General features: G+C 44.7%; 2 protein-coding genes across 2 annotated transcripts; one reads left to right on the forward strand and one right to left on the reverse strand.

Moving 5' to 3' along the window:
* Positions 1 to 22660: 22660 nt before the first annotated feature.
* Positions 22661 to 26629, reverse strand: LOC124171281. The gene is made up of 3 exons (XM_046550423.1): positions 26570 to 26629; positions 25565 to 25957; positions 22661 to 24274 (listed from the first exon to the last, which is right to left on the reverse strand). The coding sequence occupies exons 1-3, from the start codon at positions 26627 to 26629 to the stop codon at positions 22661 to 22663; spliced, it is 2067 nt and encodes a 688-aa protein (XP_046406379.1).
* A 1002-nt stretch (positions 26630 to 27631) lies between these two features.
* LOC124171282 lies at positions 27632 to 31280 on the forward strand. The gene is made up of 4 exons (XM_046550424.1): positions 27632 to 28392; positions 28483 to 28548; positions 28668 to 29090; positions 31200 to 31280. Exons 1-4 carry the CDS (start codon positions 28342 to 28344, stop codon positions 31278 to 31280), a joined length of 621 nt encoding a protein of 206 aa, XP_046406380.1. The 5' UTR covers positions 27632 to 28341.
* The last annotated feature ends 40809 nt before the right edge of the window (positions 31281 to 72089 follow it).

The following is a 72089-nucleotide window of genomic DNA, read 5'->3' on the forward strand; positions in this document are numbered from 1 at the left end:
TCTAGTGTTATTATTTTTTAATCGGTACCTACGAATTAAAAAAGAGAATGGGCCTTTTAGTTGATGCCCCGAAGCCAAAATATGGTATATTCAGTGATGGAAACACAGCCTTTCTTAAAAAATTCTCGCCTATCGGCTGAAATAACTGGTGAGGATCAATGTTTTTGATTGCTTTCTTTTCATTGTTGCAATAAAACATCTTTTTATTACTGCTTTATGCAGCACTTTTCAGATGAAATGACATAGTTAATTAATTTTCAGGAGTAGAGGAAGAGTTAATCTTTCAATTCTCAACAGTTTTAATGTCTTTGTCTTGCGGAGTTTTGATTTATCCAGTAAAATTTAATAAGTTCTGTATGGATACAGCGGAGAATATTGTGAGACATTATGGTTGGTTTTACATGCCACCCACAGTGCACAGAGTGTTAATACATGGTGCAGATGCCATTAAGTCGGCTCTTCTTCCTATTGAAGATCTGTCGGAGAAAGCCCAGGAATCTCGTAGTAAAGACATTAGAATATATCAAGAGCATAACATGAGAAAAATATCTCGACTTCACACTAATGAGGATATTTTCCGGAGACTGATCCTAACATCGGATCCTTTTATTAGCACATTAGGAACTGAACTAAACAAATGCCGGGGTCTTAAAGATCTTCCGCAGGAGGTACGTGATCTCTTGGTCTTGCAAGAGTCGCAAAATTCTTCGAGTGAATGCGAAGAGGAGGATGGGTGGGATTCAGAAGAATCTGATGCTCAACAACTAAAATACATTATTGTAAATTTATGAGGAATTAACCATGATTTTATGAGAATAAAAGAGTCACTTAAATACTATTTTGACACTTATTTAATAATTACTTTTTAGTCAATAGAGAAGAATCTCACGAAACCTGGAAATCGCACCTCTTTAACGTAAGTCAATGCACCCAAAAATCCTACTATTAGCCGTTTCTTTGTTTATTGACTAATTTGATAGATCATTAACTCATTCTATGAAACTAATTATCATTTTTTTACATAAATTTATCATGATAACCGTTTATCTATCTACAATTAGCCAGTTGATAAGTTTAAGTTCCACGATATCGCATAAAATAATAGTTTTTTCGTAAAAATAACAGCAGAAATGAAAATAGCTTCCCAAAAAACCTGTAGGGAGCAATTTTTAAAGACATCCAACGAAAATCTGATTTTTATCTAACTTTTCGCGATCCGGACCACCGTGCGACGCCGCCCCCGGGGGGCGTGGTCGCACGCTCCCTCTTCTCCTCCCTCTTCTGCTTGCGCCACTTGGCTCGCCGGTTTTTGAACCAGACCTATTGCGCATGCGCAATGAGGAGAGGGAGAGAAAGAGAGAGAGAGAGAGAGAGAGAGTGAGTTGAGATGCGTGCGGAGACAGACAAGGCCATCTGCATATTTAGCTGGGTGGCGAGAGTCGGTCAATAAAATTGCGGAGATGACAAATGGGAGATTATTATTTAAGGTGTTCTCTCGGCGAAGGTAGCGTGGAGGGTTTTGCGGAACACCCTTTCCTGTCTTCCCATCCTTCCGAGGAGATATACTCTTGGAATTGCCATTATCGTGTTATGTAGCAATCTCGTACTGTAGTGTATATTAATTTAGTGCATAATTCTGTATTTAAGCAGTATTAAAATAACGATGTTTTATAAGGGACTTGGCGATTAATTTTTCAGTTTTTCAGAGTGTTTAACCCATTATCAGCTGTTTTCTTTGTTGAATGATGATTTATCCAAGTAAGCATCTTAATTATGGATAAATTTTTTAATTTATGCAAATTTTGTACCAGTGGCGTAACAAGGAATCCTTGAAGGGGGGGGGGATTGGATGGCCAGTATTAGCGACGGGAGGTGGGGTGAGGATGGGGTAACGGCAAATTTTTGAGAAATGACATGCCTGTAAATGAAATTTTACATAATTTTGGCGCTAAAGATTTCCTTTAAGCAGATGCATTTATTACGTGTCATAACTGGAAAATGTATTCAATTATTTTTTTTTATTTCACTGAGGCTTTTGGGGGGTGGGGGATCTATGTCCTCATTGCCCCCCATAGTTACGCCACTGTATTGAACCTTTAATTTGTTGTACGAGTCACTGGATGCTCAGTTGCCGAATATGCATGATCAAAGAAAAGTGTCCTTGGATCACTTATGTTGTGGTTTTTTTCCTTGATATTTTATAGCTGAAATGCCCAAAAAATTGACTTACAATTAGTGAACTATTGTGATTGTACCTTGCGTTTTGTTACTTCCGTATTCGTTTTGTTAACTGAAAGAGTTAGTAAGATTAACTTTAAACGTTAAAAAAATATTTGAATAAAGATATTGGTGCTCTGTAAACCAACATTAATGGCATCATTATTGACCAATTTGGCAATTGAATGACGAAATAGGTTTTTTTCATTTTTCTTGTCATCAGCAGAGGAATGTCGAATGTTCTTAAATTTTATGTTCAGAGTGGAAAAGAGATATTGGTATATTTATTTATTTTCATCGCCCCGAAAACAGCTCATTTAAGGCCTTTTCCATTGGAGGAAATAAAATGAAACGACGATTTACACACACTGGGTTCATTCCATGGGTAGGGGCAATCTACCAAGGCGGAACTCGACATTCGATCTGGCAGGCAAGTACTTAACCCCGCCGCCACCGTGGCCGACAAAAAGTATAGTACTGAGAAAAGTTATTTGAAACAAAATATTGCTTTCAAGATTTGTTCGCAAGGAAAATTTAAAGCGCTGAGTAAGTACCATTACAATATAAACCCTGGTTTAAGGCAAATAAATCAGTGATGCAAGCATGGAATACGATTCCTATTATTACCTTTTTCTGGATTGAACGAATTAAATTAATTTCGATCGTTTCGTTTAGTTTTTCCATAATAGTTTGTCCATTTTCCGTGTTAATGGCAATCATCATACGCCAAATGGCAAGGCTTATCAAAATGGCGGGTATTTATTTGGCTTTTTCATAATGAAACATGCCGTTATAGATTACTCATTTATTTGATTGTTGGATACGGAAGTTAAGTAGTATGTGTATGAAGGAAAGTGTGGCAGGTGAGTATAGAGTTATTTAGTAGCAGGTCAATGTAGACTTTGCTTTTATTTGATCGGTAAGTGCGGTTTCCAAGTAGGCTGTCGATAGAAGAATGTGGAAGCTTTAGAAAGAACTATGTATATTTTAAGCATCCGTTTGTAATCCCAGCGGACGTCACCGGTGCGGGTCCGCGGGGATATCCTTTCGCCCTCGCCGCTGGCGTTGCTTACCGCATCCTGCTTCTTGTATCTGAATGTATTATTCGCGGAATGGCGATGAGAAAAGATCAATTCGTATTTAAGGTGTAATTTTTTCGTTTGAATCGTTTTAATTCCTTGAATTCAATAAGATATTTGTTTCCCTGCTTGTTTTTAAATATGCATGTGATTTCTTTGCAATAAGTTGTCAAAACATTACTTGTGACGCACGACTTACATTTTATTCGTTACGAGTCTACTCAGGCTAGAATGATGCATGAATTATTTGCCCCTCCTCATTTCAAGGGAGTCGATAGGTACTGTTGTGGTGAGATGACAGCTTTGTTTATTGCATTGCTGATTGGTGTCCCCCTGACGGCTTGTGAACGTTTGCTTGGCGCATTTTTGGATTTGCATCTGGACGGGGAGTTATTTCGGGTGGTCAAGATAGATGGGAAACCCTGTATAAGCCCGGAAATAACCTGGTCCATCATTCGCCCTGAAGACGATGGCAGAGAAGGCCATTGAAACGTTGGCAGCAAAGTCCATCCTTACCCGGCTGATTTCCCGTGAAGACTTAATCAACAGCATTCGCCGGGAAAGCACCAAATCCTTCTTCCCAGATGGAGTGGTAGGCAGATGAAAAGTCAGCAGAGGTAAGGTAACGGTGAGACCTGTCTTGAATCCCTTTTTTCGCGTGTAAGAGAAGACGGGGTGGATTGAAAATAAAAACTCAAAATATGAGTCCCGTATTGGGGGAGGCGAAGGAGGAAGGAGCAAGCAGGTCGATGAGTCACTCCTCTCCGAGGCTGACAGAGAATCCCCTCGCATGCTCGCAGTTTCCCGGACGAAAGGGGGAGAGGAGTGGAGAATTTTTTTTGAGGATCCTTGCGTAAAGTAAAGAGGAGGGTGAGATGTGATCCTCGCATGCTGGAGGAGCAAGGGTCCTTAATCGCCCTCAACGGGAGGACAACTTTTAAATGCCCAGTGATTACGTTCTTAGGGAACTTTGCTGACCTGGATATTGATGGGAAAGAGAAGAAATTCATCATCAACACTGGTCAACAATCCTGAGATTGGTTTGACGCAGCTCTCCACTCAATTTTCCCATCAGCTAATCTTTTCACACCTACGTAGTTCTTCTCTTTCATTTCCTTCTTTACCTGGTCCATATGGTGATTGTTTTTCGGGTTCATTCCGCGTTGACACATATTTTGCGGACGACAGTTTCGGGCAGTCCCGTCTTTCAAAGGCGGGAGCTGGAACGCGCCCGAAACTGTCGTCCGCAAGGTGTGAGTCAGCGCGGAGTGAACCCGAAAAACAATCACCAATCAACTCACCGCAGAAGCCTCTGTAATAATTTTATACCTTGTCCATATATTTCACTCTAGGTATTTCTTTTCCGTTATTGTAATCTACTTGCTCCTCAACGGTTGTCTTCGTCCGGCCATCATGTCTCAAGATGTTTTTCCGTCTTCTTACTAAGGTTTACATGTGGCTTCTCTCATACTCTCTTTTGGATTTTCTCATTACTTACTCGGTCGACCTATTTTATCATCATCTTCAATCTTTTGCAGCACCACATTTCGAAAGCCTCTATCCTTGCTTTCTCCGCTGCTGTCATTGTCCATGCCTCACTTCTGTAGATAAGCATACCAAGAAGAAACTAATCTCTCTAAAGAAGAACGTCTTGGTGAGACTTCGTGAAATTGTTTCATGATGGCTATATCGTAGCATTGAGTGCTAGCTCATGAAGTGTAACCGATCGAAGGGAAAAATAAAAATTATATCTTTCGCGGAAATTTAAAGTAGAATACTTTTTTCCTGATGCTCAAAATATTTTGAGAAAGTCTAATAGTTATGATAGAAACTATAAAATACATTTGAATTAGGAAGGGATGGGAAACGGAAGTGCACTGGGGAGACAGTGAGAAAACAGAAACCCATTGAGATACGAAAATTAAACACACCCCCTACCTAGAAGATGTCAAATCCTCCCCCGCCTCTTACTCAAATGTATAAAATTGACGTTCTCATGTACTGCGATGACTTTGACCATATTATGGCTCTGTGAATTCGCGCCGTAAGCGCGTCGTAAGAATTATAACTATGTGCAGTTAAATGTACAGTGGACTATGTGGAAATATGCAGTTAAAAGTTTTTTTCTTTCTCTTTACCTCAATTTTAAATCTTGATGAGAATCTTGGGGTAGAGATCATTGAGGATTAATGGAATTTTTTTTCCAATGTAGCGATTGCTACGCTGAATGTAATTCTAATGGAGTTGCTGTAGAAGAGTGTTTATTACCATTTCATAATACAGACTAATTTGGTAGCCGAGATGACTTTGTACGTGGCGTTTTGGTGTATTTTTAAACCTATACAGGGCTTTTTTACAAGAGTATTATTTGTTATTAATATTATATGTATAATATAACATATCAAATAATAAAAACTTCTTCTTGCCCTAGGGTGGGCACACAAAAACATTTAGTGATATAGAATTAATAAACAAAAATTTGAAAGATGGAGCTTACTGGGGATGGTTTGTTCTAATTTTGGATGAGGAACAGGAATAACCTCTCATCTCTCGAGAAAGATGGGCTTCGTCCCATTGAAAATTAGAAAAAAGTATCCTCAATAAGCTCCACCTTTTTATTTTTCTACGTGCCTAATATTTTAATATAATACATTATTACATTATATATAATATTTAAATATATATTTGTTATTACAAATCAAATTCAGAGCAAAACATCCCTGAAGAAGGTATAAAGATACACCCAAACGCTGGCTAAAATGTTTGCATATAATCCATGAAGAGCTACACTCGAAGGCGCTAATCAACATTAGGTTTGAACAATTGAGAATGGATATCTTTAAGAGCGACAGAGAGAACATGATATTGGAGCCACACTATATTTCCAGGTCCGGTAGAAGCGATAAATTAAGAGAGATGTTTTGCCGAACGGATAGATTTGGGAATTCGTTTTCCCCCGAGCCAAAAATGACTTTAATAAACGCTAGTCCTAACTTCGTCTGAGCACTTCATTTTTTTGCTGTAAACGGCTGGTGTCCGAACACCCCCTGCCACACGCCTTTTAGGCGGCTTGTGGGGTATTATGTAGATGTAGATGTAGATTGCAACTCAATAACAAATCTGTTCCCTCGGTTAATATGGAAATAACTGCGTATGTATGAAATAGTTTATCTGGGAATTTACTGAGGGCCTTTTGGCTATAACATTTGTATTGGTGCAGTTTTCATCGCTGGCGTTTCAATAGTCGAGCTCCAGTGTTGGCATTTCTGTAAAGGATATAGTTTTTCTGGCCTTATACGATTAGTAAGTATTGATTATATTTGTGCTGTATGGAACTTGCCTTGAACACACTGGATATCAACCATATGTAACGTTCGCCAGAGCTTTACATGTCTGTACGTACTAACGACATTTTCTTCTCTATCCCTGTCGATACCCTACTTTACAACTCCCGAGGTTTCATTTAATTTAGTCTCTTATTGTTCATTACTAGTAGGATAGAGATTTTGCGATTCCAGGCCAACTGGAATAAAAATGGAAACATTCCAACAATACCTAGTAGAATAACAAGACCAACAATAACAAGTATGAATTCTATCTGGCCATAAGCCTCTAAGTAAATTTAATTAAGTGCCACCTTTTCACCTTGCGGCTATTTACGGAATGAAAAAGGAAGCCCTAGTTGGGCGAGTTAAACCGAGCAAGCGCTCTGTCATTCGATCGATAAGCGCTAATGGATTTAAGCTTGATGTGGGAGAATTATATTTTATTGATATGACAGCGGCGTCCTCTCCCCCTGGATGTTTTTGCGTTGTTCATTCTATGAAGAAATTATTCAAGCGTGAAGAGACTCTTCTCCGCCATTTTATGTCAATATTATTTCATTTGTCCTTTAGAAAGGTATTTATTTATGTAAGTTGATCACATACAGCATTTATGTCAATTTATAGTGAAAATGTTACATGTTAACAAAGGGTATAACAGAGAAGTTTAAAGTATAGCTACAAAACATAAATTACAAGATTGCCGAATAAGAGATTAAAAAAATAAACGGAAACTTGCAGTTTAAAACCAACCACTGGCGTGAAAATTCTGACGCTGGAGCTTTTAAAATAATTGAAACGTTGTTTTTTCTACATAGGCGGCAGGGTACTGTCCTCGTCTGTCAAAATGACGATAAGTTCTGGCTCGTGTCCCACCGTGGTAGGTTCCCTATTACCAGGACGTGGAAATTTTCGGCCGTCCGCCGTTATTCATTCTAGCCCTCCGACATGAAGGCCAATTAGTGCTGTTCGCGGGCTGATGAATATAAATAATTGCAATATCTTAATGCAGACCGTTGTGAAAAAGCTATTTTGAAATTATTCCAAACGCTCCCACGGTAAAGGATTTCCGGAGAATCACTCCTGCTACGTTTACATGTACTTTTATTTTCGCGAAATGAACATTTTCACGAGTCCTACCGTTTAATTGGAAATGTTTCGCTTTCGATTGGGGAAGATGGAGGTGTTAGGTTGAGTTTTGGAGACAAAACGTGAGCGGGAAGGTGGCAATTACAAAGGTACTGGAAGTGATGGGAAAGGAAAGGAAACATTTGGAAAAAAGATGAAGAGGGTAAAGCGCAACACTCCGTCCGTCGGATGGGTCGTAAAGCCGTGGTCCCCTTGGTGCCTTTCTTTAAGAGTAGGCTGATGCCGACGCCGGGTTTCTCTCCACCCTTCCTTACCTACCCATCCCTCATGGCCCAAATGACCTAAGCTGTCGGTCGTCTCCTCCAAATACAATACCAAACTGTCGAGGGCGTGGAGGTTGGATGGAGGGTATGCCGGAATAACTAACAGTAGGAGGTAAAAAAAAGGCTATTCGGGCCTCTAGCCGGGTTATCAGTCTCCATTCGACCGACGCGTCGGTTTCGTCGGCGACGTTTCGGAACCCGAGTCGCGATCCATCATCAGGGCTTACCTCGTCTGATGGAACGCGACTCGGGTTCCGAAGCGTCGCGTCGTGGCGGCATGGTGAAAGAGATAACCCGAATGGAAGCCCTTTTTTGACCATATTCGCCGGGAAAGCATTAGTTCTAACTTCAGAAGGAAGGTCTCTGGCCATGTAGGAGATAAAGAGAATGAAATATTTGGATGGGATGGAAGGAGGCTTGGAATTCGCAGAGTGGAAGGATGTGATCGCGTGAAAAGCTACCGTTCAAATTCTGTGAGGAGTATCAGGAATTGTGGGAATGGTGCGTTTGTCTGTAAACCTACCTTGGAGATGAGGAGACAGGGTTTGGTTGGGTCCAATACGGGGTGGGAAGGGTACCACGATTGAGAGATGCTGGGTGAGCGGAGGAGAAAAGTTTTTTTTATAAATAGAAAGAATGGGAATAGGCCTTACTGTCAAAAGGGAAGTGCACTAATTTTTTTTATTGCTGAATTTGAAAGTTTAGCCTAAAAAAGAAACATTAGTATAGGCACTTTTATTTCCTGCATCTGGGGTATGCACTTTAAAACGTTTTGAAAGTCGGAAAATTTCATGTTGCGCTGAAACAAAGTGCTTCCATCTTGATTGAGATGTGACGTCACAAGACAGTAGTCACCAGTGGAGTATCGCTGTATTCCGTCGCCTCTAGCGCGGCGAGAGTTTCCGGGAATCTGTGGAGTTTGCTTCCTAAAAATGTCGGCTAGTACGGAAAACATGATTTCAAAATAGAACAATAAATGATTTTTGTTCCAAATTTCATCTCGACGTCGAAACAAAAGCCAGGAGAAGATATTCATTCCCGTGCCTTATGCACAAGGCATACGGAATAAATGGTTCAAGGCTGCTCCTGACTCTTACCTATCGATGATATTCAGTTTTGAAGATCATTTGAAGGTATTGTAAGACCAAATTGATATATACATTATAATAATTTACTTAATAGGTACCTCAGTCTCATCAGAAAGTGTGTTGAGTCATCTTCCTTCTTGAGTAAAAGGGTCCATAAAATAATATGCCAGTTTAGTTTTTATTTCTAAATGATTCTAAATATTTCTAAATTATAATTCTGAATTATTTCCGGTAGGGCTACCCATGCCAGATGGGTCGAAGGGTAAGAGCTAGACGAAGGGAGTTCCACGTGATGGTGTTACGTAATAAATAGAGTGCGGAAAAAAAGTCTCCAATTTTTCGAAAAAAGTCGCCTAAAAAGTCGTCAATATTTTAGAAAAAAGTCTCTTTAAAAGTCTGAGTTTTTTCCAAGAGAAAGTGACTGAATTTAACTTAATTGATGGAGAAAAGAGGGTAGAGAGGCGGATTCGTGGGTTTGCGTGTTATTTTATGGACTTTTAAGACAGGAGATCACCATAATTTACAAAATATTTTTTTAAATTCTGAATTACGCTTTCTTTGATGATCAGCCACTGTTTAAGAATATAGTTGACCCCTGTAATTATTTTAGCTGATCAATATCTATCTTTATTTTAAAATAGGGAAATTAAAAGTCAAATTACAGGCTATGTATAACAGAATTTATTTAATAATTGCATGATATAAAATAAAGGAAAAAAACGTATTTTCATTCACTTTGAGTTGTATTGCCAAAACATTATTTAAGTAGTGACAGATAAGGTATTTTTCTATGTTTTCCATGGTAAATGTTGTGCGACGTTCGGTGAAAATAAGTTTATACGTCGAAAACGATCGCTCAACTTCACATGTTGTAATAGGAGCATATCACAGCGTAGCCACTTCACTTAAGGTGAGTTTTTGTAAAACATTAGATGTCTGCCCCTTGACCTCTCTGTTGAGAATCTGAGCTATACCTACCAGTCATTAACTTGAAGCCTTCGTTTTTATCCAAAACTTTGCACGATTTGCCATTAACACTTACGGCTTGTTTGCACTTTACACATTCAAGTTTCTTCTTCACATCCATTATTGTCACACCGAATCACTGAGGCTCAGGATGGAAGATTCAAATTTTTTTTATTTTTTCTACCAAAAACCCGAAGGATGCTGAAATGCATATAATTTCCAGTGGGAGTGTGCTATCTTCTAAGAGTTCTCGAGCATTTTCTATATATTCTGCATCGTCTTCAGGGTCAATATTCTGTATAACCTGAAGTAAAAAATTAAAATACAGTTTTCCTCTTTAATTTAGAACGTGCAGTTATAGTTATTTTTAACTTTGCAAAATTGCAGGAATTCTATTTCATATAATGAAATTGATTCATCAGTTAAAATCATATCTGCAAATAATTACTTACATTCTTAATTTTCTCGAAATGTTGTGCATTGAACACGCAAGCTTCCGGCCATGTTCCAAATTTTGTGAGGACTGGATCCGGAGGCAATGGCAGATCACAGAAAAATGTTTTGTATATTTCCATGCGCGATGGTGCTTTCAAAAATACCTAGGAAAATATTAAATATTAGTTCTGCAGTAATATATTGGAAAATTTATTTTTAGTTTTATTAACGGCAAGTACCTACCTTCTTAATGGTAGATACCCGCTTATTTGCAGTGGGAAATCTTCTGCGAATTTCTTCGCATACTCTGTGAAGAGCCTGCAATGTCCTTCTTAAATATTTACCCATAAACGATGTGAATAGAGGGTGTTTTGATTTGTGAGTAGGAATGTTCAATGCCAAAAATATCTCGCACAAGTCCAAAGCAAACTCATCGCCGGTGGCTGCAAATGATAGCTGGCTCTGTCGTGAACTCTGTAAGCTCACGGTCTCCTTTAATTTCACTTGAGATAGATGCAATAAGCTGTCAATATGCTGTTTCTCATGTGACTTTTTGTCCGATGATATCTTGAAAAATAATGAGAAAGATAAATTATCATAAGAATTACTTTTAAAGTTAATTATTCAGCATAGCTCAAAAAAGGTCTTTGTATTTTTATAAAGAATTACACCTAATTAAAAACACACAAAATGTACAGTTTAAGGTTTATCTCACAATTTTGACTTATTCGGGAATGCCAAAAAATTCTTAAGATAATAATTATAATTATTAAAGTCGTCAGATACAAAAGTTGTATTGATACTCACGGTTTTTTCACAAGCATTGCAGTAAATACTGTTGCTCAGTACTTGCAGGTACTTGCATAGTGAAGCATACGCAGTCAGCTTGGCTTCTGAAGACGCCTGTCCTTTCACCTTGTAAATTTTCTTGGGCTGAGCAGCACAAACGAGCGGACGATGGTCTTGCGACGCTTGGGGACCACAGAAAATGACTGAAACTTACGCGGCTTACTCGAATATATAGAATTGTGTTCATGCAATGTGTATGCATTCACCAGTCCTTGTTGAGCCTTCATTTTTCCTCTTCGACCGAGTGCCAAGAGCGAATTGTTTGCCTCTCTACAATGTAGGCTCATTTCGTAACCATCTACACTCAACGTGAGACAGTCACTTCGTCGGAAATTCTAGATAACCTTTCATATATTTGTATCTTTTTTCCACTAATCTCCTGCAAAAAAGCAGAGTGCTAGCATAAGGTGTAGCGGGGTCCCCTTGTCAGCAGACCACTCGGGTTCAAATAAGTTGGTTCATAATGTCCCTTTGTGAAGTCTTTGGACACCCTTAGCAAAAAAAGGGTGAGGTGGCCCAGGGAAAGAAACTATGTGAATTTAACATGCAATTGGATAAGTACGTGGTGAGCCCTCATATATCCAAACCACCTTCGAGTCGAAGCACTGCACTTTTTCTTCATGAACGGTGGAGTAATCGAAAGAATTCATTGCAGTTTCCGAAGATATTAATAAAATTCCGCATTAGCAATTGTTAGTAGCTTACATTTTAGGGTAAATATCTACTCCGTGTATTCACCGCATAAAAAAAACAAGATTTGTCCGACACAAAGTTGAACAAGTGTGATCACAACAGCCAAATATTAACTAAGGCAGGTATTTTCCATTAAAAGTCCCAGAAAAGTCGCTTATAATCGAAAAAGTCCCGCCACAGCAAAAACGTCCCAAAAAGTCTCTAATTAAGTCATTAAAAACGGTTTTATTTTATGAGATTGGTGAAGATTTGTATTTAAAACCACAAAAGTCCCACTTTTACAAAAAGTCGAAAGACTTTTTTTCCGCGCTCTAGTAACAAACACTAATGGAATGGGAGTAAGAAACCTTACCATCTATTCCCTGATAGCATGGAGTTCAATCAAATGAGTCTCGCAAGCTTATCAGACGGGGCCCGTCAGCAAAATGGATACTTTTTCCTAACGTTATCTTACTATACCTTGAAAAGTTCAAGATGCGAGTGTTCAATGAGGATTACGTCACCAAAAAATTAAAGATGCCGTCGGTCGAGGGGGCGTCCCCTTAAGCTCATCAAGTCACACATTTTGGTCCATCCTTTTAGTCATCTGTTTTCGTCATCGTTTGAGGAGCCTCTGACGTATAGCGGTTTGCGTGATAGCCTCCTCACTAGAATTTCGTATGCGCTAATTCTGCCTTCGTCGCCTTTCTTTGGTCCCCAGCTGTCTGCCTTGCTTGTCTGCGCGCTTTCACGTCACCGAAAGAGGGGGAGTGGGGTTAGTATTCATGTGAGGCCTCCCCTCCCGTTACCTCATGCATCCCCCCTCTCGACCGCTTCCCTCCCCTCTTACCCCGCCCCAGCTACACTCTACATTACATTCACTTAGAGGCCTCACTCAGCATTCCTCGGCAACCCGCGATTTCTGATTCCTCCCCGATCATTTCATGAAGATTTCCTTATTTTTTCCCCTTCACCTTTGTTGGGGAGCACGTAAAAATACGTACGGAACATTTTCTTTACTCTCTTTTCTGAGGGAACATAAAGAAACCCATGATTAGAGATGCGTGAAAATCGCAAATGCGATAAATGCGATACAGATGCGATGTGCGCAAACAAATGCGGCATAGATGCGATTACTGGAATTTTATGATATTTTTACGCAAATTAACCTTATCGACGGTAAAATTCGTACAGTTTGTGCGCATGCTCCGCCGACACTCGCCGCTTAAAGCATGTAGGCGACTGGCCAGCTGCTAATTGGCTGGGGCTCGCGAGTAGTATACCTGGCACTTGGGAACATGAGTGGGATGGGAAGTTCATTGACCTCTACGTCATTGGGTCTTTGGTACGAGGAGGTGGGGGCGGGGTCATTGACCGCTCCGTCGGGGGGTGGGGGGAAGGAGTGGGGGGAGACAAGGAGGTCCTTACGTCGTTTGAAAACGAGGGGGGTGAGGAGAAGGGGGAGGGGTTGAGACTGTTTGTCGCCATAGCCTATACCTCACCTGTGCTAAGTGGCCAGAGTGGGATGCGCTAGGCCCCCACCTCCACAGTTGTTCTATGGAACCGAGAGGGTGTTTTAAGTGGTTTTGGAGCCGGGGGGTGGTTGGGAGGAATTTGTTGTCCTCCCTGTAACTTACCGCGTTTTTCAGGCACCACCCGGGCCTTACCCATACGTTGGCATGTCACCTCTCAGGGTCCAGACTCCTTGGCGTCATAATTTTGTGGGACGGGAAGCCCCTCACGCGTTTGCAGGTGCTATTAGGCAAGCGGCCGTTATTTTCGCGTTGGAGGAGTATGGGAAAATGTCGAAGGTTGGATGTGGGGTTGGGTATGACGGAGGATAAACAAACAAAACACAGAAAGCAGAGAGTTCATTTCACATATAATTTTATTAAACACTTTCAGTACACAATTCAGAGTGAGTATTCGTTTGATACAGCAAAAATGAAATAAAAACGAACTGAGTGATTAATTAACATTTTCAATATTCCGGAGAATCCGAATGAGTGACTGCGATATTCTCCACAAGAATTTTTTTTCCTTCGTGAGTCTTTAGAATACAGTGTATCTCTTCAGCAATCGCCTGAATATTCAAGGATGGCGGCGCGTCGGTTATCTCATCGAGATTCACTTTAGCAGCCGTCACTTGTTCCCAACTAACGCACTCGCGATTTTCGCCCTCCTCACGATCCACGGCATTAAAAATAGAGTCCGCATACATGTCCAATATTTTTTGTGCATGTGGAGACCACTCACATCGTTCCTCCCAGCGGAGTCTAACACACTCGGCAAGGTTTAACAGTCCATACCAAGACGTTTTGGCTAGATACACACCGCTGTTATCGTGAGATGAATTCACATCCTCGAGAACAATAGACTTGATTCCGAATGTAGACTTGAATTTCATCACAGTTTTCCCGAAGCTGATGGCATGGGGGACGGTATCTCGATAAAAGTACGATGCTACGACACTTTCACACTTCATCAAGTCACAAAAGTCGCTGTAACCTATTTTCAAACTCTGACCACCGACTTTAGCAATGGCGATGAAGGGGAGGCACGCGTTTTTCAAGTCCAACCCTATTGAAACTCGCTTGGTATCGCAGAAATTCAAGCGATATGCACATTCAACAACTCCTAGGTCCCGCGGCCGCTGACTCTGCGGTGACTTCGCCTCCTCTTCGGCGGCCGGCACGCTAGGGTTGTTGGCTGCTCTATTCTCCATCTCCGACGACCTCGCCTCCTCTTCGATGGCATGGATATCAGGGCTGCAGGATGGCTTATAAGATGGAGGCCGAAACTTCCCACTGCTCGGTGGTCGTGGAGAGTAGGGGCGGGTTGGGCGGCTACCTCCTCTCGAAGAAGAGCCTCTCCTGGTTGGTTTCCTGGGTGTGCGAAAGGTCTCCCCGTTTCCGGCCATTGCTCTCGAGACACTGATGCTAGGTGTGAGTAGGTAGTGAGCACTGCCTCTGGAGGGCGCCTCTATATACCCTCACGCCCGGTGGTGGGGGGTGGGCCATGGAGGGGGAGACTGGAGAGGGGGAGTAGGAGGGGAAACAAGATGGCGGCTGCGCGAGCCTAACACAGGGTAGAACTTTGGGGAGCTCGTGCCCTGCCTATTTGCGTACATTTTGACCGTTTATTTACAAAACTCGACTTACAGTGCCTCCCAAAAATTATATTGTACATATGGTGGATAACTAAGTCGTTCTCTCCGCTGGCTCGTGAATTAAAACAAGTAGTAAACTGACGCATCGTATAGCCCATGCAACGGAAAAATAAAAACAATGATGAATAATTTCCGCAAGTCACCGATGTCCACCCCTGGATTTCTTTCCTGTTATATCGCCACGATGAACTCTCCCTGTTGAGAAAGTTTATATGCTCTTTGATGAAGGGGCGTATTCCGTAGCTGTCGAAATATTCACCCTTTCCGTTAGCATCAATGAATATCGCTATCCAATGCGTTCCTTGCTTCCAGGAGGGGTCGGTATTCACAATTAGAGCAGTGGGGTGGCGGCAGTTATAAGGCAATTCATCAGCAGCAAACACGCCCACGTAGAATGGAGCGGTCGCTCTATGACTGCTCAGGGCCCTGTCTAGCTGAATACTGTCCATCGCTGAAAATGCTACTGTTCTCTGAGGCTGAATGCCACCTTATTTCATTTCTATTTATGGATGGAGGACGATAAGTACCGGGGATCGTAACCAGCGGGCAATAAGGATTCCATCGCCGATGTTCCTTCTCTGGACTATCCCTTGAATCCCAAGACCCCAGAGCGAGACCGCATATGCAACAAACTGCCACATCGCGCACGCCTGAATAGAAAAATCCAGCTCTCGCGAGGCGCTCGATGTTCAGCGCAAATCGTTGCGAGGCCCCAACGTATGAGGTAATGTGAAAATTAGCGGATATTAATTTATCCTCGCCGTTTTTCAAGAACCAATCCCGTAAATTGGTGCAATTACTCGCCGAACACTCGTACTCTCTTTTCCGATGAGGATTAATCCTGCATACGTCTCTTGAGGTTTTATATTTTATTTTCCTCAAAGAGGGACATCCCAGAATTTGCATATCGAGCACTATTCTGTATTTTAACATTCTCTGAAGGAATTCGCATTTTTCACGTCCCTTTGAAAATACATGCTCGCACGCGGATAACTGCGAGTGAAGAACGTATTTGAGATCGTCGTAATCAATATCCCCGTCCTCCCAAAGTAGTCCATGATGATTTTCACGAAGCCAATGATCCTGCTTCCGGTCCGCGTCACACCTTTCCAACCCATTATATGGAGGTTTGAATATCCAAGTTTTCACCTCCGGACATTCTGTTCTAAAAATGGATAATTCTTTCACCACCAGGCCCCCCTTCCCCTTTAAACACTGAATGTCCACTATCGCAGTCATGATCGACCTTAGATACAGCAGCGACTAGAGGGCCGCGTCGTGAGAGGATGCGATAGCGAGTGAGAGGGAGGTGGGCATACCCCTGCTATATACACCTTCGACTGCCAACCCACCCCCTCTCGGCGACTAACATACCCTAAACTATTCGCATAGCGACCTCCCTCCGTGTTTCACATCGCTATAATACACTTTCAATGGCTATAGATCTTCTGAGCGATATTAAAGAGGGGGTACGGGTAAGCTAGACAGTTAATAGTTTCTATCAGCGCGTAACTTCCTCCCCCTCATCCGCTTATTTCTTCTAACTACTGTAATCTACCCCGACATTGCGATGACGATCAATTTCGAGAATATTATTAAATTCTGCGTACAACAGACAGTTTATAGTCTCGGCCAATGCGGTTTTAAATCTTACTTCCAGACGAAGGCTTCCATGCCTCTGTAGACTCCAATGAGAGGCGTTAGCCTCTAAATCAGGTGTCAGATCAAATGCGGTGAGGAAGTTACCGTCCTTATAATCGTCCCTGGGTATACCGTTGCCATCGTCTTGAAAGTGAATGCCTGTGCCTGAGAAGAGCGTGTGATAAGCCGATAGGAAAAGGCCAGATCCCGAAAAATCAGGTTGCAACGGCCTGTTTGGAATCTGTTTCCCATCAAGATACAGAGACAAGAATGTGAGGCCGAAATTCTGGAAATTAAATGGATTGGATACCATTTCCCCGTTGAACGCTGCGTTTGAGACAAATCCTATAATCACGCGCTTTGGAAGTTGTCCCAAGAAAATGTTATCCATAGTTTTACTCTGTACATCCTTCGAAATCGTGACGGTCTTAATATCCACACGTGTGATTGGATATTTCGCTGTGGATTTTTCTAGAGCGCGACTGTGCCCTATTAACACAGACGGGCTTATTTTCACTTTACGAATGAGAAGTGCCGCGTCCAATATTTTCACTTTAACGTTGTCGTATATTCTCGAAGCCATCATGTTAAATTCCGACTTTGACCGAACGAGTTTCAGACGCATCTCTACTCCGTTCAGAAGAAATTTTTCCTGGTTGAATAGATCGCAATGTAGATGGCCCATTAATTCTACAGAACGTCCCTCATCGGTGTATCGACGTCTTTTAACGGCTCCTGTATTTTTACGACAATCGTCCATTAAACCGGGTGTGTCAGCGTACCAGAGCGCTTCCGTGAGATGTGAAGTCTTCGCAGCGGGCCCGTAATTGAGAATTGTTTCAATGTATGCTCGATACGGATACGTATGGCTAGGGGGCGTCACCAATTTTTGATTTAGAAAAACATCCACTTGGGAGAATAGAGAATGGAGCCACAGGTTTACCGGTCCAATTACAGAATCGTCCACAGCCAACTGTGTCGGTCGCTCTACTCGCGCTGTTATGGATATAAGCGTATGCGAAAGATCTAAGTACTCTTCACCATGTCCGGGAATTACGAACTCTAGAGGAGCGTCATCGGACAGGGTAGAAATGGGTTTATAGTGTATCCACTGACCATCCTCGATACTCGTTTGTGTTGGTGGCACTGAAAAAAGATCGAGTTCAGACTTGACACATTCGCAGGATTGATGGTGTAGGAAAGCCATTCTAGGTAAATATATCCTTTAAGCCGTGCTTGGAAATCTTTCTCGAGAGTGCCGCCGATGTATTCTTCTTTTTCTTCTTTGAAGTAGATGTCTTACTGCCACGAGTGGTAGTCTTCGACTGAGACTTCCTATTACGCGTTTTCTGAATATACCCACCCCCTGTCATGCCACGTATTTTACTCTCTGCCCTTCTCATGAGATTCTCTCCAGCCTCTAGAACGCGTTTGCGTATCACCCTTTTTACCGGCTGTGCATCGTTCGAGGCCAAGTCGCCAATGACATTCATCCCGGTTCTAAGAGCCTCGTGACCCACGGTGCGAGCGCCACTTTTCAATAATGGTAGCACTGAACGAAAGAGTCCTCCCAGAAACTTCCCTATACCGTGACCTTTTTGATAGCTAACTCCCTGATAAACAGATCCCACCCCACTTCCAACCTGATTTAGGTAGTAGCGAGTGTAAGGATCGCAGTTGTTATTCATCTTTACCATAGCTCCCATGCTTGCGAAAGTGAAGTACTACGGCTGATGTCCCACAAAGAAATGGTATGGGATGACCCGCGTGAGTCCTTAAATCTATTTCTATCGTGTCAAACTCTCTCTTCATGGCAGGAACGTAGAATGGTCTGCTGAAAACGTGGTTAACGTTGAGCCCGAATTTTTTTTTCTCGGCCGCCGTACTAACTATTCGCAGGAGAGGGGCCACAGTATCGCCTATTACCTGCGGCTCGACGATGTCGCAATAAACGTATATCTGAGATGGGTAGCCGATATCGAGGTCGGGTTTGCGCCTAGCTTTTTTCTGCTCCGCAATGTCACCTCCAGGCTCGAACCCTAGTTGCAACGCCAAAATTTCGGATACGGTAACAACTGTGTCTTTCGCCTCAACTGTAATAACTTCCCGTTCGTTGTAGGAAAATTTCACGTCGTTAGAGCTAGAAATCTTCTTTAGATCTTCCTTAAATGTGTCAACGAGATCTGCGATAGATGAGTAGTGACTCGCCGGTAGTTTTCTGTAATAAGAGTCGTTGCTACTAGCGTGGTAAACGGAATATTCGCGCTGTTTACCATAAACGTTGCAAATTGTCATGGGGAAGTGAATCTCGGCGAGAGAGACCTCCCACTGCCCGTCCAGAGAGATATTTCTAGGCAGAAGACATGTAAATTTTGATGTTGTGTTGCTCCCATGACTAGACATAGAGCTGTTACTGGGGAGCGTGAGGTAGAACCCTTCAGGCATCATAACTTCTTTATCGATGAAGCAGGAATCCACGAGTTGAATTTGGTGGGATATCCTCTCCACTTGACTAACGATTCTTTTCTGACCCCCCTCCCTCTCGTTTGAAGTATTTTATCTATTTTAAATTTCCTCGATTTAGATAGAGTAATTTTTTGTAACTCGGGTTCATAAAAAGTACCTTCGATTATTTCGCCTTCTAAATCTTTTATCTCGTAAACTGGCGGCCGCCTCTTAATAACTCTCTCAACTATAAATATTTCTTCACTCCAGTTCGATTCGTATCCTTTGCGAAATGACACCTTCTCTCTACTTATTCGCACTCTATCTCCAGCTTTCAGGCGTGCTATTACGCTCTTCTTCTTCTTCACAGCGCCGTGGACGTTATTCCACACCTGAAGAATATTATTATCGGTAACGTCCACTGGAGCCATCTTGATTTTAGAGTGTTTTGATTTATTGTAGGCGTCTACGATCTTCGCGAGGACGTCAACGTATCTTTTGGTGTTGTACATCGTAAAATATCGCCACATCCGAGATTTAAGAGTTCTATTTAGGCGTTCAACTAACGATGATTTGGTGTCTGGATTATTAGAGTGGTAATAACCAATCGAATTCTTTTTTAAAAAGTCCTGAAATGTTTTGTTTAAAAATTCGCTGCCCTTATCGGTCATGAGTTTGAGAGGTTTTCGTTTCGTTGATTTCAATATTCGATAAAAACCCTCTGTCACATTTGCGCCTGTCTTTGAGCGCAGAGGGACCGCCCATGCATAGCGACTAAATGCATCGATAACGGTGAGAATATAATTGAATCCGTCGTTCTGATTTCTTATATGCTTCATATCATTTAAGTCCGCCTGCCATAGATCGTCCATATTGTCGACAATATAGCTATTTCTCTGAAACTTTCGCTTTAGCGGTTTATGAAGCGTGTATGTATCCTGTTTCTGGAGCCATATTTTGACGTCATTCCGCGACACAGTCGGAGGCGCAGCTTTCCACAGCTTCTCCGCTCCGGAGTATGACGCAGGATGCGCTGGGTCGTAATAAATATTTCGAAGTATTAAGTCCACTGATTTTTTCATTTTTTGAAACGATAGGGGGTCCAACGCTGAATTATCTTCTCCGTAGCGGGGGCAGAACTCTTTGGCGAACTCTGAGTCCTACGACGCATGAACGGCGCTCTTTCTACCCTACTTTCTTTCACCCCCGGCGTGTATCCTCTAATGACATGGAGCCGCTGGCGATTCCCTATATATTCAAGTGGCGTGTTTATTTCCAATAATAACGACGCAAAGGAGGCGTTACCGATGGGGTTTGAATTTTTCCGCTCCCTCATTATATCCCCAACTAGATCTATGATATTGGACCCCGGAATAACACCGCCTTTGATGGTAACCGTTCCATCAGAGCTCCAGCTAATTTTATCAGACAGAGAGATTCTGTTCAATAGAAGTTCTGCCCTTCTCCTGTATTTCAGCGGTACTGAATTAAGAATTTCGGACCGAAGGGGAATGCGACTCTCTACCCCAAGAGGGGAGGAGCTTTCATCATCGGCAGTGAGTTCTTTTTCCACTATCGGTAAGACTAGCGGTTTCCGTTCCTCTCCCGCGAAGTGTAGAAAACGATGTAGGCATTGTTTGTATAGGTTCCATTTCTCACTATCCGATTTCAAGGGTGTGCGTAAAATTCGCTCCATCTCGTTGTCAAGAGCAGATAGTGCTTGAGCGTTGCTCGTCATCGGAACGGTAGGGTTACTCATGCGATGCATGGCTTCATGAGGAACGAGCACCATTTTCTTAGCGTGTTCCATTACTTATAATACTGGAAATAACACCACTTATCACTGGTAAGAGTAGCGGTAAAATGAATCCTCCCGATTGCACAATTAATTTCTTCTTTTTCTGCCAGCAACCTTTTCCCGTCGCGAGTTTGCGTAGTAGGGCTTTGTGCCTCGCTAAACGCTTCTTCTGCGCGACAGTTAAATCCACTCTCCCTCTCAATGTGTTATCAACGATTTCACAAATTGATCTGGTGAGCCCATGGTCCGCCGCCTTGAGAACTGCTGCTCGTATCGAAGGCTTACAGCGTGCAATGAAGCTGAGAATATCGACGTGTTTAGCTATCCTCTGCTTCATGGCGACTAAAACATTTACCATGTATCCGGTTCTATTTATTATCATTATAGCGTCGACGCATTCCATTTCATTTCCTCGGCTGGTAGAAATAATGATGCGCATCGTCTGGAAATATTTTGGTGCGAAAACGTAATGCGTTGGGTGTGGATTGTTTTAAATCAATGAATAAATAACCGTGAGCTTCTTCAGTTGCGTCGTCATACGCATCTTGCAAGAATCTGATATCTCTAGGATAAATCTGTCTAGCAAGACTCAAAATCTGGCTTCTATCCCTAGGATTTTTAAAGTATACAATGTAGTGGGTGTTAAGTGAAATATCCCTTGCCCCTTTTCCCTGATGAAACAGATTCTGAGTAAGATGGATAATACTTATATTTCTGTGGTGACTACCCCTGGAGAATAAATCTACCACTACTCTATCACTACTTTCCATCATTAAATCATCTAGGATCATTAATTTAGCGGCGTTTGACGCTGGAATAGTCTTCATGTCTGGCAGTCCCTCGTGGAATGTGACACCAAGGGTTTTTAAAGGCTCGTAAGAAGGCTGCCATTCCGCGTAACACCAAATTATGTCGGCAAACGATACATCGAACATTTCTTTTGAAAATTTTATAAGTCTACTCGTAAAGCACGTCTTACCGCACGAGCTAGGCCCCGCAATTATCGCGCAGAACGGATGCTTCAGTCGCAGCTCCATCTCAGCGAATAAGCTGCCGACGATCGTGTTTACGCTTTTATCGAATATCAAATCACGGCAACCCCCGCGTGTTCTCTTTAAACCGGTGTGCGTGTGAGTGCGTGTGTATGTGTGTGTGTGTTTAACGAATGGTGGACCACTCTTAGTTGAACTCCCCCTACGAGGAATTCTTAAGCCCATCCACCACGACAAGGTGGTGATCCGTAGGAGGGAAAAATGGTTTGAAAATAATAAATGTATATATAAAATACAGAAAAGAAAAATGAGGACCAGAATAATAACTGACATAGAAAATTAAAGAGAATTATTTAGGTGTGACTTTCTGCGTGTGCGTGTGTGGAAATATTAAATAAAATAAAAAATAAAGTAAATAAATAAAATTTTAAAAAATAAATAAAATAAAAAATAAATTGAATGCATAAAATGTTTAAAAAAAATAAAAAAAAGGAAGAGGTGTGCATGGAATAAGTGTGTTTATAGAAGTAAATAAAAAAAATGTTTAAATAAAAACTAAGGTTTCTTCTTCACATTATTTACCATCAGATCTCCGCTTTTTAAACCCGTATGGCAGGGTGTCGTAGTCCAGGTCACGTTTCCTCTTAGTGTAAACCACTCTGAAGAGTTTAGTCTCCTCTCGAGTGGCAACTTCGTGCTTATTAGTCCTGTATATTCTATGTTTATATGTCAGTCGCCGCCCAGGAGCGCCTTCGAGGACCAACGATTTTAAAGTATCGAAGCACACCACTTCGTCGTTGGAGGAATTTATAGTGACACCACGGACTTTACACACTCTTTTCTCGAATTCGGGATTAATTTTGGAGCGAACTATGTATGCATAGTTTTTGGGACCACCAGATACGTACTCCGAAATATAGCACCCCTCTCCTAGGGGCGAGAGTTCATCAGTCATGTCGCCGAGGTAGTCTCCCACTGGAGGCTCCCACTCTCCGGGGCGCTGCGTGAACAATACTGAGTCTGTATCGTGGTATAAGGTCCTGCGTTCCAGCTTCTCCAAATATTTATACAACTCCAGTCTTGCATGGGCTGTGGTGTAGCAGGCTAAAACAACGTTGCTACTCGGAGCAGGGGTGACGACTTCGGCAACCTCTTCCCAGTGGGCGTAGAGGACTTCGTCGTTGATTTCGACCATTCGAAGCACCTCGACGTTTGGACTTGATAACAGCGTGTAGAGATCGTCGAGTTTTCGGACTACTGTCGTGCGTGTCAGATTATCGCGTTGACCTAGCTTTCCCCAGAAACTGTTGAGACATATCTTGGCTAGTGATCTTCTTCCAGCGTTATATTCAACGTTGTTTCGGTCGAGGGCGACTCCTTCCCTAGCATGGAATAGCTGTAAATACCGATCCTTCTGCTCATCGCTGGTACACCACGTAGGCCACCCGCTAGCTTCTTGTTTAACACGCAGAAACTTGTTAATGTAGCTGGCGAATAGTCCACCCTCGCCCGTTTCTCGAGAATATTTGGTGATGTTATAATGCCACACCTCATGTGTTTTAAGAACTTTGTAACCCATCGCGACAGCCTTCTTCACCTCGTCCGTGACCCAGGTGCCCTTTAAGCTCCTCTCCTCTGTATCGTGGCCACAAACTCCTTGATTTTCGTTCAAGGCGCAAGTTCTACAGAGAGGGAAGAATAACTTCCCATTTGCCTTCATGGGTAGAACAGGGAGATATAGTTCATTTGGAGGAAGAACGTCACACTTTATCAGTCCCTCCACTTCCTCTAAAGGGGGGCAATCGTCACCAACATACACAACAGGGTGACCCACCGGATACGGTTTATATTTGTTCACAAAGGGATAGAGCGAGCATATGTCTATGTATCGGATCTCCTCCCCTTCGGACTCGTTCACCCTGTGATACAATTTAACCGCGTTAGTTCGTCCCCCGTAAAAACCGTCGCGGGGATTTAAAGGAGCTTCCAGAAAAATCGGATGCTCGGTCACAAATGTTCTCAATTCACTGTCGCGATCAATCTCCCTCTGAAACTCACACTCCCACTTCTGCGTTACGGTATACCCCCTCTCCGTGAAGAACTTCATTCTCCTCTCTGTCGATTCCAGTCGTGAGCGCATTGTTTCTGAGGGGCTGTTGGCTATGGGTTCACTTCCATTCTTAAAACACTTAGGACATCCGTGAAAAAAACAACCGTGAAATTCAAAGATTTCTATCTCCGTAGCTGTTTCCACGTATCCGTCGACCTTTCTTCCCAAAACCTTTACCTCTCTCCCATTAGCAGCGTGACATATTTTTATCTCCCGTCGCCTCTCCTCCGACAAAAGCCATAGTATAGCTTTACGCGATTGCGTGTCCCCCCAGCGGTAGCCACCTGGCGGGATGACGGCTATTTCCCTGGCTCTTAGGTGATTTTTTCTAAACACACGCATGCACGCACTGGCTATCGTTAGTGCCTCGCGAAAGGGATCAGTTTCGTTTAAAATTAAAAAGTCTTTTCTAAATTTGCTGCAGGCCATGCGCAGTATATTCACATCTTGGATGCAATATTTTCGGATTTCCAATCTCATTCTAAAAACATAATCCGCAGCAACCATTGAGTCGTACCAAGCGCTAAATTTACCAGCGTCTTGGCGTGACATTCCTTCAACGCCGTAGTGTCTCTGCGCAGGCATCGGTCCTTCGTAGTCTCTGTTCGCATAAGTGTTGAACAGATGGGGAAAGTAACCTTTTGATAACGATTCGTCCAAGCCTAGTGCCGACGGGAGCTTTGATAGCGGCATGGGGAGAAAGTTTATTGAGTCAATAAATCTTACTCCTTCATACTCGATACACATCAATTTACCCCCTGAAGATATTATTGATGGTGTCCAGCCCATCTTCTCCACCATTGTCTTAATGACGAAGTGGCTGTCATAACCCTTCCCATAGTGGGCAATGCAAATAAGCTCTTTAAATCCTTTTTTCCGCAGTGTCACCAGACTCTTCAGAAATTCCGTCACCGGATCGCTGTCGCTAAATATCAGTTGGCGTTCTCCACACCCTGTGCAATGCTCTAGAGATTCCACACCGATACAAGTCTCACACGATTTCTGCGCTACAAGGAAATTTGGAGTATGGAGAAAATTTCCTGATTTTCCAGGCATTGGGGTGTCTTGCGTGCATTCGATATCGTAAAAAATATAAATAAATTTTACTTTCGAGGACGCGTTTGTTTTTGCCACCGGCGACATGAAGCAATTTTTACCGGCTTCGTGTCTACTCTTGCAGGCGTGGCAGTATATTTCCCCGCATACATGCTTCCCCCTCACATTAGTCACATTGTAGACTTTTTCGCAGAGCGTGCAATATTTAATAATATCACAAGCCGATCTTCCGCTTCCTCTCCTCTCTAGGTGCTTCGCGAAACAACCGACCCCGTAAAATTTCCTTTTACACGAATCACATGCCACACTCACTATGCTAGCGTCGCACGGGGGAGATGCCAGGCATCTGGGACATTCGGACATACATTTATGAGCATATTGGTTGCTATAACCAACTCTGCAACTCCTACAGTAGTAGCAGTAGCTGAATGCTCCCTGGAGAGAGGCTATGTAATTGAAATGCCTCTCCCCATAAATAAGATCGATGTATCTGCGAGCACGACCATCCGAAGCAAGTGTAGAGGGGCCCTCAAAGAGTACCTCCTTACCCTTGCGATCCCCGTAGACGGTTATTCTATAATCTTCTAAATGCTCCTGAAAAGCGTTTAGATCCTCAATGCCGCCACCATTCACAAGGTTGACCCCCGCCCCCTTACATAGATCCTCGGCCCTCACAGTCTGCATACTCCCTCCCCTCTTTACTGCCTTAAAAATCGCAGCAGTGTCCACGTGACGCGAGATTCCAACGCATATTGCTCTAGCTAAACAGAGTTTATCGTCGTTTGAAATCACCACGATCGATTTCTTTCCTCTGCAAAACTCGTGAAACGTGCACAGACGATTTTTATTTCGTCGACCGCCGTTCGGCATCTCCACATAAGTAAACGTAACTCGCAATACCCCCCGCAATATAAAGTTCTCGTTAGACTGAACCACCTTTTCAACACTCTTACATATCACTTCAGCGGAAAACTGGTCCACTCGTCGATAAGAGATATAAATCGGGTTCCCGGGGCTTTCAGAATTGCTTATTGCTAGCCCAGCCCTACTGCTCGGAGGTACTCCACTCTTGAGTTCTGAAAGGAGAGCGTCAAAAGACTCGTGGAGCCATTCAATGGGGTCTCCATTCTCGGGCACTGGTTTCAGCACACACACTATTTCGCGCCCGTGGAGGCGAAAACTTCTGAGATTGCTACGATTCTCAGAAATAATGGCGAAATATTTGTTTTCGCCCCTTCCGCCCCACTGAGCGTCTCGATGATCTAAAGGCGGCCCTGCTTCGTTAGGGGGTGAGGCGCAACGTTCACTCGGAAATACCTCCTGCTGTTTATCCTCGCTCCATAGTTCACCGGTGAGTACAGGGATGTCCTCCTCCATATCGCGAATAAATTTATTTTCTAGACTCTCCAAGTTTTGAGAGTTAAATACAGAATCCCCATCCTCGAATCCCAATGGATCGTCACGCGAAGCGACATCATTCGCCATTTGACTTAAATTTAATTAATCGAATGCCGTTGGCGGTCTCATCGTAGCATGAGAAGCTTCCACCACTACGTTGTTAGAGTTACCAGTCTCAAGGGTGTGAAGAAATGACTCTTCATTTAATAGAGGTAATGATGAGTCGATGCCGTGAGCCAATGCCTGATTAGCATCGCTAGTTTCCTCGCGAGCCACCTCCGAAACGGATGCGTCTTGAGCCTTCTTAACGTCCCCCACTAGTCTCACAAAGTCGCTCATGTCCACTTCCTCCTTAATCACTGTCATGCGATGAACTAAACCGTCCAGCGCGGCATTTAAAAGAGAGACAGTGTCATACGCTCCAGCGCGGTGGGCGCGAATTATTTCCTTTGCAGGTACACACGCAAAAATTGCTTCCATTGCGCCTACTCGATTTAAATCCCCCACCGAAAAGATGAAATTTCTTATTGTAAACACAACTCACGGCTTTCAGCCCCAATCAGGTCGGCTTCCTCCCTCGCGTAGTGGTGTCTCCAGGCGGAACCCCGTAAGAACTCCGATCTCTCAGGTCCAAACCCCTTAGAAGCTCCTTGCTCTACGGTGATGCTGACTTCTGCGGCTTGCGAGTGCGTAGGCTAGAGTTGCTACTTCGGACTTATCACCGATGAGAAAAGTCTTGCCCACAAATGCTGTGTGGAGACAGAGAACAGAGTATCTCTCGCTAACTCTCGGAAAATACAGTGATCGACCGTACGACAACTACCCCTTATATAGGAAACCCAAGTGGGGCGACGCCTCCTTGAAAATATTCTCACTCTCGAGAGGAATGAAGAGGAGTTCTCTCGCCGATTTCAAGTCACCCCCATCCACTATGCCGTCAAAAGAAAACCCCCAGAGGAGCTGTTACTCCCTTTTCAAACAACCACTCCGCTATGCTGTATCCATCAACAGTTCTGTCAACCGTCTTAGAGCGAGATTTTGAAAAACACCAGAAAAGGAAGGGGGCGACGCCTCCTTGAAAATATTCTCACTCTCAAGAGGAATGAAGAGGAGTTCTCACGCCGATTTCGAGTCACCCCCATCCGTTATGCCGTCAAAAGAAAACCCTCAGAGGAGCTGTTACTCCCTTTTCAAACAACCGCTCCACTATGTTGTCAGAAGTAAACCTCCTCGCCTATTCCACAGGTGATTTTTTTATTAATGCACTCGCCAGTGTAAGTTAAAACCCTCTTAGCGACTAGTGGTCGGAGATGGAATAGATTGGTTTTCGTTGATTTTCCACAAGATTTTTTTTTCCACCCCGCCGAACATTCCATTTTTGGGACACCGTCATAGTTTTTTTTTCATTTTCTTGCGTGGACCCATGAAAGCTCGACTTTAGACGCGGAACCTATGTCGGTCTCTACAACGCATGTGAATATCCATTAACAGGTCTGTCAACCGTTTTTTGAGCGTGATTTTGAAAAATACCTGAAAAGGACCAATGACGAGCGCCGTTTCCACCCCCTCCTCTCCCTACCACAAACTCCTGATCAGTGCTTAAAGTTCCACCCTCGTCATTCAGCGCTACCCAACGGTCACGGAAGCATCTCACTCTTCGCTAGCACCGAGCACCGTAGAAACTATTTACCATGGGTTACGTTGGATCGCCGAAGTACACCAACGAGGATATCGAACACGAGGTAAGCACCATGTCCTATCCTCTCCATACATTCAACGACTTAGATAACGATTGCTATTCAAATCATTTGGTAATAATATCTCTATTTCAGATTAGGATCGCCCGACAGCTTTCGTGGAGTTCGGAGTTCGACAGCTCAGATGAAATCGAGCACGAGGTAAGCCTAGACACTCCTCCCGATCGGGGGTACTCTATCGCGCTCTTATTTTCTCTGAAAATATATCCACCGTTATATTTTATTATTTATATTAATGGGGGTTATTACATTTATTTCAGCTGAACATAGTCAACGATATGTCGTGGGAGTCCGATTACTCGGATTTTGAGGAGTCGCCATCTGGAGAGAGAGATAGTTTTCACTGCTCCACACCGGTAGCGGCGGACCGCGATTTCCCTGATGGATTCTGGTCCCCCGCGCATCTGACACCCGACGTAGGAGAGCTGAACAGCACGGCGAACACCATAATCGTCGACGAGCCTGCTGGCGGGTGGGAATGCCAGCAGATCGAGGTGTCGGAGCCGAGACTTGGAAATTACTCGGACCTACTCCTCAGCTACGATGTAGCCCCCACTACTTCGCAGACTCAGTGTACCTGCGTGGCGTGCACCGAGTGCATAGAGGCCATAATGGCCGAAGTGGCTGATAGATACCCTCAAATTTCAGCCGATAACCAAGCCCACGCCTTCACAGTAGAGAGTGTTAGCATCAACCGTAGTTGCGCGTGCACTCTTTGCGACAGATGTAGCGCCGAAATTTTCACAGATATAATAGCTATGTGGAATTAGCCGATCTGTAAATTAAGGAAATAAAGCTCTGTTGACAGAACTCTCTGCTTTCTGTGTCTTGTTTGTTTATCCTCCGTCATACCCAACCCCACATCCAACCTTCGACATTTTCCCATACTCCTCCAACGGGAAAATAACGGCCGCTTGCCTAATAGCACCTGCAAACGCGTGAGGGGCTTCCCGTCCCACAAAATTATGACGCCAAGGAGTCTGGACCCTGAGAGGTGACATGCCAACGTATGGGTAAGGCCCGGGTGGTGCCTGAAAAACGCGGTAAGTTACAGGGAGGACAACAAATTCCTCCCAACCACCCCCCGGCTCCAAAACCACTTAAAACACCCTCTCGGTTCCATAGAACAACTGTGGAGGTGGGGGCCTAGCGCATCCCACTCTGGCCACTTAGCACAGGTGAGGTATAGGCTATGGCGACAAACAGTCTCAACCCCTCCCCCTTCTCCTCACCCCCCTCGTTTTCAAACGACGTAAGGGCCTCCTTGTCTCCCCCCACTCCTTCCCCCCACCCCCCGACGGAGCGGTCAATGACCCCGCCCCCACCTCCTCGTACCAAAGTGACACTGACGCAGAGGTCAATGAACTTCCCATCCCACTCATGTTCCCAAGTGCCAGGTATACTACTCTCGCGAACTGCAAGTGGGCGCGGATAAGAAGTGCGATAAAATAAAAATGAAAGTACGATTTTCACGTATCTCTACGCATGATTCGTCAAGCGTGTTGCGGAAAGATTTTCGGACGGAAAAGTGAAAGAAGAGGGGTATATTACGCACTCGTTTGTCCACACGTTGAAGCATGCAGCGAGCGAATGGAATCCGGCGCAGAGAGACTAGATCCGTGATCTTAATTAAATATTATGGAAAGCCGCGCGACTCGTCAAAAACTGCTTCGGGCGTACAGATAGCGTTACACATAAGCTATTAGAATTACGCTGGGGCCGCTATGAAATTCAAGGCTGCGCGATGGGCTTCCTTTGCTAAAGGAAATGAGAATAGATATCTTTCGGACCGACAGGGAGAACACGATATTAGACTCTCACTCCATTGTCAGGTCGAACATGTACGATGAAATGAGAGAAATGTTTTGCCGAACGCATAGGTTAGGGAATACGTTTTTCCCGAGCTGTGAAGGACTGAAATTAAAGCAAGGTGGAATTTCGTTGGAGCATCTCCTTTTTATTTGTCAACGGATGGTGCCTAAACACGCTATAAAACACGATGTCGTTTTTCCTTTAAATAATACGCGTTATCTACAAAAACTTTTTCATAAATTATTATTCACTTGTACCACCTCAAAAAACAAGGCGCATGTCTCTCACGAAAGCCGTCGTCCATAAGAATATATACTCTTATCTTTGAAGAATTTTACCGGTCAAGGTGGATTTATATGGAGCGCTTTGCGAGTTAGCCCAACCTGTCTCCCCTTTCAATTTAGATTTCCCTCTTCAATCCACAGTAAGGCCTACTCCCTTTCATTCTATCTATATGTGCTATTCTCTTCCTCCTCCTCTAAATCGCTCTTCAACATCCCCTCTCCGCTCAGCACTCGCTCCATCCACACCCTCTTTCTATCGCCTCCCTATCTCATCTAGAAGCTGTCTCTCCTCACCCACCATGTCCAGCTCTTCGTCGTTCCTCTTCCTCCAATTCACCTTCTAAATTCTTCTTCACACCCACATCTCAAACCTGCCTATTATTCCCTCGTTAAGCGTCTTTGTTTCCGCACTATAAAGCTAACATGCATTAATGAAATAGAGGAACGGTTAGGCCTTTATTTTCTGATAAATATTTTTGACCCAGCATTGTATTTCATATGGAATACATTCTCACTAACGATTAGAGCGATTTCTGTTCATTGAGTTTCACCTACCAACCTTTGAATGACAATTTTCTTTTGTCTTTGAAGTGAACTGTTCAGGGCGCGACGGTCTCCCTTTAAATCTAAAGCGCTAATTCTTCCTTCCCCTAATCTCTCCCAATCTGACTGTGTCTGTCTGTGCTCTAACTGCAGAGGGGGATTGAGGTCTTCTTGGGTGGCCTCCCTCCCCTTCCATTCACTTGTCGCAGTCAGACAGACACCCGCGGTCGCTAATTGATCGTTTTCCCTCCTTCACCCGCTTTCCTCGCGACTGCTGATAGAGGGCGCGTCACGACAGGGGAGGGATCTCGCCCCCCCCCCCCGGTGGTCCGCTGCCTCATTAGCGCATGTCCTTTTTTTCGCCGTGTGTGGCGTTCGAGTCTCTCGCGTTCTCCCTCACGCTCGGCTAATGCGGACACGCGTGTCTCCCCTCTGAGCGAACTGGGCATTCAATCAGGGGGGGAACGCCCCCCTCTTCGCCATGTGCCGTGAACATTCGGCGGAAAAGCCACGCATCGCTTCGAAATTTCGTGGACAAGGGGATTAACTACATGATAGAGGAGGCCCCATCGCTTCACTTAGAACCTTGATTACTCCGTCCCTTTTTAATCGAGTTTCTAGAATTAATGCAGCGTCGATATGTGTTCTGCGCGGTGCATTTATTCCTAATTTTTCACTATCATATCATTGAAATATTAGCAGAATAGTATATGCACTCTCCGGACACTATAACCCTAGTTTCTCCTCATCTTTTTCTGAAACCAAAATATTCGCCCAAATACTTGTTTGCCCTCGCCTCCATTCGTCTGTTTAAAAATCATCAGTAGCACTTTTTCCGCGTGCAATATTATGCTTATTGTCCCATCGTCTCCACATTCTTTACATTTCTGCTTGTTCATCTGTGGAATTAGAACTTTTTTCGCGCAATCCTCTGGCAAATGCCCTTCCCAATAGATTCTGCGTACTATTTCAAAAACTTTTATAAAACTTTCGAGGGCACTCGTCATTTTGAATAAAAACCTTCTCTTACCATGAAGAAAGATCTGCGGTTTTCCCGGCGTGTGATGTTGGTGAAGTTTATTCGGGATTGCCACCGGATAAGGTTCTCCATCTCTGCCGACGTTTCGATGGCCGAGCCCTGATGACGATGGACGACTCGGCCATCGAAACGTCGGCAGAGATGGAGAACCTTATCCGGTGGCAATCCCGAATAAACTTCACCTTCTCTTATCATCCTTATCCCATAATCAATTTAACAACTGCTATCAATGTAACCGTTCAGTTGATTTCTTATCATCCACATTCCAAAATAAATGTAAAAACTGTTATTAATATAACCGTCCACTTGAAGTTTGATTTATACAGCCACTACGCTCGCTTTGTGATCAGTTTTATAAAATGTCCGCTGCGCGGCGTTGAGCACAAAGCGATCCATTTGCTTCGAATTGTGACAAGAATCTCCACTCGCGAGGAACAGCAGTATCAATTTATGATTTTTTTTAAATGACATCATTTAAAATATAAATTTCGGTTAAGAGTCTAGCTTATTTTCTCGTGAAGTTCGGATATTTCTGCTGCCACCGACGCAAATGGCGACTTGTGTGAACCAATTATGGCTGAGACTTCAACTTGTAGTTGCCAATACTCTTTTCCGGCGTCACAAGAGTAGAAGATACGCCTTGGAGGGACTTGAGAAGACAAAATGCTGATTCAGTTTTAGAGAAATCAGGTTTTAGTAACCTAGTGAAATGCTGCAGAAGCTATCCATCCACTATCCATGCATGCCTATCCATGATGTTGGTTGTACGAAATAGACGCAAATGAGGAGCAAGGCAGACATCCTACTCTCGAAGCTTCTCATGTAGCATTCAGGCTATATCCTTGTCCTTCCTGCTGTTCTCGTTCGGCGAAGAATCTCCAGCACCCCTCAGTCCACGAAACATGGCCTGAAATAACACACCCACTTTCCTTCCACTCCCAAATTACGCATTCAGTTATCCCGTCGCTATTCTGTCTCTCCTCCGTTCACTGTCCACGCGAATTTTCCATGGAGTAAATAGAAATTGTGTTGTTAAGTCTAAGCACGATAGAATGAAGAAAGTTTTCCTGATATTGGCCAAAAAAAGGAGATAGTAAAAAAATTTATCTTGAACACTCTTAAGTAAGGAATGAGTCTGGAGGGGATTCTAGTATTTGTCGTTGATATAATTAATCTATTTTTCGTGGTCCATTTCTGGTCCTCAAAGCTGAGGGGCATAGTCCGTGCTTACTGAACTAGAGGTTGCGAGATCTTATTCAGGCTGGTTGGCTTTGTCATTATCACGGATGGGCTATTCGCGATTTCCAAATAAAAATGACCACATTCGGTGAGCTGTGTGATCGTAAAATGAATACTTCAGTGAGTTATTCATCGCCCGAGGCTGTATCGATGACCCAATGTAAACGAGCAACTTGCGTGGAAGCTAGCCTTTTAATTTAACTATTACTCGCGTGCCGTAAGCTGTCACTTATTGAAATTTCAAAAACCCTCGCTCTTTTTTAGCTAATTATATGTAATCATCCAAATTTGGTTACGGATTCGGAAATTCAGAATGACCTCCAATGACTTTGATGCATGTGCACATACACCAATTTAAATATAAGGGAGGACTAGGAAACATATAAGGACAACTTAAATATAATTGTTGCTACTGTTGTTGTTATATTTTTTATTATTATAAATATCATTAGAAATAATACACATCGGTCCATAGTTCCCCTTTCCTTTCCTTCCTGAAGCTAATCATCATATCACATCCATCTCACATCTTTCTGGACCCACCTCGCGCCCCACGTACCACGAGACATGGCCTAAGAAAACATCCCCTCTCCCTCCACTGCACAACCACGCATTCAACTAATCCCTCGCTGTTCCTCCTCGCGTATTTTCCTTGGCTGGGTGAGGCGAGGCAGGAGACTTCGGCTGCTTTGGTGTCGCGACGCTTCGTGTCCCGTGCGCCTTGTACAAACAACCAATGCGCTCATCTCCACGCTCGCTGCAACTTCCACCCCCCTCTCTCTTTGACGTTGCGTTGCGTCATTCGCGTTGCCCCACTCCGCCCTCCTTGCCTTGGCATTCCTCAACGGGCGAAAATAGAGCATCGACTGAAGTTCGGTTGCAGGAATATTTTAATGGAGGATTCTCCAATCGGACTCTGAAGATGTATCCACCCACCACTAATTTAAGTAGGTAGGTACACCTATGTTACCACCCGCGGCGCTGACGGACAAAGCGATCCAAATTCCATGCAGAGTAAGCTATAATTAGGACTTTTAACCGGAATTCATGTTCGTGATGGTGTGATCGATCAAATTCGTAAAATGTTAAATTCTATTTTTCTTGATTTTAATTATTATAGAATATGACTAATAGGATCGTTTTAACATCATCGCCGCGATGCGGACAGGTTTGAAATCCGTTTATATTAAACCCCAAGTGGCAACCTTATTTGGCACATTATGTAGCGTTCTCTATACAGTCGCTTTGTTTGATTGATTGAAATGCTGCGGTTAGAACGCCATACCAGTTTCCATGACGACTAATATCACTTTTGACCATAGGCGTCTATATTAACACTAGAACCGCGGTGGGGGTCAAATTGACCCCTTATGATTTTCAACATGTATATTTCACACTTAATATTTTTTTCACAAACCTGACATTGTCTGACTTTTAATGAATTGTAGAAAGGCATATTCGTGCGAAATTCCGACGCTCTAGGACTATTTTTGTGAACAATAGACAACAATATACCTAGAACCGCGGTAGGGGTCATTTTGACCCCTGCTCTGTTGTCGCTCCCGAACTTAATGTTTTCGCAGCAGAAATTCACCACAAGCGTAATTTTCGAACGGAGAGAAGCCAACGGCTGCGTACTGACAAATTTGCACTTTGTTCTGACCTTTGGGACTCTTTTATCGTGAACTGCAACTCATTGTACAAACCAGGGCCTGAACTCACGGTTGACGAGCAGTTTTTCCATCAAAGGCAAGATACCCTTGTACACAATATATGCCCATCAAGCCTGATAAATTCGGCATAAAATTCTGGATGCTCTGCGATGCTAAAACTACCTAGGCAAATCAGACGAGCGGGCACCAGATGTAAACTTAGGTGAGCATGTCGTTCTGAAATTGTCTGAATCATGCATGAAAAAAGGAAGAAATATCACTACTGATAATTATTTTACTACTGTGAAACTTGCAAGGGCCCTAAAACCCCAGCAAACAAGCTTAGTGGGTAATGTAAATAGGAAGAGAAGGGTCAATACCTCATGAGGTAAAAGCAGCCAAAGGACATCGGTAGTCCACAGTATTTTTGAAAAACAATGACGCCTCTCACAGTTTATCAGGGTAAAAGGGAGAAAAATGTGATTGTACTCAGCACTATGCATCCCAATATCACAGTGGGGGAAACTGAGAAAAGACTTCCTGAAACTATTGAGGTTTATAATAAAAATAAAGCTGGTGTTGACTTTGTTGATCAAATGGCTAGGCTTTACTCTGTTCGTGCTGCCACGCGACACTGGCCAGTACATGTTTTTTACAACATATTGGATATTGCTGCTATCAATGCTTACATTCTCTTCTCAGAATGCAAGGGGGAAAAGATTTCTCGTCACGAGTTTCTCAGAAAGCTGTCAGAGGAGCTTTCGGTGACAAATAAAATTTTAAGGGCTAGACCCAATTTACAAGCAAATTTGGACTTCTTCTTCGAAACTTCGAAGCTGGAGAATCGACGCAAATGTCAGGTACTTGAGGTATGCTCTGCGAAAAGCAAGAACAAGTCATCCTATCTCTGTATGGAATGTAAGAAAGTTGTCCGCGGTCCATATACTTCGACAATGCAAGCAATATGTCTATCCTGTAAGACAAAATATATAAATTAGTTTCGTAATGTGAAAATTGTGCAGGAAAACCAAAGTATTCAATGTAGTTTACTTACCTTTTCTACACTTACCTTGTTCAGTGTTTCTTTTTTTACCCAACGAAACGAATTTATTCTAGCCGAGCATACAGTAAAAATGTGAAAAACGCATTATTTGTGCAAGGCGGGTAGCCTATCTAGCGCTTATACCGCCCATACATCATTCAAATTTCATTGTAAATCTTAGATAATTCATTTCACATAGTGCAGTATCCAAAAGAAACCCAAAACACTAAAAATATGGCAAGAAAAGACGAGGGGTCAAAATGACCCCCTCCGCGGTTCTAGGTATACGAAAAAGTCCGCGGTTCTAGTGTTAAACTTCGCAAAACCGGCTCATTAGGTGTGCAGCGACAAATGTTACGAAGTCAATTATATAAAAAATTGACCTGAAGGTGAACAATGGGGTGAATTAGTATTGAGTCCCACCTAGCATTTTTTAACCGCTAGTCCTCTTCCGTCCGGAAAAGAACTATTTCGTACACCTATCTGTTTGGCATGATATCTCTCTTAACTCATCGTTTCCTTCGGATCTAGAAACATGTATGTGCACTATGCATCACTCGTAGTCTTCGAGTCATTATTGACTCCCATTTATGTGCAAGTTTGTAAGCTATAGGGTTGTTTCCTTCATCAAAGAAAACGAAAGTCATTGATTACGATGCGTTACCCACCATTAGTGTATTCATGATGTACAAATTATTTGTTTTAGAAATCCCAGTTTAGACGAATGGCAATGGTCAATTTTAACCGCATTTGAAAAATGCTAGATTGGCGCCCAAGCGATGCTACTCCACGTGACGTCACAGGGACCTAGTTTCTACACGAGAGGATAGGAGTTTCACATCGTCTGAGGTTACCAATGCATGTATGAGGCACAGAGCTCAGGGAAACATGTCTTAATAATCACCTGTTAAAACTGGCTAAGGTCGGAAAGTTTTCTTCGCTTGATAAGGTATAAATAATCCTTATTTAAGGCAAGCGCTACCAGCTAGCATGGTACTCTGCTACCTGCTAGCATCCTGCGTCGTAAAAGCACTCAGAGCCTCACCCAAAGGTCTCCTCACATGGCGGCAGCGGGAACCAGAATGATGTCACACGGGGTTCTCAAAGCATTCTTACTTAGCCGTCGTGTTTTCGCGCGATTGAAAATTTTCACTTTTCATTTAATCGCGAATAATAGATGTCGTCATCTAAAAATCTAAAAGCGTGAAATACGTACTCCAGGAGTAAGAGTCTTTCGATTTGGGCAATAAAAATAATAGGAAATGTGTAAAATTCTATTTTCGCTGGAAATTTGAAGTTAACATTAGGACTCTTTAGGGAATAGTTACATAAATTTCCTAATTTTTGCAGGAAACGTTGTTTGGAGAAAAGCGCTGGTCTGTCACCGATGCTGAAGTAGTTCAGTGGCGGCAGTGTTAACCAAATAACCACCCTAGGTCGGGCTAGGACTATCAAACTTCGCATTAGTTTAGCATTATATTCGTTATATTGTTGGTATTTATAGGAGATTGCCCTCTCCGCCAGCTAAATCGGTAAATAATAATTTATAAAGCATTATTCTCAGGGCTTGGGCCTTCAAATGTAATTGCTTTGCCTGATGTGTTGGATAATGGAAACGAAATGAAGAAGCTCTTTCTCTAGCATTGAAAGAGACTCATTTACATCTATTTTTATGACTTAAATGAAATATGCGTTAACCTAGCCATCTTTTTCTCTCTTTTATGGCGATCTTCTGGATGTTTATGAATTTCAGGAAGTATCTACCATTATATTTTCCGGCTTAATTTCCTCTATCTCATATTTGTAGCTCAAGATGTTTGCTTTCACTCTCTGAAATTTGCTCTAACTCGTGGTGTATGATCCTTGGAATCAGTGTTCCCATTATGGCGAGTTCGAAAGGCATCAGTGAGGAGATAAGAAGCTTGCAGAGAAGGGGATCGCAAAAGGAGACAACGGGGAGTGTCTCAAGTGTTGATTAGTTTGAGTGTGTACTCTCACACTCTCCCTCTTAAGTTTGATTGTTGACACAGAGCGACGAGAGAGCAATACATAAACGCTCAGTCGCGGATGCGAGGAAGTCAGTTTCGCGTAATTCGAGTAACCTGGAGAAGGGGTCGTGTTGGTGAATGGGGTTTCAGTTCGCCTTGGAGATATGGCGATGCATTGTTAAACATCATTATATTATGATGTATTCCGAATCCGATGTTGACTGTTGGCCTATATGATTATCCGATATTATTCAGTCACGATATTTTTATCGGTCCGATTCGGTAAATTCGCCTCCCGATATAATATCAGTGTGCATCAACTGATTTAAACAGCGCGCCGGATAAAAAATCACCTTCCGACGATGTATCTAGGGTAAAAATCGCCTCCTTATAAAGTATCACAACGTGTCATCCGAAAATATATACGGAGTCCAATAAAAATGTGAGCCGAATTTTAATCGGGTATTATTTTTGCATTGGGTTTAATGTTTTTGTCTGCTCCGGCATAAATGTCCCGATATTTGATATCAATACAGCCTAATATTGGTATTATAATTATAGTAATGTAATATTGAATTTTCAATGCAAACCATTCTAGTTTTCAGAGATAATGATAATGGATCGGTTTCGATCGAATGATTACTCATAAAGGAAATTTTAAGAAAAACATAACTAGTATAGTAATATTTTGCATTCGTCGAGAATTTCCCGGCATACCTGCTCGACATCTACTCTCTAAGTAGCGTGCTTGAACTTTCGACATGAATTTTAATTTTTGCAACAGAATTTAAAAGATACATTTGCTAGGTATTATTACTAATTAACTTAAATGAATACCGTCTTAGAAAAATTGCCAATTTTAAGGTAGGCATCATTCCATGAAATTTATAAGATTGTTATTTCGATACCTTACTCGTCATCATAACCTTGAACAGTTTGGAGTAAAAGTTAAAACCTATCAAAGATTCCTTCCTCAACTCTATTTCTTGAAGCTGCGTAGGATTAACTAACATTAAATTTCCTTAATAGAAAGCTTAACTTCTTCTCAACCGGTCTCTTTTTGTTGATGAATGAAAATGTGTTTCTCTCGGCTTAGCTTAGTCACCGAGTGCGTCCACCGGGTTGCGGATGCCGTGTGTACCCCTAGATATAGAGTTTAGATGCGAGGTAAGCAAGGTCGAAGGCCCAATTAACAGCCGTGGAAAAAGCAACGGCGCTGTCAGGGCATATTGGGGTATCCTTGCGTAATGTAGGCTATTTCAATGACGCCGAAACTTTTGAAGATGGCGTGACTGGAGGCCGCCAACCATTATGCCTCACCTGTCCCGGAGTAGATAGCAGCAGCAAGGGGGCGACATACCCATAAGGATAATGCGTATAGGTTTTGATACATCAGTGCCATCGATGCCAGTGGTCCAATGCTGCCGCGAAGTTTGAATGCACATCTCGGCGCGTGTTTCAAACTTTTTTTACGCGTCACGATAGGGCGTGCTATTCAGGCTTAATAATGCTACTGCAATTGCGAGAAACTTAAAAGCATTGAACGTAGGAAAATTTTCCCGATGAACTTCCCCAGGTTACTAAACTAGTAACCATAATACAACATTAATGAACAAAGTCAACTGACGATTTGGTGGTTGGTAAGAATAATGATCTCGGAAACTCACTTCAGTGGACATTTGTGTTTATTGATACAATAACTAGTAAAAGAAATACAACAATAACAATTTAAATATGACATACTAGAGATGAAATCTGTGGAAGTTATCAATTCTACAAGCACATGAGATGCACAAGCAACAAATATCAATGACAGCAGTACATTGCAATGAGAGATGAGCAGCCTTTGCGTAATAGGAGAAAGATTCCATTACTTAAGTAAACACTCCACAGTTATAGACAAAGAGAGTGACCCAATTTTCCTTGACGTTGATGTATCTTGCAATATCTCTGGTACAGGGAAAATAATGCTAATCCTGAAACCATAGACCATAACAACACCTCACTAGAAATAAGCATGCAAGTTTGGATACCATTTCATGGATAATAATTATTTAATTATGAAAAGAGGACATTATTTCGTAGGAAGTTGTTCATGATGAGTACCCATTCAGATATACAACATATCTTGGCAGAGGAGTCTTAAAATGAAAGGTTCTTAGAAGTTAATATCCTTCACTTACACGAAAGAAAGTATCCCAAAAGTAGATAACGAGAAAAGTGAAGAATATTTTTAAACCAATGTAGTGGAAATTAAGTTCTTACTTCATAATGAAAGAGATTAAAGTTTTAAGAAATGTAAACATCGTAGAACACTTAATGAATTATGCTCAATTGATGACAACAAAACAGTCGAAAGGACAGAGTTGAAATAGCAAATTACATACACAACCAACAAAATGATTAGCATTAAACAAACCAAAGCATAGCGGTAGCGATTAATGAGTAGTTTGAACACTAGAAAAACTGCAAGTACAATGAAAAACATTTTGAAATATAAGGAATACAAGACACCATGAAAATTTGAAAACATGAGGAAAGGTTAGCTAATCACAGGTTGAAATCAAAATGGAACAATGAAGGAAACAGAATTACTCACAGTTTCATCACCAAATGCATTTCATACCCATGCAATTTAGCTATAACCAAGATCATTGAGACTCGTATACGTTCAATGGTATCAGGCTCAACTTTGTGGAAGTTAAAGTTCACAAATGAAAAAACGACTTCGTTTTCTTCCACTAATTTATTTTCACGTTACGACATGTTTCGGCCTTGAGCGGTCATTTACGAGTACAAAGATTTGTTAAAAGTCGGGTAAATTAATACCAGGAAGGGACTTGGGGAGGTTGGAGGGGGAAGAGGGTGTTAGGAGGGGGAGTAATGGGTGGCGGTTATTGTGAGGGATGGGAATGGGCGGATATTGTGAGGGAGGGTCCTCGCAGTGGTTTTCCCATCCCTCACAATAACCGCCACCCATTACTCCCCCTCCTAACACCCTCTTCCCCCTCTAACCTTCCCAAGTCCCTTCCTGGTATAAATTTACCCGACTTTTAACAAATCTTTGTACTCGTAAATGACCGCTCAAGGTCGAAACATGTCGTACCGTGAAAATAAATTAGTGGAAGAAAACGAAGTCGTTTTTTCATTTGTGAGACTCGTATCCTTCATCGAGCACATTCCAAAATCGTAAGGGACACTGTAAGCAATAAAAAAGTCTGCAGTTAACAATAATAACTACTTATCAATAAGCCTCAATATCACCTTTGTTTACAACGAGATTCAATATGGCAGCCCCCAGTTTATTACTGCCCAGCAGACTGCACAGAAAAACAGGCTACGCCAGCGCCTCTATGTTGAGTAGGCCGTTGGACCACTGGGGCTCCGGAAAAATCAAGACAAAAGAAGTTTTCTATACGATATATCGCAGTTCTGTCGCCCCCTTGGCAGCAGCTCTATTTCTAATATGTGGAGGTGGAAACCATCTAGGTCGGTACGGCGACATATATGACGCTATGTGCGTGGTGACCTTACGGCTGTAGTACTGCGATGTGGAGGTTAAATTCTCTCGAATAAAATATTCGGTAGGTCAAATAGTCCCCTATCAGGACCTGTCACAAATTGCATCTTCCATATTCTTATAGGTAAAAATACGAAAAATTTCTCTATTAACGAATTAATTTCTCACCTAATAAATAACTCCAAGTCCAGGCTGAAGGGCACAGGTAATTAACTGCTTACAGACATATGGGACTGCAACTCAAGTATCCCAACTACATACATACTGTCTCACCTAATTAATCGCCTATGAGTCATTCCTCTGTCTCTACCTCCTTCAAATCACAGGTCTATGGATATTTTATCTGCATTTCATTGTTTAAAGGTTAAATTCGCTGCTGCAAATTTGTCACAAAAAAGAATAAAACATACTTAATTGTTAAGAGAAAAACTCTCAAAATTCAAAATGAAAAGCATAATAATAATAAACAATAGTTATCAATAAATAATTGAATTTAAAAGAATAATAATCAATGTTCCCATCTGTTTGTATTCAAAATCCCATGAACCATTTAGTTTTTAAGTTTCATTTTATCGCATACAACACTACAGACAACAGCAGAACATATGCGCGAGTCATTAGTTTTTATAATTTGGCTATCTGACAGGTTAAGGTGATATTGGCTCACCTGTACAGCTTCTACGTCCGCGCCGTCGGCTCTGCCATTGAGTGAAGGCAACTCTTATAGCTTAGACATCCAAGCATGGATTAAATGAAATTTTGCCGAAAAAATGAAATGCGCCTTTTTTGACAGATAATTGAGTATTGAAAACAAGGCATACTTTTGCATTATAGGGGCATTATTTTCTTTCAATTTAATATATTTCTCATAGAAACGCAAAATAGTAAAAAAATCATTTTTGGTCAGATATTTTTACATCATTCTAGAGTGCGTGTAATGTGTAAAGTGCGTCCGGGAAGGTTGGAGGTCGAAGAGCAGGTGGGAGAAGTTAATGTATAAAAAAAATATGTATATATTATGTATGGAAATAATGTAAAGAGATTATTAATTGAAACTATGAATATGTATGTTCTCTTTGGTACTTCAATCCACTTTACTTTCATTATGTAATTAATCATTACACTTGTTTCTGTTGTTCTTCGGTATCGTCTCGCGTGTCCCAAAAGGGGGGAGCATTGAGGCCAGATAGCCACTTACGTTACGTGTGTGATGTGTGTTAATGTGTTTTCTTTGTTTTCTTTTATGTGTTTGTGGAGCATGAATATTGAGAGGAGAGGGAGATAAATTGGAAGTTTACAGGCATGCCGCAGGACTGCAGCGAAGAGATTGGTCCTCTCTGAGGGCAGTTTTGAAGAAGATCGCCACTTTACTTCCGCGGCTGACCACGGCGGAGTAACTTGGGCGACGGGCGGCCAGCGGTCCAACTGCGATGCCAGTTTAAAGACCCGCGCGTAAAGAGAAGAGCGCGCAAGGGCCGAACAGATGACAAATTGTGTCGTCTGCTACGCGGTGTTGGGAAACACGGCAACACTGTGGGTGCTAGGTAGTCAGCGTGGCGAAGGAAACAGCTCTCTCGCTCTGCAACCTTCCCGCTGGACGCACCTAACTTGAACTCTCCTGACTTGAAGTAATTCTCAGTGATGAAGCATGGACTTCAGAGTATGTGGGTTGTATGATTGTGTGTGTGTTAGCGTAAGGTATGTGGCTGTTGGTTTCATTTTGGTTTAAGGGGAAAGATCAATTTATTGTTGTAATTTTGGGGGAACCCATATTTGGGACTATTCAGTGGACATTTGTCTCCAATTTATTTATTCATGTGTGTGAGGTTCGTCGAGTGCTGGGGTAATTGTGATGTCAGTGGATTGGAGTCGTTAGTGTGGATCAGGGAAAATCTTATTTTGTTTAATGGAACTGTCATTTTGTAGAAAACTCAAAAGGTGCAATTGTTAAATAAATGCCCAAGTTGTGGTACGATTTGTTTTATAGGAGTGACTCGCACGCTCCGCGCGCTCGTTAAGGGGCTCCGCCCCTTAAAAACCCCGGTTCCGGCTTCGCCGTCTACATTTGTGGTCGCTCGAAGACTTTGAAAGTTCGAATAATCTCACGTCAGCTAGGGGCCGGCTTCGTCGGCCAGGGGGAAGGGAGGCGCCCCACTCATTCCTCCAAACGGCTTCGCCGTTCCTCGCTGAAGGGCGGCTTCGCCGCCCAGGGGTTGAGTGTGAGTTGAGATGGGTGGAGTCTACAGCGGCTGCGCCGCTTGAACATCGGGGCGGCTTCGCCGCCCGAGGGTTACTGAAGCTCCCCCTCGCCTACGCCAGTCACTCCTCAGAACGGCTTCGCCGTTCCTCGTTGTGGGGCGGCTTCGCTGCCTTGGGGTTGAGGAGCCTCCCCGCGGCTGCTCCGCATAGTCCTCATTAATGATCTTCTCCACCGAGAGGGGTGCCCAGGGGAATTGGGGGGTCTTAATGTGTTATGCATGCGGTCACTAATCGTCCACAGTGATCACGTAGCGATGATTGTAAAGGGTAGTGCAATGCGGAGTAATAGTGGCGACAAGTACCCATAAAAGAAGACTTAATGGCAAGTTTTTCATTATTTGCGGGGGTTCCAACGGAATACCGGAGGGTTTATACTTGTGTTAAACCAGAAGTCAGAAATCGTTCTCATAAATTCCGTGCCGATAAGTCCTAGGGGTCCGGAACAGTGGTCTGACGATTCTTTTACCTGGAGAGGCGATTTATTAGAAATATTTTGGGAGGTTTCACGGGGTTATCGGGGGTTTAAATAAGTGGTAGGGGCACCGGTTAAATTGTGACAAAAAATATTCGGTAAGGCGTCTGTAAAATTTTTTTATTTTTTTTCAGCGATGTTCCAGGAGGTGTTTTCTGGTATTTCTTCCTGTATGGTTTACGGTGGCTTTCCCTCGCCAAATATTCCGGATCTAGAGCTCAGAGGGGACGGGTAGTGCGGCGTAATGTTTGCGAGAAGTTCCCAAATAGGAGACTAAATGACACATTTTACATTTGGGGGGACTTCAGGGGGATACCGGGGTTTAAATGTGTGTACTTCTGGCGGTCACCATCCATTTACATAAATTTCGTGGGGATGAGTCGTTGGGGGCGGTGGAATAGTCACGGAAAGTACCCTAAAAGTAGACTTATATGGAACATTTTATTTTTTGGGGGGTGTATGAGGGTTTACCGGGTGTTTATAGGTATTTTACTTCCAGCGGTCATCAATTGTCCACATCAATTCCGTAGCGATGAGTGGTAAGGATTGGAAAAGCGGCGGAATTGTGACGAAAAGTACCCGAAAAGGCTACTTATGTGCAAATGTTAATTTTTTAGGGGGTTTCGGGGGGTTTAAAGATGACGATACTATATGGTCACATTCATTTACTGTCATATCTAAAAGAAGTAGGCCCTATGACATCCATAGTCCTATGACATCCATGACATTTCGAGAGTAATACAATAAAAAGTAAATCTCTCCCCGGAAAAATTAGTAGTTCCCGCCATTTTTATTTTTTCGCGGTTCTATCGATTAAATAAATTATGTATTAAATATTTATTATTTCTGAAAGAAAACGCATAGTTCTATGTAACTACAATGTTTGAAAGAAATCGGTCGGATTTAAATTGACAAAACCTTGTGTTAATCTTTTGGAAATCGTAATTTTCGGTGGTTTTCGGAATATTTTAATTTTTTTCCGAGTAACCAAGGACGACGAAAGAAAATTATTACCTACATTTCGTAGAAAACGTTATGAGCATATATAATATTCATTTTCGTTGTCCTACTCACAAAATAAGGCCAACGGCAGTGGAAAATATGAAATATTTTCAGAGAAATCGATTTTTGGACGCCATTTTGAAAGCGTTTTACTTAGAAATTAACTTAAAAAATTACATAAGTAGGTGGCGACATTTATAAGCTTTCATTATATATGACAACGTTCCCTGTGACGGAAATGTTTCGCCTGTGTAACGATAAATAGTAAACAAACTCCCGGGAGAAATGGGAAGTGTCCGCCATTTTAAATTTTTTGCTGGTTAAATGATGGCAATATTGTAATAATGTTTACATTTTCTGAAAGACAATGCATAGCTTTATGTAAATAGTAAGTCTTAACGAAATCGGTCGTGCAAAACTGGACGAAATCTTGTGTAAATCCTTTGGAAATTGAACTTTTTGGTGATGTTTGGCATATTTTAATTTTTTTCTCGACAACCAAAGGTGACAAAGACAAATTGTTGCCTAGGTTAAATGGAAAATTATGTAAGCATATATATTAATCATTCTTGTTATCATTCACTTTAAAATAAGTCGACGGGAGTGGAAGGAATGAAATTATTTTCGGAAAACCAATTTTTGGACGCCATTTTGGCAGTCAAATTCTATAAAAGATACTAATAACATTATATAATTACGTGCTCACGTTTATTACCTTTCAAAGCGTGCATTAACCATTCACATAGTACGTACCGTTCGCGCGCAGTAAAATAAAAACCGAAAGACGGTCCCCGGAAAAAGCGCGATTTCGGCCATTTTGTCGTCCTAGCGACGACACGTGGTGGAAACTTCCGGTTTTCGGATTTTTCCTCCGAATCATTTCCGGTTCCCCGCACGCGTGCCAAATTTCAGCTCTCCAGCACTTCTAGAAGTGGTCGGGAATTTGTATCCATCAGTGAGTCAGTCACCACGAGGGCTGTATATAGATAGGACTCGCACGCTCCGCGCGCTCGTTAAGGGGCTCCGCCCCTTAAAACCCCGGTTCCGGCTTCGCCGTCTACATTTGTGGTCGATCGAAGACTTTTGAAGATCGAATAATCTCAACACGGCTAGGGGCCGGCTTCGCCGGCCAGATGGTAGGGAGGTGCCCCACTCATTCCTCGGAACGGCTTCGCCGTTCCTCGCTGAAGGGCGGCTTCGCCGCCTGGGGGTTTAGTGTGCCAGAGGTCGAGGGCATTTCGGAACTGTTTCACCGTCATTCGTTTAAGGGGCGGCTTCGCCGCCCAGAGGTGGGGGGAGTCCACAGCGGTTGCGCCGCTTGAACATCGGGGCGGCTACGCCGCCCGGGGGTTGCTGAAGCTCCCCCTCGCCTACGCCAGTTCCTCGTTGTGGGGCGGCTTCGCCGCCTTGGGGTTGAGGAGCCCCCCCGCGGCTGCTCCGCCTAGTCCTTATAAATGGTCTTCCCCACCGAGAGGGGTGCCCAGGGGGATTCGGGGATTTTAATGTGTTATGCATGCGGTCACCAAAAGTCCACAGTGATCATGTAGCGATGATTGTAAAAGGTAGTGCAATGCGGATTAATAGTGGCGACAAGTACCCATAAAAGAAGACTTAATGGCAAGTTTTTCATTTTTTTTCGGGGGGTTCCTACGGAATACCGGGGGTTTTATACTTGTGTTAAACCAGTGGTCACTAAAAGTTCTCATAAATTCCGTGCCGATAAGTCCTAGGGGACCGGAAGAGTGGTCTTACGATTCTTTTCCCTGAAGAGGCTATTTATTAGAAATTTTTTGGGAGGTTTCACGGGGTTATCGGGGGTTTTAATAAGTGGTAGGGGCACCGGTTAAATTGTGTCGAAAACTATTCGGAAAGGCGAGTTTAAATTTGTTTTATTTTTTTCGCCGATGTTACAGGAGGTAATCGGGGGTGTTCTGGTATTTTTTTCCCGTATAGTTTACGGTGGCTCGCCCTCACCAAATATTCCGGATCTAGAGCTCAGAGGGGACGGGTAGTGCGGCGTAATGTTTGCGAGAAGTTCCCAAATAGGAGACTAAATGCCACATTTTACATTTGGGGGGGATTTCAGGGGGATACCGGGGGTTTAAATGTGTGTACTCCTGGCGGTCACCATCCATTCACATAAATTTCGGGGGGATGAGTCGTTGGGGGCGGTGGAATAGTCACGAAAAGTACCGAAAAAGTAGACTTATTTGAAAATTTTATTTTTGGGGGGGGGGGTGTATGTGGGTTTACCGGGGGTTTATAGGTTTTTACTGCCAGCGGTCATCAATCGTCCACATCAATTCCGTAGCGATGAGTGGTAAGGATTGGAAAAGCGGCGGAATTGTGACGAAAGGTACCCGACAAGGCTACTTATATGCTAATTTTAATTTTTTAGGGGGTTTCGGGGGGTTAAAAGATGACGGGACTATATGGTCACATTGATTTACTGTCATGTCTAAAAGAATTGTGCCCTATGACATCCATATTTCGAAAGTAATACAATAAAAAGCAAACCAGTCCCTGAAAAATGTTAGCAGTGCCCGCCATTTTTATTTTTTCGCGGTTGAATCCATTAAATTATTATTAAAATGTTTATGTTTTCTGAAAGACAATGCATAGTTGTATGTAGCTACAAAGTTTGAAAGAAATCGGTTGAGTTAAAATTGACAAAACCTTGTGTTAATCTTTTGAAAATCGTAATTTTCGGTGATTTTCGGAATATTTTAATTTTATTCTCAGTAACCAAGGACGATGAAAGAAAAACGTTACCTACATTTCGTAGACTATGTTATGAGCATATATAATAATCATTTTCAATACCCTACACCTGTAATTACGACTAGGGGAGCGGAAGTTATGAAATATTTTTCGAAAAACCAATTTTTGGACGCCATTTTGGCAGCGAATTTCTTAAAAAGAAACTTATAACATAATATCAATACGTTACTACATTTACCAGCTTTCAAAAACTGCATTAACGATTCGCGTGGCACCTACGGTTCGCGCGCAGTAAAATAAAAACCGAAAGACGGTCCCTGGAAAAAGCCCGATTTCGGCCATTTTGTCGACCTGGCGTCGACACGTGGCGGAAACTTCCGGTTTTCGGATTTTTCCTCCGGATCATTTCGGGTTCCCCGCACGCGTGCCAAATTTCAGCTCTCCAGCACTTCTAGAAGTGGTCGGGAATTTGTATCCATCAGTCAGTCAGTTACCCGAAGCGCTGTATATAATAGAGACTCGCACGCTCCGCGCGCTCGTTAAGGGGCTCCGCCCCTTAAAAACCCCGGTTCCGGCTTCGCCGTCTATATTTGTGTTCGCTCGAAGACTTTTTAAGTTCGAATAATCTCACCTCAGCTTGGGGCCGGCTTCGCCGGCCAGGGGGTAGGGAGGCGCCCCACTCATTCCTCGGAACGGCTTCGCCGTTCCTCACTGAAGGGCGGCTTCGCCGCCCAGGGGTTCAGTGTGCCCCCCCGGGGCTTCCCCGCTTAATATTCGGAACGGCTTCGCCGATCCTCGTCTAAGGTCGCCATAGCCGCCCAGAGGGCGAAGGCATTTCGGAGCTGTTTCACCGTTTTTCGTTTGAGGGGAGTCCACAGCTTCTGCGCCGCTTGAACATCGGGGCGGCTTCGCCGCCCGAGGGTTACTGAAGCTCCTCCTCGCCTACGCCAGTTACTCCTCGGAACGGCTTCGCCGTTCCTCGTTCTGGGGCGGCTTCGCCGCCTTGGGATTGAGGATTTTTTTGGTGATGTTCCAGGAGGTGATCGGGGGTTTTCTGGTATTTTTCCCGTATGGTTTACGGTGGGTCGCCCTCACCAAATATTCCGGATATAGAGCTCAGAGGGGACGGGAAGTGCGGCGTAATGTTTGAGAGAAGTTCCCAAATGGGAGACTTAATGGCACATTTTACATTTGGGGGGTATTTCAGGGGGATTCCGGGGGTTTACGTGTGTATTCCAGGTGGTCACCATCCGTTCAAATAATTTCCGTGGGGATGAATCGTTGGGGGCGGTGGTATACTCACGAAAAGTACCCAAAAAGTAGAGTAATATGCAAAATTTTATTTTTAGGGGGGTGTATGTGGGTTAACCGGGGGTTTATAGGTTTGTCCTACCAGGGGTCATCAGTCGTCGACATCAATACCGTAGTGATGAGTGGCAAGGCTTGGGATAGTGGCGGAATCGTGACGAAAAATACCCGAAAAGGCTACTTATATGCAAATTTTAATTTTTAGAGGGTTTCGGGGGGTTTAAATATGACGATACGATATGGTCACATTCATTTACTGTCATATCTAACAGTAGTGTGCCCTATGAACTCCATATTTCAGGAGTAATACAAAAATAAGGAAACCTGTCCCCGAAAAAAGTGAGTAGTGCCCGCCATTTTTATTTTTTCGCGTTTAAATCCATTAAATCATTTACAAGATGTTTATGATTTCTGAAAGACAATTCATAGTTGTATGTAACTACAAAGTTTGAAAGAAATCAGTCGGGTAAAAATTGACAAAACCTTGTGTTAATCTTTTGGGAATCGTAATTTTCGGTGATTTTCGGAATACTTTAATTTTTTTCTGAGTAACCAAGCACAATGAAAGAAAATTGTTAACTCTATTTCGTAGACGAAGTTATGAGCATATATAATAATCATTTTCGTTATCCAACACCTTAAATTAAGTCGAGGGGAGGGGAAAGTTTGATATTTTTTTCGAAAAATCAATTTTTGGACGCCATTTTAGCTGTAACTTTCTCAAATGGAAACTAATAAATTTACTTAATTACGTGCCTACGTTTATCAGCTTTCAAAAAATGCATTAACGACTCGTGTGGCACGCACGGTTCGCGCGCAGTAAAATAAAAACCGAAAGATGGTCACCGGAAAAAGCCCGATTTCGGCCATTTTGTCGTCCTAGCGACGACACGTGGCGGAAACTTCCGGTTTTCGGATTTTTCCTCCGGATCATTTCGGAATCCCCGCACGCCTGCCAAATTTCAGCTCTCCAGCACTTCTAGAAGTGGTCGGGAATTTGTATCCATCAGTCAGTCAGTCACCACAAGGGCTGTATATAGATAGGACTCGCCGCGCTGCGCGCGCTCGTTAGGGGGCTACGCCCCCTAAAACCCCCCCGCATCCGGCTTCGCCGGCTGCCCCCACCGGACGGCTTCGCCGTCCCACCCGCGGCGTCTCGGAACGGCTTCGCCGTTCCTCGTCAGGGGTCGGCTTCGCCGCCCAGATATCGAGGTAGCCCTGTGACGGAGACCCGCTTGTTCCTCGGAACGGCTTCGCCGTTCACCGTGGGAGGGCGGCTTCGCCGCACATGGGTTACCCGAGTCCCCCCGAGGCGTCGACTCCTGGTAACGGCATCGCCCTTCCTCTTGATGGGGCGGCTTCGCCGCCCAAGGTTTTCCTATGTCCCCCCGAGCCATCGACTTCTCGGAACGGCTTCGCCGTTCCTCGCCCGTGGTCGGCTTCGCCGCCCAAGGTTTACCTGTGTCCCCCCGAGCCGTAGCCTCCACCGGACGGCTTCGCCGTCCCACCCGCGGCGTCTCGGAACGGCTTCGCCGTTCCTCGTCAGGGGTCGGCTTCGCCGCCCAGATATCGAGGTAGCCCTGTGACGGTGACCCTCTTATACCTCGGAACGGCTTCGCCGGTCATCGTGGGAGGGCGGCTTCGCCGCCCAAGGGTTACCCGAGTCCCCCCGAGGCTCGACTCCTGGTAACGGCATCGCTCTTCCTCGTGATGGGGCGGCTTCGCCGCCCAAGGTTTGCCTGGGTCCCCCCGAGCCATCGACTTCTCGGAACGGCTTCGCCGTTCCTCGCCCGTGGACGGCTTCGCCGCCCAAGGTTTACCTGTGTCCCCCCGAGCCGCCGCCTCCTCGGAACGGCTTCGCCGTTCCTCGCCTGTGGGCGGCTTCGCCGCCCGAGGGTTATCGGCGACCCGAATCCGGCTTCGCCGGCTGCCCCCACCGGACGGCTTCGCCGTCCCACCCCCGACGTCTCGGAACGGCTTCGCCGTTCCTCGTCAGGGGTCGGCTTCGCCGCCCAGATATCGAGGTAGCCCTGTGACGGTGACCCTCTTATACCTCGGAACGGCTTCGCCGGTCATCGTGGGAGGGCGGCTTCGCCGCACAAGTGTTACCCGAGTCCCCCCGAGGCGTCGGCTCCTGGGAACGGCATCGCCCTTCGTCGTGATGGGGCGGCTTCGCCGCCCAAGGTTTACCTGGGTCCCTCCGGGCCGTCGACTTCTCGGAACGGCTTAGCCGTTCCTCGCCCGTGGTCGGCTTCGCCGCCCAAGGTTTACCTGTGTACCCCCGGGCCATCGACACCTCGTAACGGCTTCGCCGTTCCTCGCCCGTGGGCGGCTTCGCCGCCCAGGGGGTATCGTCGCCCTCCCCCCTCGTAAGACACACGTTCGGGTGCTCCGCGTGTCGGGGCGGATTCGCCGCCCGAGGGTTCTCGGAGTTTTTCCTCGCCTCTGACTCCTCGGAGTGCGTCCGACGTTCCTGGAGCTGGGGGAGCTTCGCCGCCCGGGTTTTCACTCCTTACCAAGCAGTGAGAACTACCGGCTATCCCCCATCGTTTACGAAGGCTGCCGGGGGATAATATTGGAGGATGTAGACGCATGCTAGCCGTGATTGTGCATCTTTTTAATTTATAACGATGTTTTTAAGGCGGTCCTGGGAGTTTCCAGGGTTTTTTTGTGAGTGTACTGACTACGGTCACAATCATCCTAAGAAATTACTTAGCGATGAGTCATAGGAGAAGGGAATTACTGCTAAAATATGCTAAAACACCGAAGAACATGCTATTTACAGAAAAAAAATAATTTTTTCCCTGGTCTTCTAGGAAGCCACGTGAAATTTAGAGGGGTTTTCTTGCATAAAAGGTCTTTGTCTACCTACAATAAAAATTCCAGCGATCTTGCTGTAGGGAAACAATGAATTTTTCCGTATTATTAATATTTAGATTTCCAATTCTGTGTTCTCCACATAGCGGTGCATAGGCGCTTTAATAAGGCATAACTCCTGTGAATTTCGTAGCCGTACCTTATGGGGAAGTGGTTTAAAAAATTCGCCTTTAGGTGTCCATGTCCATGAGCCCCTTTTATTACTCTACTATTTTGTTAAGAAATGTACATTTAAAAATTTGAAGTTTTATTGCGGGTGTGTAATTGGGGCAGGATAATTGAACATGACGGGTGAATTTAGCCGACACAATTCCCATTCGGAATCAATAAAAACGATACAACTGGGATGAATGGTACACGAAATATACGACTTATTAAGTAATTTTTATTTTTTTGGGGGGGTCACAGGGGGTTTTCGGGGGACCTAAAGTGCTTGTTCTGTATAACGCGGCATCGTTTACCTTGGATAAAAATTTCGGCTCTGTAGCTGTAGTGTAAGCATGCTTTTTCGACGGTGTCACCCGTTAAAATTAATTATTCTGCGTTCTCCTGGTAGCGGCGCGTAGGGGCACGAGAAAGACGTCAATCACCGGAATTTGGTGTCCGTACCACGTCGGGAAGTGGTAAAAAAAAATTCCGAAAAATTTAAAATCGTGTGTTGAGGGAATGCAAACTTCACGGCGGATGTGTTGTAAGTTACCAAACGTTGTAGGAGTCGCAAATTCAATGAAAATACATAATCGTTAATTACTCGAAGTTCGATTAACATGTGGATATCAAAGGATAGCCAAAAAATTAAGAAAAAAATCTAGTATCTTGCATGAAATTGAATTGGTCCTACGATTATTGCAAATCGGTCAAAAAAATTCCCAAAGTGAGCCCATAAGAAAAATATTGGAAATTTTAAATTGTTAAAAAAAATACTTTTAAACAAAAAATTGCAAAGGCAACCACACCAAAAAATCAACCAAAAAATCTAGTATCTCATTAGTTAAGGACTTATTCCTACAACGATTATAAGTTGGTTTTAAAAAAATCCAAAGATAGGCCCATAAGAAAAGCATTGGAAATTTAAAAAAATTATAAAAAATACTTATAAACAAAATATGGCAAAATGTTTCACATCAAAAAATCGGCCAAAAAATCTAGTTTCCGTCAGTGACATTTCATGTTCCTGTGACATTTTTAAAAAGTCAAAAAATGAAATATGTTTTAGTCCCATAAGGCTCCAATGTTAATTCGGATCGATATATCTCGAAAACCGATCGACTTTTTCGAGTTTTCGGACTTTTCCCCCCGATGAATATTTTTTCTCCACGACCAGTAAAAATTTCGTCTTCCCAGCACGTCCGGAAGTGGTCGGGAATTTGTATACGTGAATGAGTGATAAGTGAGCTATCTGTCACACATCGGGTTGTATATAATGTAGACTCGCCGCGCTGCGCGCGCTCGTTAGGGGGCTACGCCCCCTAAAACCCCCCGCATCCGGCTTCGCCGGCTGCCCACTCCGGACGGCTTCGCCGTCCACCCCGCGACTACTCGGAACGGCTTCGCCGTTCCTCGCCGAGGGGTCGTCTTCGCAGCCCATATATTTAGGCAGCCCTCCGACAGACAGCAGCTGGTTCCTCGGAACGGCTTCGCCGTTCATCGTGTGAGGGCGGCTTCGCCGCACAAGGGTTACCCGAGTCCCCCCTAGGCGTGGACTCCTGGGAACGGCATCGCCCTTCCTCGTGCCGGGGCGGCTTCACCGCCAAAGGTTTACCGGTGTTCCCCCGAGACTGCGACAACTCGGAACGGCTGCGCCGTTCCTCGCCGTCCCACCCGGGACTCCTCGCAACGGCTTCGCCGTTTCTCGTTGTGGGTCGGCTCCGCCGCCCATATTCTGAGGCAGCCCTCCAACAGACACCAGCAAGTACCTCGGAACGGCTTCGCCGTTCATCGTGTTGGGGCGGCTTCGCCGCCCAAGGGTTTCCCGAGTCCCCCCGAGGCGTGGACTCCTGGGAACGGCATCGCCCTTCCTCGTGGCGGGGCGGCTTCGCCGCCCAAGGTTTACCGGTGTTCCCCCGCGCCTTCGACAACTCGGAACGGCTGCGCCGTTCCTCGCCTGTGGGCGGCTTCACCGCCCAAGGGTTATCTCGTCGTAATGGGGCGGCTTTCATCCCAGGGTTTACCTATTTCCCCGAGCCATCGCCTCCTCGGAACGGCTGCGCCGTTCCTCGCGTGAGGGCGGCTTCGCCGCCCAAGGGTTATCGGCGCCCTCCCTCGTAAGCTTCCTCGTAATGGGGTGGGTTCGCCGCCCAGGGTTTACTCGTGTTCCCCCGAGGCGTCGACTCCTGGGAACGGCGTCGCCCTTCCACGTGATAGGGCGGCTTCGCCGCCCTAGGTTTACTGTGTCCCCCCGAGCCGTCGACTCCTCGGAACGGCTTCGCCGATCATCGTCTGTGGGCGGCTTCGCCGCCCAAGGGTTATCGGCGCCCTCCCCCCGTAAGCTTCCTGGTGATTGGGCGCCTTCGCCGCCCAAGGTTTACCCGTGTCCCCCCGAGGCGTCGACTCCTGGGAACGGCATCGCCCTTCCGCGTGATGGGGCGGCTTCGCCGCCCAAGGTTTACTGTGTCCCCCCGAACCGTCGACTCCTCGGAACGCATTCGCCGTTCCTCGTCTTTGGGCGGCTTCGCCGCCCAAGGGTTATCGGCGCCCTCTCCCCTCGTAAGACACCCATTCGGCTGCTCCACGTGTTGGAGCGGATTTGCCGCCCGAGGGTTCTCGTAGGTTTTCCGCGCCTCTGACTCCTCGGAATGGCTCCGTCGTTCCTGGGGCGGGGACAGCTTCGCCGCCAGGGTTTTCACTCCTCACAGAGCAATGCGTACTACCAGCTATCTCCCATCGTTTACAAAGGCTACCGGGGGATAATGAGGCAGAATGTAGACGCATGCTAGCCGTGATCGTGGCATTTTAGCTTATGACGATGTTTCGAAGGCGGTGCGTGGGGTTGCCAGGGTTTTTTATGAGTGTACTGACAACGGTCACAATCATCCAAATGAATTCCTTAGCGATGAGTCATAGGAGAAGGGAAATACTGCTAAAATATGCGAAAACACCGAAGAACATGCTATTAACAGAAAAAGAAGAATTTTTTCCCCGGTCTTATAGGAAGCCACGTGAAATTTCGAGGTGTTTTCTTGCATAAAAGGTGTGTGTTTACCTACAATAAAAATTCCAGCGATCTAGCTTTAGGGCAACAATGAATTTTCCCGTATAACTCACTTTTACATTACCAATTCTGTGTTCTGCAAATAGCGGTGCATAGGCGATGTAATAAGGCATAACTCGTGTGAATTTCGTAGCCGTAATTTATGGGGAAGTGGTTTAAAAAATCGCTTTTAGGTGTCCATGTCCTGGAAGCCCTTTTATACCTCTACTATTTTGTTAAGAAATGTACATTTAAAATTTTGAAGTTTTATTGCGGGTGTGTAATTGGGGCAGGATAATTGAACATGACGCGTAAATATAGCCGACACAATTCCCATTCGGAATCAATATAAACGATACAACTGGGATGAATGGTACACCAAATATACGACTTATTAAGTAAGTTTTATTTTTTGGGGGGGTCACAGGGGGTTTTCGGGGGACCTTAAGTGCTTGTTCTGTATAACGCGGCATCGTTTACCTTGGATAAAAATTTCGGCTCTGCAGCTGTAGTGTAAGCATGCTTTTTCGACGGTGTCACCCGTTAAAATTAAATATTGTGCGTTCTCCTGGTAGCGGCGTGTAGGGGCACGAGAAAGACGTCAATGACCTGAATTTGGTGTCCGTACCACGTCGGGAAGTGGTAAAAAAAAATTCGGAAAAATTTAAAATCGTGTGTTGAGGGAATGCAAACTTCACGGCGGATGTGTTGTAAGTTACCAAACGTTGTAGGAGTCGCATTTTCAATGGAAATACATAATCGTTAATAACTCGAAATTCTTTCGTCCTTTGGATACATGAAGATAGCCGAAAAATTGAATAAAAATTCTAGTATCTTGCATTTAAGTGAAATTTTCCTACGATTATTGCAAAATGGTGAAAAAAATTCCGAAATTCGGCCCATAAGAAAAGCATTGAAATTTTGAAAAAGTTAAAAAAAATACTTTAAATCAAAATATTGCAATGAAAACGACATTAAAAAATCAACCGAAAAATCTAGTATCTCATACGTTAAGGACTTATTCCTACAACGATTAAGAGTTGGTTTAAAAAAATCGAAAGATAGGCCCATAAGAAAAGCATTGGAAATTTTAAAAAATTATAAAAAATACTTTACATCATAATATGGCAAAATATTTCACATCAAAAAATCGGCCAAAAAATCTAGTTTCCGTCAGCAAAATTTCACGTTCCAGTGAGGTGTAAAAGTAGGCGACGAATGGAAAAAGTTTTAGTCCCATAAGGCTCCAATGTTAATTCGGATCGATATATCTCGAAAACCGATCGACTTTTTCGAGTTTTCGGACTTTTCCCCCGGATGAATATTTTTTCTCAACGACCTGTAAAAATTTTGTCTTCCCAGCACGTCCGGAAGTGGTCGGGAATTTGTATACGTGAATCAGTGAGTGGTACGTGAGGTATCTGTCACACATCGGGTTGTATATAATATAGACTCGCCGCGCTGCGCGCGCTCGTTAGGGGGCTACGCCCCCTAAAACCCCCCGCATCCGGCTTCGCCGGCTGCCCACTCCGGACGGCTTCGCCGTCCACCCCGCGACTACTCGGAACGGCTTCGCCGTTCCTCGCCGAGGGGTCGTCTTCGCAGCCCATATATTTAGGCAGCCCTCCGACAGACAGCAGCTGGTTCCTCGGAACGGCTTCGCCGTTCATCGTGTGAGGGCGGCTTCGCCGCACAAGGGTTACCCGAGTCCCCCCTAGGCGTGGACTCCTGGGAACGGCATCGCCCTTCCTCGTGCCGGGGCGGCTTCACCGCCAAAGGTTTACCGGTGTTCCCCCGAGACTGCGACAACTCGGAACGGCTGCGCCGTTCCTCGCCGTCCCACCCGGGACTCCTCGCAACGGCTTCGCCGTTTCTCGTTGTGGGTCGGCTCCGCCGCCCATATTCTGAGGCAGCCCTCCAACAGACACCAGCAAGTACCTCGGAACGGCTTCGCCGTTCATCGTGTTGGGGCGGCTTCGCCGCCCAAGGGTTTCCCGAGTCCCCCCGAGGCGTGGACTCCTGGGAACGGCATCGCCCTTCCTCGTGGCGGGGCGGCTTCGCCGCCCAAGGTTTACCGGTGTTCCCCCGCGCCTTCGACAACTCGGAACGGCTGCGCCGTTCCTCGCCTGTGGGCGGCTTCACCGCCCAAGGGTTATCTCGTCGTAATGGGGCGGCTTTCATCCCAGGGTTTACCTATTTCCCCGAGCCATCGCCTCCTCGGAACGGCTGCGCCGTTCCTCGCGTGAGGGCGGCTTCGCCGCCCAAGGGTTATCGGCGCCCTCCCTCGTAAGCTTCCTCGTAATGGGGTGGGTTCGCCGCCCAGGGTTTACTCGTGTTCCCCCGAGGCGTCGACTCCTGGGAACGGCGTCGCCCTTCCACGTGATAGGGCGGCTTCGCCGCCCTAGGTTTACTGTGTCCCCCCGAGCCGTCGACTCCTCGGAACGGCTTCGCCGATCATCGTCTGTGGGCGGCTTCGCCGCCCAAGGGTTATCGGCGCCCTCCCCCCGTAAGCTTCCTGGTGATTGGGCGCCTTCGCCGCCCAAGGTTTACCCGTGTCCCCCCGAGGCGTCGACTCCTGGGAACGGCATCGCCCTTCCGCGTGATGGGGCGGCTTCGCCGCCCAAGGTTTACTGTGTCCCCCCGAACCGTCGACTCCTCGGAACGCATTCGCCGTTCCTCGTCTTTGGGCGGCTTCGCCGCCCAAGGGTTATCGGCGCCCTCTCCCCTCGTAAGACACCCATTCGGCTGCTCCACGTGTTGGAGCGGATTTGCCGCCCGAGGGTTCTCGTAGGTTTTCCGCGCCTCTGACTCCTCGGAATGGCTCCGTCGTTCCTGGGGCGGGGACAGCTTCGCCGCCAGGGTTTTCACTCCTCACAGAGCAATGCGTACTACCAGCTATCTCCCATCGTTTACAAAGGCTACCGGGGGATAATGAGGCAGAATGTAGACGCATGCTAGCCGTGATCGTGGCATTTTAGCTTATGACGATGTTTCGAAGGCGGTGCGTGGGGTTGCCAGGGTTTTTTATGAGTGTACTGACAACGGTCACAATCATCCAAATGAATTCCTTAGCGATGAGTCATAGGAGAAGGGAAATACTGCTAAAATATGCGAAAACACCGAAGAACATGCTATTAACAGAAAAAGAAGAATTTTTTCCCCGGTCTTATAGGAAGCCACGTGAAATTTCGAGGTGTTTTCTTGCATAAAAGGTGTGTGTTTACCTACAATAAAAATTCCAGCGATCTAGCTTTAGGGCAACAATGAATTTTCCCGTATAACTCACTTTTACATTACCAATTCTGTGTTCTGCAAATAGCGGTGCATAGGCGATGTAATAAGGCATAACTCGTGTGAATTTCGTAGCCGTAATTTATGGGGAAGTGGTTTAAAAAATCGCTTTTAGGTGTCCATGTCCTGGAAGCCCTTTTATACCTCTACTATTTTGTTAAGAAATGTACATTTAAAATTTTGAAGTTTTATTGCGGGTGTGTAATTGGGGCAGGATAATTGAACATGACGCGTAAATATAGCCGACACAATTCCCATTCGGAATCAATATAAACGATACAACTGGGATGAATGGTACACCAAATATACGACTTATTAAGTAAGTTTTATTTTTTGGGGGGGTCACAGGGGGTTTTCGGGGGACCTTAAGTGCTTGTTCTGTATAACGCGGCATCGTTTACCTTGGATAAAAATTTCGGCTCTGCAGCTGTAGTGTAAGCATGCTTTTTCGACGGTGTCACCCGTTAAAATTAAATATTGTGCGTTCTCCTGGTAGCGGCGTGTAGGGGCACGAGAAAGACGTCAATGACCTGAATTTGGTGTCCGTACCACGTCGGGAAGTGGTAAAAAAAAATTCGGAAAAATTTAAAATCGTGTGTTGAGGGAATGCAAACTTCACGGCGGATGTGTTGTAAGTTACCAAACGTTGTAGGAGTCGCATTTTCAATGGAAATACATAATCGTTAATAACTCGAAATTCTTTCGTCCTTTGGATACATGAAGATAGCCGAAAAATTGAATAAAAATTCTAGTATCTTGCATTTAAGTGAAATTTTCCTACGATTATTGCAAAATGGTGAAAAAAATTCCGAAATTCGGCCCATAAGAAAAGCATTGAAATTTTGAAAAAGTTAAAAAAAATACTTTAAATCAAAATATTGCAATGAAAACGACATTAAAAAATCAACCGAAAAATCTAGTATCTCATACGTTAAGGACTTATTCCTACAACGATTAAGAGTTGGTTTAAAAAAATCGAAAGATAGGCCCATAAGAAAAGCATTGGAAATTTTAAAAAATTATAAAAAATACTTTACATCATAATATGGCAAAATATTTCACATCAAAAAATCGGCCAAAAAATCTAGTTTCCGTCAGCAAAATTTCACGTTCCAGTGAGGTGTAAAAGTAGGCGACGAATGGAAAAAGTTTTAGTCCCATAAGGCTCCAATGTTAATTCGGATCGATATATCTCGAAAACCGATCGACTTTTTCGAGTTTTCGGACTTTTCCCCCGGATGAATATTTTTTCTCAACGACCTGTAAAAATTTCGTCTTCCCAGCACGTCCGGAAGTGGTCGGGAATTTGTATACGTGAATCAGTGAGTGGTACGTGAGGTATCTGTCACACATCGGGTTGTATATAATATAGACTCGCCGCGCTGCGCGCGCTCGTTAGGGGGCTACGCCCCCTAAAACCCCCCCGCATCCGGCTTCGCCGGCTGCCCCCACCGGACGGCTTCGCCGTCCCATCCGCAGCGTCTCGGAACGGCTTCGCCGTTCCTCGTCAGGGGTCGGCTTCGCCGCCCAGATATCGAGGTAGCCCTGTGACGGAGACCCGCTAGTTCCTCGGAACGGCTTCGCCGTTCATCGTGCGAGGGCGGCTTCGCCACCCAAGGGTTACCCGAGTCCCCCCGAGGTGTCGACTCCTGGGAACGGCATCGCCCTTCTTCGTGGTGGGGCGGCTTCGCCGCCCAAGGTTTACCTGGGTCCCCCCGAGCCAACGACTTCTCGGAACGGCTTCGCCGTTCCTCGCCCGTGGTCGGCTTCGCCGCCCAAAGTTTACCTGTGTCCCCCCGAGCCGTAGCCACCTCGGAACGGCTTCGCCGTTCCTCGCCTGTGGGCGGCTGCGCCGCCCGAGGGTTATCGGCGACCCGCATCCGGCGTCGCCGGCTGCCCCCACCGGACGGCTTCGCCGTCCCACCCCCGACGTCTCGGAACGGCTTCGCCGTTCCTCGTCAGGGGTCGGCTTCGCCGCCCAGATATCGAGGTAGCCCTGTGACGGAGACCCGCTAATTCCTCGGAACGGCTTCGTCGTTGATCGTTGGAGGGCGGCTTCGCCGCACAAGTGTTGCCCGAGTCCCCCCGAGGCGTCGGCTCCTGGGAACGGCATCGCCCTTCCTGGTGATGGGGCGGCTTCGCCGCCCAAGGTTTACCTGGGTCCCCCCGCGCCATCGACTTCTCGGAACGGCTGCGCCGTTCCTCGCCTGTGGGCGGTTTCACCCCCCAAGGGTTATCTCGTCGTAATGGGGCGGGTTCGCCTCCCAAGGTTTACCTATTTCCCCGAGCCATCTCCTCCTCGGAACGGGGTCGCTGTTCCTCGCGTGAGGGCGGCTTCGCCGCCCAGGGGTTATCGGGGCCCCCCCTCGTAAGCTTCCTCGTAATGGGGCGGGTTCGCCGCCCAGGGTTTACCCCTGTTCCCCCGAGGCGTCAAATCCTGGGAACGGCGTCGCCCTTCCGCGTGATAGGGCGGCTTCGCCGCCCAAGGTTTACTGTGTCCCCCCGAGCCGTTGACTCCTCGGAACGGCATCGCCGTTCCTCGTCTGTGGGCGGCTTCGCCGCCCAAGGGTTATCGGCGCCCTCCCCCCGTAACCTTCCTGGTGATAGGGCGCCTTTGCCGCCCAAGGTTTACCCGTGTCACCCCGAGGCGTCGAATCCTGGGAACGGCATCGCCCTTCCGCGTGATGGGGCGGCTTTGCCGCCCAAGGTTTACTGTCTCCACCCGTACCGTCGACTCCTCGGAACGGCTGTGCCGTTCGTAGTCTTTGGGCGGCTTTGCCGCCCAAGCGTTATCGGCGCCCTCCCCCCTCGTAAGACACGCATTCGGCTGCTCCACGTGTTGGAGCGGATTTGCCGCCGCAGGGTTCTCGGAGGTTTTCCGCGCATCTGACTCCTTGGAATGTCTCCGTCGTTCCTGGGGCGGGGTCAGCTTTGCCGCCAGGGTTTTCACTCCTCACAGAGCAATGCGTACTACCAGCCTTCCCCTATCGTTTACAAAGGCTGCCGTGGGATAATGTGGCTGAATGTAGACGCATGCTAGCCGTGATTGTGGCATTTTAGCTTATGACGATGTTTTTAAGGGGGTCCGGGGGGTTTCCAGGTTTTTTTTTTATGAATATACTGACAACGGTCGCAATCATCCAAATAAATTCCTTAGCGATGAGTCATAGGAGAAGGGAATTACTGCTAAAATATGCTAAAACACCGAAGAACATGCTATTCACAGAAAAAAAATAATTTTTTCCCTGGTCTTCTTGGAAGCCACGTGAAATATCGAGGGGTTTTCTTGCATAAAACGTCTTTGTCTACCTACAGTAAAAATTCCAGCGAACTTACTGTAGGGGAACAATGAATTCTCCCGTATTACTCACATTAAGATTACCAATTCTGTGTTCTCCACATAGCGGTGCATAGGCGCTGTAATAAGGCATAACTATTGTGAATTTCGTAGCCGTACCTTATGGGGAAGTGTTTAAAAAAATCGGTTTTAGGTGTCCTTGTCCTGGAACCCCTTTTTTACTCTACTATTTTGTTAAGAAATGTACATTTAAAAATTTGAAGTTTTATTGCGGGTGTGTAATTGGGGCAGGATAATTGAACATGACGGGTGAATTTAGCCGACACAATTCCCATTCGGAATCAATAAAAACGATACAACTGGGATGAATGGTACACGAAATATACGACTTATTAAGTAATTTTTATTTTTTTGGGGGGGTCACAGGGGGTTTTCGGGGGACCTAAAGTGCTTGTTCTGTATAACGCGGCATCGTTTACCTTGGATAAAAATTTCGGCTCTGTAGCTGTAGTGTAAGCATGCTTTTTCGACGGTGTCACCCGTTAAAATTAATTATTCTGCGTTCTCCTGGTAGCGGCGCGTAGGGGCACGAGAAAGACGTCAATCACCGGAATTTGGTGTCCGTACCACGTCGGGAAGTGGTAAAAAAAAATTCCGAAAAATTTAAAATCGTGTGTTGAGGGAATGCAAACTTCACGGCGGATGTGTTGTAAGTTACCAAACGTTGTAGGAGTCGCAAATTCAATGAAAATACATAATCGTTAATTACTCGAAGTTCGATTAACATGTGGATATCAAAGGATAGCCAAAAAATTAAGAAAAAAATCTAGTATCTTGCATGAAATTGAATTGGTCCTACGATTATTGCAAATCGGTCAAAAAAATTCCCAAAGTGAGCCCATAAGAAAAGCATTGGAAATTTTAAATTGTTAAAAAAAATACTTTTAAACAAAAAATTGGAAAGGCAACCACACCAAAAAATCAACCAAAAAATCTAGTATCTCATAAGTTAAGGACTTATTCCTACAACGATTATAAGTTGGTTTTAAAAAAATCCAAAGATAGGCCCATAAGAAAAGCATTGGAAATTTAAAAAAATTATAAAAAATACTTATAAACATAATATGGCAAAATGTGTCACATCAAATAATCGGCCGAAAAATCTAGTTTCCGTCAGTGACATTTCATGTTCCTGTGACATTTTTAAAAAGTCAAAAAATGAAATATGTTTTAGTCCCATAAGGCTCCAATGTTAATTCGGATCGATATATCTCGAAAACCGATCGACTTTTTCGAGTTTTCGGACTTTTCCCCCCGATGAATATTTTTTCTCCACGACCAGTAAAAATTTCGTCTTCCCAGCACGTCCGGAAGTGGTCGGGAATTTGTATACGTGAATGAGTGATAAGTGAGCTATCTGTCACACATCGGGTTGTATATAATATAGACTCGCCGCGCTGCGCGCGCTCGTTAGGGGGCTACGCCCCCTAAAACCCCCCGCATCCGGCTTCGCCGGCTGCCCACTCCGGACGGCTTCGCCGTCCACCCCGCGACTACTCGGAACGGCTTCGCCGTTCCTCGCCGAGGGGTCGTCTTCGCAGCCCATATATTTAGGCAGCCCTCCGACAGACAGCAGCTGGTTCCTCGGAACGGCTTCGCCGTTCATCGTGTGAGGGCGGCTTCGCCGCACAAGGGTTACCCGAGTCCCCCCTAGGCGTGGACTCCTGGGAACGGCATCGCCCTTCCTCGTGCCGGGGCGGCTTCACCGCCAAAGGTTTACCGGTGTTCCCCCGAGACTGCGACAACTCGGAACGGCTGCGCCGTTCCTCGCCGTCCCACCCGGGACTCCTCGCAACGGCTTCGCCGTTTCTCGTTGTGGGTCGGCTCCGCCGCCCATATTCTGAGGCAGCCCTCCAACAGACACCAGCAAGTACCTCGGAACGGCTTCGCCGTTCATCGTGTTGGGGCGGCTTCGCCGCCCAAGGGTTTCCCGAGTCCCCCCGAGGCGTGGACTCCTGGGAACGGCATCGCCCTTCCTCGTGGCGGGGCGGCTTCGCCGCCCAAGGTTTACCGGTGTTCCCCCGCGCCTTCGACAACTCGGAACGGCTGCGCCGTTCCTCGCCTGTGGGCGGCTTCACCGCCCAAGGGTTATCTCGTCGTAATGGGGCGGCTTTCATCCCAGGGTTTACCTATTTCCCCGAGCCATCGCCTCCTCGGAACGGCTGCGCCGTTCCTCGCGTGAGGGCGGCTTCGCCGCCCAAGGGTTATCGGCGCCCTCCCTCGTAAGCTTCCTCGTAATGGGGTGGGTTCGCCGCCCAGGGTTTACTCGTGTTCCCCCGAGGCGTCGACTCCTGGGAACGGCGTCGCCCTTCCACGTGATAGGGCGGCTTCGCCGCCCTAGGTTTACTGTGTCCCCCCGAGCCGTCGACTCCTCGGAACGGCTTCGCCGATCATCGTCTGTGGGCGGCTTCGCCGCCCAAGGGTTATCGGCGCCCTCCCCCCGTAAGCTTCCTGGTGATTGGGCGCCTTCGCCGCCCAAGGTTTACCCGTGTCCCCCCGAGGCGTCGACTCCTGGGAACGGCATCGCCCTTCCGCGTGATGGGGCGGCTTCGCCGCCCAAGGTTTACTGTGTCCCCCCGAACCGTCGACTCCTCGGAACGCATTCGCCGTTCCTCGTCTTTGGGCGGCTTCGCCGCCCAAGGGTTATCGGCGCCCTCTCCCCTCGTAAGACACCCATTCGGCTGCTCCACGTGTTGGAGCGGATTTGCCGCCCGAGGGTTCTCGTAGGTTTTCCGCGCCTCTGACTCCTCGGAATGGCTCCGTCGTTCCTGGGGCGGGGACAGCTTCGCCGCCAGGGTTTTCACTCCTCACAGAGCAATGCGTACTACCAGCTATCTCCCATCGTTTACAAAGGCTACCGGGGGATAATGAGGCAGAATGTAGACGCATGCTAGCCGTGATCGTGGCATTTTAGCTTATGACGATGTTTCGAAGGCGGTGCGTGGGGTTGCCAGGGTTTTTTATGAGTGTACTGACAACGGTCACAATCATCCAAATGAATTCCTTAGCGATGAGTCATAGGAGAAGGGAAATACTGCTAAAATATGCGAAAACACCGAAGAACATGCTATTAACAGAAAAAGAAGAATTTTTTCCCCGGTCTTATAGGAAGCCACGTGAAATTTCGAGGTGTTTTCTTGCATAAAAGGTGTGTGTTTACCTACAATAAAAATTCCAGCGATCTAGCTTTAGGGCAACAATGAATTTTCCCGTATAACTCACTTTTACATTACCAATTCTGTGTTCTGCAAATAGCGGTGCATAGGCGATGTAATAAGGCATAACTCGTGTGAATTTCGTAGCCGTAATTTATGGGGAAGTGGTTTAAAAAATCGCTTTTAGGTGTCCATGTCCTGGAAGCCCTTTTATACCTCTACTATTTTGTTAAGAAATGTACATTTAAAATTTTGAAGTTTTATTGCGGGTGTGTAATTGGGGCAGGATAATTGAACATGACGCGTAAATATAGCCGACACAATTCCCATTCGGAATCAATATAAACGATACAACTGGGATGAATGGTACACCAAATATACGACTTATTAAGTAAGTTTTATTTTTTGGGGGGGTCACAGGGGGTTTTCGGGGGACCTTAAGTGCTTGTTCTGTATAACGCGGCATCGTTTACCTTGGATAAAAATTTCGGCTCTGCAGCTGTAGTGTAAGCATGCTTTTTCGACGGTGTCACCCGTTAAAATTAAATATTGTGCGTTCTCCTGGTAGCGGCGTGTAGGGGCACGAGAAAGACGTCAATGACCTGAATTTGGTGTCCGTACCACGTCGGGAAGTGGTAAAAAAAAATTCGGAAAAATTTAAAATCGTGTGTTGAGGGAATGCAAACTTCACGGCGGATGTGTTGTAAGTTACCAAACGTTGTAGGAGTCGCATTTTCAATGGAAATACATAATCGTTAATAACTCGAAATTCTTTCGTCCTTTGGATACATGAAGATAGCCGAAAAATTGAATAAAAATTCTAGTATCTTGCATTTAAGTGAAATTTTCCTACGATTATTGCAAAATGGTGAAAAAAATTCCGAAATTCGGCCCATAAGAAAAGCATTGAAATTTTGAAAAAGTTAAAAAAAATACTTTAAATCAAAATATTGCAATGAAAACGACATTAAAAAATCAACCGAAAAATCTAGTATCTCATACGTTAAGGACTTATTCCTACAACGATTAAGAGTTGGTTTAAAAAAATCGAAAGATAGGCCCATAAGAAAAGCATTGGAAATTTTAAAAAATTATAAAAAATACTTTACATCATAATATGGCAAAATATTTCACATCAAAAAATCGGCCAAAAAATCTAGTTTCCGTCAGCAAAATTTCACGTTCCAGTGAGGTGTAAAAGTAGGCGACGAATGGAAAAAGTTTTAGTCCCATAAGGCTCCAATGTTAATTCGGATCGATATATCTCGAAAACCGATCGACTTTTTCGAGTTTTCGGACTTTTCCCCCGGATGAATATTTTTTCTCAACGACCTGTAAAAATTTCGTCTTCCCAGCACGTCCGGAAGTGGTCGGGAATTTGTATACGTGAATCAGTGAGTGGTACGTGAGGTATCTGTCACACATCGGGTTGTATATAATATAGACTCGCTGCGCTGCGCGCGCTCGTTAAGGAGCTCCGCCCCTTAAAAACCCCGGGTCCGGCTTCGCCGTCTAGATTTGTGATTCTTCGAAGAATTTTAGTTCGCATAATCTCACCTCAGCTAGTGGCCGGCTTCGCCGGCCAGGGGGTAGGGAAGCGCTCCACTCATGCCTCGGAACGGCTACGCCGTTCCTCGTTGAGAGGCGGCTTCGCTGCCCAGGGGTTGAGTGTGCCCCCCCGGGGCTACCCCGCTTTATACTCGGAACGGCTTCGCCGTTCCTTGTCAGGGGTCGGCAAAGCCGCCCAGAGGGCAAGGGCATTTTGGAACTGTTTCACCGTCATTCGTTTAAGGGGCGGCTTCGCCGCCCAGAGGCGGAGGGAGCCCACAGCGGCTGCGCCGCTTTAACGTCAGGGCGGCTTCGCCGCCCAAGGGTTACTGAAGCTCCCCCTCGCCTACGCCAGTTACTCCTCGGAACGACTTCACCGTTCCTCGTTGTGGGGCGGCTTCGCCGCCTTGCGGATGAAGAACCCCCCGCGGCTGCTGCACGTAGTCCTCATAAATGGTCCTCTCCACCGAGAGGATGCCCAGGGGGATTCGGGGGTTTTCATGTGTTATACATGCGGTCATCAATCGTCCACAGTGATCATGTGGCGATGATTTTAAAGGGTAGTGCAATGCGGCGTAATAGTGGCGACAAGTACCCATAAAAGAAGACTTAATGGCAAGTTTTCATTTTTTTGCGGGGGTTCCAACGGAATACCGGGGGTTTTATACGTGTGAAAACCAGTGGTCACAAATCGTTCTCATAAATTCCGTGCGGATAAGTCCTAGGGGTCTGGAACAGTGGCAGTATTCTGACGATTGTTTTACCCGGATAGGCGATTTATTAGAAAAATTTTCTGGGAGGTTTCACGGGGTTATCGGGGGTTTTAATAAGCAGTAGAGGCACCAGACAGTAGTAGAGTAAATTGTGACGAAAACTACTCGGAAAAGCGCATTTAACATTTTTTTAATTTTTTTTCGGCGAGCTTCCTAGGAGGTGATCGGTGGTTTTCTGATACATTTTCCCGTTTTATTTACGGTGGCCCGCCCTCATCAAATATTCCGGATCTAAAGCTCAGAGGGGACGGGTAGTGCGGCGTAATGTTTGCGAGAAGTTCCCAAATAGGAGACTTAATGGCACATTTTACATTTGGGGGGATTTCAGGGGGATACCGGGGGTTTATATGTGTGTACTCCTGGCGGTCACCATCCGTTCACTTGAATTCCGTAGGGATGAGTCGCTGGGGTAAGAACCAGCGGTGTAAAGTCACGAAAAATACCGAAAAAGTAGACTTATATACAAAATTTTATTTTTTGGGGGTTGTAGGTGGGTTTACCGGGGGTTTATAGGTTTTTACTACCAGGGGTCATTAATTGTCCACATCAATTCCGTAGCGATGAGTGGTAAGGCTAGAAAAGCGGTGGAATTGTGATGAAAAGTACCCAAAAAGGCTACTTACATTCAAATTTTAATTTTTTAGGGTTTTCAGGGGGCTTAAATATGGCCTTATCATATGGTCACATGCATTTACTATCATGTATAAGAGAAGTTGCCCGTATGACATCCATATTTCGATAGTAGTACAATAAAAAGTAAACCTCTTCCCGGAAAAAATTAGTATTGTCCGCCATTTTTATTTTTCCGCAGTTATATCGACTGCAACACATATTAAGTTCTTATATTTTCGGAAACCATATGCATAGATGTATGTAATTGTGGAGTTTGAAAGACATCGGTCGGGAAAACATTGAAGAAATCTTGTGTCAATCTTTTGAAAATCGTAATTTTCGGTGATTTTGGGAACGTTTTTATTTTTTCTGGAAAACCATGGACGACGAAAGAAAATTCTTACCTATATATCGTAGACGATTTTATGAGCATATATAATAATCATTTTCAGTATCCTACACCTGCAATTACGACGATGGGAGAGGGAGTTATGAAATTTGTTTCGAAAAAGCATTTTCGGACGCCATTTGTGCAGCAATTTACTTTAAAATTATCTAAATCCATTGCATAATTACGTGACTGCATTCATCAGCTTTCAAAACGTACATAAACTATCCGCGTGGCACACACCGTTCACGCGCAGTAAAATAAAAACGGAAATACCGTCCCCGGAAAAGGCGCGATTTCGGCCATTTTGTCGTCCTAGCCACGACACGTGGCGGAAACTTCTAGTTTTTGGATTTTTCCTCCGGAAGTTTCTGGTATATTTTCCCGTATGGTTTGCGGTGGCCCGCCCTCATCAGATATTCCGGATCTAGAGCTCAGAGTGTACGGGTAGTGCGGCGTATTGTTTACTAGAAGTTCCCAAATAGGAGACTTTTATGAAATTTTTTATTTTTTGGGGGGTGTATGTGGGTTTACCGGGGAGTTATAGCTTTGTACTGCCAGGGGTCATCAATCGTCCACATTAATTCCGTAGCGATGAGTGATAATTCTTGGGAAAGCGGCGGAATCGTGACGTAAAGTACCCGAAAAGGCTACTTATGTGCAAATTTTAATTTTTTAGGCGGTTTCGGGGGGTTTAAAGATGACGATACTATATGGTCACATTCATTTACTTTCATATCTAACAGAAGTGAGCCCTATGACATCCATATTTCGAGAGTAATACAATAAAAAGCAAACCAGTCCCCGAAAAAAGTGAGTAGCGCCCGCCATTTTTATTTTTTCGCGGTTAAATGCGTTGAATCATTTATTAAAAATTCATGTTTTCTGAAAGACAATGCAAAGTTGTATGTAACTACAAAGTTTGAAAGAAATCGGTAAGGTTAAAGTTGACAAAATCTTGTGTTAATCTTTTGGAAATCGTAATTTTCGGTGATTTTCGAAATATTTTATTTTTTTTCTGAGTAACCAAGGACGACGAAAGAAAATTGTTGCCTACATTTCGTAGACAATGTTATAAGAATATATAATAATCATTTTCGTTACCCTACACCTTAAATTAACTCGAATGGAGCGGAAGTTATGAAATTTTATTCGAAAAATCAATTTTTGGACGCCATTTTGGCTGCAATTTTCTCAAACGGAAACTAATTAATTTACTTTATTACGTGCATACGTTCATCAGCTTTCAAAAAAAGCATTAACGACCCGTGTGTCACGCATAATTAGCGCGCAGTAAAATAAAAACCAAAAGACGGTACCCGGAAAAAGCCCGATTTCGGCCATTTTGTCGTCCTAGCGACGACACGTGGGGGAAACTTCCGGTTTTCGGATTTTTCCTCCGGATCATTTCGGGTTCCCCGCACGCGTGCCAAATTACAGCTCTCCAGCACGTCTGGAAGTGGTCGGGAATTTGTATCCATCAGTGAGTCAGTTACCTCAAGGGCTGTATATAGATAGGATTCTCTTTTCTTTTGGTTTATTGATCCCTTGCGTGAGGTGTCCCGGACGAATCCTCGTGGTTCTTTTAGTTTTAATTAAATGATTTCTCCACTGTTAGCTAGTCGCGAGCAAATTTATGTAACGCGGTACTACCCTCGTCTTTTGGGTTCTGAGATTTAGCATTGGTAGTTGTAAGAGGGTTACATTATGGCGTTACATATGGCGCCCAACGTGGGGCCCGAGCGGGTTATCGCGTACGCGAGTCGCTCATTGTCAGCGCAAGAGCAAAAATATTCGGTGACAGAGAAAGAATGTTTAAGCGTTCTATGGAGCATAGAAAAATTTCGTGTGTATCTGGAAGGCTATCATTTTGTGGTTATAACGGATCATAGTAGCTTAAGGTGGCTACATAAGTTGAATAATCCCAATGGCCGTCTTGCGCGCTGGTCATTATCTCTTCAGGGGTATGACTTTGAGGTCCGACATATAAAAGGATCCGAGCATGTGGTACCGGATGCGTTATCGCGCATACCGGAGTGTATCGATTTAGTTAATTCAGGGGCTGTGGAGTCACTTAGTGCGGACCCATGGTATAATAAGCGTTTTAGGCAAGTGCAGAATAATCCAGCCAATTATCCCGACTGGAAAATTGAAAACGGGGAGTTATATGTCCACCGTGCACAGGCTATAGATCATTTGTTAGAGGGAAGTAGTTGTCCGTGGAAATTGTGTATTCCAAAAGAGAGAGTAGGAGGAGTATTGAAAGAAAATCACGATACAACGCAAGCAGGTCATCAAGGGGTAGAAAAGACTTGTTCACGGATTAAACAACTTTATTACTGGCCCGGGTTGGTGTTGGATGTTGCTCGTTATGTCCGTAGGTGTGACATATGTCAAAGATACAAGGTGGAACAACGAAGACCCGCGGGTAAGATGGGAACCAGAGAGGTTCAGGAACCTTGGCTAGTGGTAGCTACAGATATTATTGGGCCTTTAGTTCGTTCATCAAAGGGAAATCAGTATATTATCGTTTTTCAGGATTTATTTACTAAGTGGGTGGAGTTAAGGGCAGTTAGGCATGCAACGGCTGAAACAGTCAAGGCTGCGTTTCGAGAGTTAGTGATTTTGCGTTGGGGAGCACCCAAATTTTTAGTTTCGGACAATGGTCCGCAATATGTTAATCGTATTATGTCGCAGCTGGCGGAAGATCATGGCATTTTATTATCATTTACTCCCCCATATCACCCGCAAGCCAACCCCGTTGAGCGGGTTAATAGAGTTTTAAAAACGATGATATCGTCTTTTGTTAAAGAAAATCACAAGAAGTGGGATATACATTTGAATGATTTTTGTTACGCAATGAATTCGGCGGTTCATTCTTCCACAGGATATTCCCCCGCATTATTAAATTTTGGGCGAGAATTGCACATTTGCAGGTCGGAAAGGAGTACCCGAGAAGTAACGGATGCTGTTGTAGTACGTCCAGTTAAAGAGTGGGTTGGGCGTTTAAGGAATTTAAAGGAGTTGCACGATTTGGTGCAGCGTAATCTAACGGAGGCCTACTGTCGGCAGGGTAAATATTATAATTTACGCCATAGAGATCGCGAATATTTCCCTGGTGATTTAGTACTGAAGCGAAACTTCGTTTTGTCTTCAGCCGCACAAAACTTTTCGTCTAAATTGTCGCCTAAGTTTGTAGGACCCTATCGAATTTTACGATCAATCTCTCGCAATGTGTATGAATTGGAGACAGATCAACGTCAAAGTATTGGAAAATGGCATGTAAAAGATTTGAAGCCATACCTGAGCCCTAACACATAATTTTTTTTTGTTAAGTAAGGGGGGGATTTGTAATGTGTAAAGTGCGTCCGGGAAGGTTGGAGGTCGAAGAGCAGGTGGGAGAAGTTAATGTATAAAAAAAAATATGTATATATTATGTATGGAAATAATGTAAAGAGATTATTAATTGAAACTATGAATATGTATGTTCTCTTTGGTACTTCAATCCACTTTACTTTCATTATGTAATTAATCATTACACTTGTTTCTGTTGTTCTTCGGTATCGTCTCGCGTGTCCCAAAAGGGGGGAGCATTGAGGCCAGATAGCC

This window comes from Ischnura elegans, chromosome X (assembly GCF_921293095.1).
Source record: "Ischnura elegans chromosome X, ioIscEleg1.1, whole genome shotgun sequence".
Lineage (NCBI taxonomy): Eukaryota > Metazoa > Arthropoda > Insecta > Odonata > Coenagrionidae > Ischnura > Ischnura elegans.

Bases quoted from the DNA above. Each gene is read 5' to 3' on its own strand.
- LOC124171281 (XM_046550423.1), bottom strand. From the start codon at position 26,629: ATGGAGGAGGACATCCCTGTACTCACCGGTGAACTATGGAGCGAGGAT. The intron at 25,958-26,569 runs GTATTTCCGAGT...GCGATTTTTAAG, and splicing joins GCGAGGATAAACAGCAGGAG to GCAGTAAAGAGGGGAGGGAG. The intron at 24,275-25,564 runs GTGAGTGTGGCA...GGATGTCCTAAG, and splicing joins CCCCGTGCGACGCTAGCATA to TGTTTTAAGAATGGAAGTGA.
- LOC124171282 (XM_046550424.1), top strand. From the start codon at position 28,342: ATGGGTTACGTTGGATCGCCGAAGTACACCAACGAGGATATCGAACAC. The intron at 28,549-28,667 runs GTAAGCCTAGAC...CATTTATTTCAG, and splicing joins CAGATGAAATCGAGCACGAG to CTGAACATAGTCAACGATAT. The intron at 29,091-31,199 runs GTTAGCATCAAC...CTCTAACTGCAG, and splicing joins ACGCCTTCACAGTAGAGAGT to AGGGGGATTGAGGTCTTCTT.